We start from the raw sequence: 72,089 nt of genomic DNA on the forward strand, positions 1-72,089 counted from the left end.
GTCCTTCATAGAAGTAAGGGAATCAAAGGATAGAACGGAAATATTATGGATACTTGGTCTCCTACTCAATGCATCGGCAACAACATTCTCTCTTCCTGGCTGATATTGGATAAGTGGATGAAAAATTTGAATAAAAGCAGCCCATTTAATATGGCAATAAAAAATTTATGGTTGACTAAGGAGATGTTTGATACTTTGATGGTCAGTTTTAATCATAAATTCGGAGCCCATGAGATAGTGTTTCCATTGACGTAAGGCTTGAACTACACCTAACAATTCTTTATCATAGATGAAATACTTCAACTTAGAAGGTTTAAGTTTGCAACTAGAATAGGCTATGGGATGTGAATCTTGCATGAGGCTAGCTCCTATTCCTGATCCGCTAGCATCAATTGACTGTTAGAAAGAATTGGTGCATTGATTGGACGCCGTATGCGCGCGTAGTGAGCGTCAGAAGGTCCCTAAGAACAAAAGAACTCTACTTTTGCACACAAAAACAAGGAAGAAAGCTTGCACGACATGAAGCAAGAGACTAATTGGGTGCAATCTCCCCCCATGCCCTTGTGTGAGCGCTCCACAAAGCATATATTTTATATATTATTCATCTTCAAGCTCAAAAAAATAGCCTTATTTACAATTAGCACGCTTTAGCTTTTGTGTTTGCTTTTGTGCCACTAAAGAATTAAAGCTATCGGGCGTCCAAGGAGTCAGGCGATACCCAAATACAATGTCCAATACAAATATTTAAATCGTGCGCCCATGCGCATACAAAAATAATAAATAAATATCAAGCACTTTAATAAATAAGCACGTCAAAATATGGACGCCATGCCTAAGATACGCGCCCATAAAAAATTGATGATAATTTGAATACACGCTATCCTCCAATGCTTCCCAATGCCACCGCTGCTTGCTCTATACATTAACTGAAGCATTCACAATTGTTAGAAAAATAATACAATTAAACCGACAAAAGTGAATACCTAGCAGTCTTTAGTTACAAAAATAATTTGGTTAGAACTCAATCCAACCTTAATTTATTATGAGTGCGCACTCTAAACTCATAAACGTTTATTAATTTAAATATGTATTTTGCGGAATCACCCGCTATGGAATCACCCACTTACACATTAAATTAACAAAACGCCCGAAAAGGATAGGCGTCTCCATCAACTTTTCGCACAAAGAATCTACCTTGTGTATAAGCCCCGGTAATAAACTTTTATGGAATCCACCGTGGAATATGCCTCCTGGCATCATACCCCTGGGGTGGGATAGCAATTGTCCTCAATTGCTATTAGCTCAATGTGGAGCTAACAGTGTGGGAAAAGCACTTAGGTCTCTAGCGTGCATCCATTGGGCCTCTTCAAGAGGATGATTTTTAAACTTGACCAAAGATCTAGAATATCTACGGCCAGTTCTAGTGGTCATAAAGTCAGTATCTATAATAGTTTCAGGTTCAAGGATTTCAGTTTCGTCGTCTAGCAAAGGAGGGTTTTCATAGATAGGGTGTACACGTAGTTATTCTCTAAAAGGTTGTAATAAACTGATATGGAAGGTGTTGTGGATTTTCCAATGTTGTGGTAATTCTAGTTTAAATGCATTGTCGTTGATTTTGTGTATGATCTTGAATGGTCCATAAAATCTAGGTGCTAATTTGACAACAGGGTGTTTATCTACACTTTGTAATCTTCGCTTTTCAATTCGTAACCAAACATAATCATCAACGTAAAACTCGTAGCTTTTCTTTTCTTGTTTGCTTGTTTTGTGTATGATTGCTGGGCTTTGGCAATCATATCTTTAACTTCATAAAAAATAGTAGCATGCATGTTAGCAATATCATCAGCAGTCTGAATTTTGTTTGATAATGATATAACAGGTGTAGGCAATCGATATCCATAAATAATTTAAAATGGTGCTTTCTTTGTAGCTGTATGTGGTGTGTTATTATATACAAATTAAAGTAAATGTAGATATGTATCCCATGTGTGTGGTTCTGAAATTGTGTAGGCATGCAAAAGATCTAAAATGGTACTGTTAGTAGCTTTTGTTTGACCATTTATTTCAAGGATAAAATGCAGATGAAAAATCAATCTTTGTTCCTAAGTTAGCAAACAAAGTAATCCAAAAATTATTGCAGAATCTAGAATCATGATAAAAAATAATGACTTTTGGTAAACCATGGTTAGTAAAAATAGTTTTAAAAAATAATTGAGCAGCTTGAGATGCAGTTAAGGTTTTCTTGCATGGAATAAAATATGCTTGTTTGCTAAACCTATCTACAATAGTCCAAATCATATCATGATTAGCTTTAGTGTTAGGTAGACCAGTGATAAAGTCCATTGAAATCTGTTCCCATGGTCGTGATGGAATGGATAATGGCATTAGTAAACCATATTGTTTACCATGGTGTCTTTTTACTCGTTGACAAATTAGGCATTCAAATACAAAATTAGATACATTAGTGTCCATGTGTGGCCAATAAAAATCTTCAATCAATGTACGTAAAGTAGATATAATTCCTCTATGACCTTGATATGGGGAACAATGAATTTCATGCAAAACAAATGATCGAAATGGAACAGTTACACATAATCTTTTTTCATAAAACATAAATCCATTAGTATAAGACAATGAATCAATAGGAATCCAATTATTTGCAACTAGTTTATTCCAATCAGCTTGAAAAGTAGGATCCTGGTGATAAGTATCTTTCATAGGGATAAGGGAATCAAATGATATCACATAAATATTTTGAATTGTCGGTCTTCTACTCAAAGCATCAGCAACAACATTCTCCTTTCCAGGTTGATATTGTATAAGGGGATGAAAACTTTGAATAAAAGCAGCCCATTTAATGTGCCGGTCAGATATTTGTGGTTGACTAAGGAGATGTCTAATGCTTTGTTGGTCAATTTTGATCATGAATTTAGATCCCATTAAATAATGTTTCCATTGACGTAAGGCTTGTACTACGGCTAACAATTCCTTGTCATCTATAGAATATTTAAGTTTAGTTGGTTTGAGTTTGCAGCTAGAGTAAGCTATGGGATGAGAATCTTGCATAAGGACTACTCCTATTCCAGATCCACTAGCGTCAGTAACTACTTAGAAAAATGGTCTATTGAAGTCAGGTAATTGTAATACAGGAGCATGAGTCAAAGCATGTTTCAGCAAATCAAAGGACTTTTGTTGATTATCAGACCAATTATGCACGATACCCTTCTTTAAGAGTTTTGTCAAAGATAATGCAAGTAATGAGAAATTCCTCACAAATTTTCTATAAAAGCTAGCAAGACCTAGGAAAGAACGTAATTCATGTATATTTTTGGGTATCGGCCAATTTAAAATTGCTTCTATTTTTTTAGGGTCGACTTTAATACATTCTGATGAAATAATATGTCCTAAATATTCAATTTTTGTTTGAAAAAAATCACTCTTTTTTGGATTAGCATATAATTGATTGTCTTTTTAAAACTTAAAAACTAAAGATAAATGTTCGTAATGCTCATTCTCATTTTTACTGAAAACTAATATGTCATCAAAGAAAACAATGACACAATGCTGATGTTTCAAAAATATGCGATTCATCATACGACTGAATGTGACTGGTGCATTAGTTAAACCGAAAGGCATAACCATAAATTCATAGTGTCCAAATTGTGTTCTAAATGCAGTTTTGAATATATCAGATTTGTCCAATCTTACTTGATGATATCCAGATTTAAGATCTATCTTACTGAATATGGCGGATCCTTGTAGCTTGTCCATAAGATCATCTACCCTAGGAATCGGATATCTATTCTTAACAGTAATTTTATTTAGGGCACGATAATCAATGCACATGCGATAGGTATTATTTTTCTTCTTCACTAATAAGACAGGTGCACCAAATGGAGAACTACTAGGTCGAATTAATCCTCTGTTAAGCAATTCATCTATTTGGTTTTGAATTTCTTTCTGTTCAATTTGGTTATATCTATATGGTGCTTTACATGGTGGTTGTGTTCTAGGAATGAAATCTATCTTATGATATTCAGGACATGTAGGTGGTGATCCAGGTGGTAAATCAGTAGCAAAGCAATCTTGGAATTGGAAAAGAAATTGTGCATGCCTAGGATGCATATGGTTTTTTTTAGCTTGTATTTCATTCACCCATATTAAATAGGATTTGCTACTCTTATGTAATGCACATTTAGCCTGAGTATGAGTAAGCAATGGAAAATTATTGGAAGCATGCATACCATGCAGCGTGATTTGTTTTCCCTGAAAATAAATTTTTATTGAATGCGTAGAATAATCTATATCAGGATTGTATTGATGACGCCAAGGCATTTCTAAGATAATGTCACTAGACTGCAAAGGTACAACTAAGAAATTTCTTCATTCAATATAATCACCAATTTTAATTTCTAAATTATGCACCTCTTGTGTTTCATTATATTTGGTACCTAGGAATGCAACCTTGATGCGATAATGTATAGAAACAATATGTAAATTCAATTCTTTGACCAATTTTGCAGAAATAAAGTCGTGTGTGCTCCCATCATCATGTAAAATAGTCATTTCTTTACCATGCACAAAACATTTCATTGTTAATAAGGAATGGGGAGTTGGCATACCTGGCAAAGTATCAGAAGTAGTACCAATGTCGTCATCATCTTCCATGAAATCCGACATCTCTTCACATTCTTCATCTTCTATTGCTCCCAGATAATTGATATGAACAAATGGCTTTTTGAATTGACAATTGGCTGCTAGATGTCTAGGTTGATGATATTTGTAACAAACTATGGGTTTTGCTTTGGATACATTATTGGTAATCGCAGCAAGTTTAGGAATATTGGGATTTGACTGAAGAGATGGCTTAGGGTTTGGATTTGTGTTTAATGGCAAGGCAGGTGGTCGTGTCCAAGGTTTACGGAATGAAGATAGAAGAAAACGACTTTGATTGAATCTTCAAAAATTTGAATTGAATTGTTTGGAACCAAAGTTACCATTAATTGGAAATTGTTGTGGTTACTTATCTCGTCTGTGAATTTTGTCTTCAGTGTCATGGGCCAAGGAAATTGCATCTTCAAGGGTTGTTGGCTTGAACATATTGACCTCCGTATAAAAATGTCCAAGTAGGCTAGACATAAACTTGCGTTTATGATTTGCCTTCAGGTACATCTTCGAGCATACATAGTTGCAATAGAGCATTCCAGAAACGCTCAATATATTGTGAAATAGGTTCGTGATCCCTTTGATGTAGAAGATCCCATTGTTTGATTGTTTTTTCGTGGAATTGAGGTGGAAGAAAATTCTGTAAAAATTTATTTTGGAAAGTCTCCTAGGTAGTGGGACAATCAACACTTTTGCGGACCACAGTCCACCATAAGGATGCTCGGTCAACTAAATGGTTAGTGACACATTTAATTTTATATTTATCAGCATATGATTCTTCATGGAAATACTCATCAAATTGATTGATAAAAGCAAGTACAACCTTTCCATCGTGTGATCCATTGAAAGTATGAAATTTGAAGTTTTTTTACTTATCTTTATTTCTTTCCGAATAGATTGGGCTTCAAGTGTTGCATCGATGGTACGCCGTATAAGATCTTCAGGTTGCGATCCATCTTGGTTGGTGGTAGATCATTGCAGATTGGCCAATTAAGCTTGCAAAGTTTGTCGTGCTTTTCATTCTTCTTGAAGCTGCATCATAATCAAATCCAATTTTTACTCCATTGTTGGTTTGGGTAGATCACCTTTAGCCATAAAATCTTCCATGGTTTGATCAGTCATTCTGCAAAATTCCAAAAGACCTCACACACTCGAAACCTTGTTAGCGGGATGAGTGTAGCTCAAAAGCGAGTTTACAAGGCTTATATAGACATATTTTTCGTTTGGCTTTTGTAGTATTTCTCCTTTACGATTGCGAAATTCAATGTCACAATCGTCTTCCAAGAAAATAATTTTGCGTATAGACTACGTGTTGCCGATTGTTTGTTGTAATCTGCTTATGTCAGTTCACAGGTGTGAATAGGGACTTCCAGAGGGTAGTAAACAGATTCATGTGCTGCTGAATATGAACTGCCTCTATAGTAATTGTTGAAGATTGAAGTCTATGATCTTTAGGACCTTAGTGACTAATAGTTTTAATCTTTCTGTCTAAGCGTGGATTTATAGGACTTGAGGATGTTGTCGCCCATTTCGGCGACGGGCAGTACATGCTGCCGCCGCCGACGGGTTAAAACGAGTTCTGAAGCTTTTTAATAAGCTTCTCTTGAAGCCTTAGAAGCTTAACTTTGAGCTTTATGAGCTATGGAAGAAATTTCTTATCTCTTGTTGAGAAGAAACCAACGACTTCATGAAGGATCTTTCTGCGTGGTCCTCTGCCTCTGCAGAGGCCGGTCCCTCGCAATCTGAGTGTACATCAGGGGGTTCTTGATTGCTAGGAACATGCTGGTATCGACCGTTTGCTACGAGACTGACTATAGAGCTCGATCGTTCCAGGAGCTCCGCCTTCGCACGAGATGGTAAGCGATTGGAAGCTCTCGATCTTAGCTTCGCTCTGATACCACTGGTGCATAGATCGGATGCCGTATGCGCGCGTAGTGAGCGTCAGAAGGTCCTCAAGAATAAAATAACTCTACTTTTGCACATAAAAACAAGAAAGAAAGCTTGCACCACATGAAGCAAGAGACTAATTGGGTGCAATCTTTCCCATGCCCTTGTGTGAGCGCTAAACAAAGCATGTATTTTATATATTATTCATCTTCAAGCTCAAAAAAATAGCCCAATTTACAATTAGCACGCTTTAGCTTTTGTGTTTGCTTTTGTGCCACTAAAGAATTAAAGCTATTGGGCGCCCAAGGAGTCACGCGATACCCAAATACAATGTCCAATACAAATATTTAAATCGTGCGCTCATGCACATACAAAAATAATAAATAAATATCAAACACTTTAATAAATAAGCGCATCAAAATATGGACGCCATGCCTAAGATACGCGCCTATCAAAAATTGATGATAATATGAATACACGCTATCCTCCAATGCTTCCCAATGCCACCGCTGCTTGCTCTACACATCAACTGAAGCATTCACAATTGTTAGAAAAATAATACAATTAAACCGACAAAAGTGAATACCTAGCAGTCTTCAGCTACAAAAATAAATTGGTTAGAACTCAATCCTAACCTTAATTTATTACGTGTGTGCACTCTAAACTCATAAACATTTATTAATTTAAATATGTATTTTGCAGAATTACCCGCTATGGAATCACCCACTTACACATTAAATTAACAAAATACCCGAAAAGGATAGGCGTTCCCATCGACTTTTTGCACAAAGAATCTACCTTGTGTATGAGCCCCGGTAATAAAATTTTATGGAATCCACCGTGGAATATGCCTCCTGGCATCAAGAATGATCAACTAAAATTAGGTAATTACAAGACAGGTGCATGTATTAAAGCATGTTTCAATAAATCAAAAGACTTTTGCTGGTTATCAGACCAATGATACACAACACCTTTCTTTAACAGTTTCGTCAAAGGCAATGTAAGCAATGAAAAGTTTCTCACAAATTTTCTATAAAAGTTGGTAAGGCCTAAGAAAGAACGTAACTCATGCACATTTTTAGGGATTGGAAAATTCAAAATTGCCTCTATCTTTTTAGGATGAACACGAATACCATAAGAAGAAATGATTTGACCTAAGTATTCAAGCTGAGTTTGGAAAAATTCACTATTGTTATGGTTAGTATACAATTGATTCTCTTTCAACAATTTGAAAACTAAAGATAGATGTTCACAATGCTCATTCTCATCCTTACTAAAAACCAAAATATCATCAAAGAAAACAATCACACAATTCTAATACTTAAAAAATATACGATTCATCATACGACTGAATATAGTTGGTACATTGGACAAACCAAAATGCATAACAAGAAATTCATAATTACCAAATTGAGTTTTAAATGTAGTCTTAAAAATGTCAGGTGTGTCCATGCGTAGTTGATAATATCCAGACTTGGGATATATCTTGCTAAAAATAGTGGCCCCTTGTAGTTTATCCATGAGGTCGTCTACCCTAGGGATCAGATATCTATTCTTAATAGTGATTTTGTTTAGGGCACAATAGTCAATGCACATCCTATAGGTATTATTTTTCTTCTTAACTAATAGGACATGTGTACCAAAAGGAGAACTACCGGGCCTAATGAGTCCTCGGTTCAACAATTCCTCAACTTGTGTTTGGATTTCTTTTTGTTCAATCTGATTGTGTCTATAAGGTGCTTTACATGGTAGTTGAGAACCTGAGATTAAATCTATTTTATGGACTTCAAGACGTGTAGATGGTAAACCAGGTTGTAAATGAGCAGCAACACAATCTTTAAACTATGAAAGAAATTGTGCATTCCTAGGATGCATCTTATTTTCCTTAGCTTCAATTTCATTCACCCATAGTAAATATGACTTACTATCTTTTCTCAATGCACGTTTATCGTGTGTGTGACTAAGCAATGGAAAATTATCAAGGGTGTGCAATCCATGCAATGTGATTTGGTTTCCATTAAAATGAATTTTCATGGAATGTGTGGAATAATCTATGTTAGGGTTATATTTATGATGCCAAGGTATTCCTAAAATAATATCACTAGCTTGCAGAGGCACCACTAAGAATTTTTTGTGCTCAACATAATCACTGATTTTAATATCTACATCATGCACTTATTATGTACCATTATATCTAGTGCCTAAGAATTAGTCTTTATACGATAATGAGTTGGAACAGTAGATAAATTCAATTCTTTTACCAACTTTGTGGAAATAAAATCATGCGTACTTCCATCATCATGCAAAACAATTTTTTTTGACCTTGCACAAAACATTTCATTGTTAATAACGAATGAGGATTTGGCATATCTGGTAAAGTATTTAAGGTATCACCGATATCATCATCGTCTTTAGTGAAGTCTGGCATATCTTCATGGTCCTCGTCATCAGTTGCTACTACCAAGTAATTGATTTGAACAACTTGCTTCTTAGACTAACAGTTCGCTACTAAGTGTCCAGGCTGATGACACTTGTAGCAAACCATAAGCTTTGCTTTGGAGACATTGTTGCTAAGGGCTAGAAGTTTGGGTATATTGGGATTTGGTTGGAGGGAACGTTTAGGGTTTGAATTAGTAGTTGATGGTAAAGGAGGAGGTCAAGAGTCCAGGGTTTACGGAAAGGAGAAGGAACAAGGCGATTTTGATTGAATTTTCGAAAGTTAGAATTGAATTGCTTTGTACCAAAGGTACAATTAACCAAAAATTGTTACGGTCACTTTTCTCATCGAGGAATTTTATCCTCTGCATCATGCACTAAAGAAATCTCATCCTCCAAAGGCTTTGGTAAGTGATCAAGCAAATTGGACATGTACTTGTGCTTGTGGGTCACCTCAGGAACATCTTCAAACATTCGAAGTTGAAGTAAGGCACTCCAGAAATGCTTAGCGTATTGCGGGATGAATTCACGATCTCTTTGTTGTAGGAGATCCAATTGTTTGATGGCTTTCTCATGGAATTGAGGCAGAAGGAAATTCTACGAGAATTTCTTTTGAAAGGCTTCCCAAGTAGAGGGACAATCAACACTCTTGCGGACAACAGTCCACCATAATGATGCTTTGTCTGCTAAATAGTTACTTATACATTTAAGTTTATCTTTTTCAGCATATTGCTCTTCATGAAAATAGTCGTCAAACTGACTAATGAAAGCAATAACAATTTTGCCATCACTTTGTCTATTAAAAGTGCAGAATTTAAAAATTTTAAACTTATATTTGTCTCTTTTCTAAGAGCCTATGTATTGAGTGTTGTATCAATAGTACGTTGAATGACATCTTCAAGTTGCGATCCGTTTTGCTCGACAACGGATTGTTGAAGTGCATCTAATTGTGCTTGCAAGTTTCGACATTCCCTTCACTCTTCTTAAAGTTGGTATCATGAGTAGATCCAATTTTTGTTCCATGGTTGACTACTCTAGCAAATCGCATTCACCCATAAAATCATCCATGTTATGATGCGACATCCTAGATTTGATTTAAGATACGTCACTTGTCCTCTAATCACGTGTGAATAAGGCCACCACGAACTTGCTTTGTTTATTAATATGCTTTTGCTTTTACGATCTTGCTTTTCTCGGATACAACAATTGAGAACAGACTTATTCCAAGCAAAATAGTCTTCCGTATAAACTAAAAGAGACTTCCCAAGTAGTCCTCCACCAGTTGAGAGAGGTCCTTCACGATCAAAGGGTACAATAGGGGGTTCTTCATCGCTAGGAACATGCCTGTATTGTCAATTCGTCGCGAGACAACCTATAGAGCCCGTTTGTTCCAGGAGCTTCGTCTTCACACGAGATGGTAAGTGATTGGAAGCTCTTGATCTTAGTTTCGCTTTGATACCATTGGTGTGCGACGTGTGCGTAGTGAATGCCGGAAGGTCCCCAAGAATAAAGAACTCTACAAACCTTTATAAATTCAAGTATAAAGCTAAAGAAAAATTTCCCGACATGAGACAAAAGAGACAAATTGGGTGCAATCTCCCCCCATGCCTTCCATGAGTGCTTCACAAGGCATGTATTTATAGATTTATTTATATTCAAGCTAAAAAATAGCCCACTTTACAAATAACATGCTTTTGATTTTGCATTTACATTTGGCCAAATATAAATTAAAGCATTTGGGCGTTCAAAAGTCAGGGCTGTGTCCAAATACAAATATTAAATAATGAAATATTTAACCGAGTGCCTATGTGCATACAAGATAATAAATGTCTTGTTAAGCATTTTAATAAATAAGCGTGCGTGCTTAAATAAATATTATTGTTATGCCTTTAGTGATAAGACGCGTACCCATAAAAAATAGTATCGCTATGCCTTTAGTGATATATAAATATTACCGCTATGCCTTTAGTGATAAGACGCATATCCATAAAAAATAGTAATTCTTCTAGGCATTTGGATTCACGCCATCGCCCGATGCTACCCAACGCCACCGTCGCTTGCTCTATACATCAATTGAAGCATTCACAATTGTTAGAAAATAATTAAATAAGACCCAACAACAAAAGTAAATGCCTAGCAGTCTTCAGCTACAAAATAATTAAATAGGTTGGAACTCTGTCTTAACCTTAATTTAATTCGAGTGCGTATGCTAAACTCGTAAACGTCCATTGATTTAATATATATTTTATAAAATCACACGCTATGGAATCACCCATGTGCACATGAAATTAATCTCATGCTCGAAAAGGACAGGCGTTTCCGTCACTTCTCGCACAGAGAATCCACATTGTGTACGAGCCCTGACAAATAAATAGTTTTACGGAATGCACCATGAATTGTGCCTCCTGGCATTCCCCGTAATTGAGAGACTGAAGGAACTCTTTATAAATCGATGATCGATGCTTTCTAAAATTTGGCCTCTCTTGCTTTTTTATTCACTCCTTGATGTGCTCAAGATCACACATTTTTTAAAATGGCTTCTTCAGATGCCTACCCGTGTCTACACACATTACCATGCATCGAAAACTCAAATGCATCTCCAAGAACAGTACATTTTTCTATTGTCATATCCATTATGCGCACGAGCCTTGCTCGTGTTGTTGGGCGTATGTGAGTGTTGATTTAAAAAAGACATTCTTGGGCATCTTGCTATGTTGGAACTTGGGAGCATGATGAATTCATAAATTGTTGGTGCATATTAGGGTGGGTTCACAGTAGGGCGGACGGACAGACCATCAAAATCCATGTCCGCACACCTCGTGTTCACAAACAGGCGGACAAAAAATTGATAAATTTTTTTGCAAGCCATTTATCAACTAATCTTTCTTGGCCACTTGGAAAGGGTAACCCGCTCCTCCCTACGTGGGGCAGGTTCAATAGTTGCACTGTGCAGTTGAGAACATGTCAGTTTGACTTCTTTTTGTTCGGCTTATGAGCGGCGGATGGTTTTATTGTCCACCTTCTTTTTTGAAGACAAATCTCGTATTGACACGTCCGCCAAACGCACCTGCACAAAGCGGGAGTCCGAACGTGTGTGAGTCGACCCTTAGGGTGCATCAATTGTAGCTTGGGGTTATTGTGTGTGATGGAGAAGATGCATGCACTCCTTTTTCTAATTCAGGTAATAAAATATTTTTCGTTTCTTAATTTTTTCGATCCAGGCTTGGCTACAGTCGGGGCCGACCGAACGTGTAATGGCATCTCCGTGTTCCCAATATCATATTGAAGAAGCAGAAGCAGCAGCAGAAGAAGAAGAAGAAGAAGAAGAAGAAAAGGCAACCCAACATGACATGGCGTCTCCGAGGCCAGAAGATCATATCCATCAAGAAGAAGAAGAAGAAGAAGAAAAAGGAGAAGAACCAGCCGCAGCAGCAGAAGAAGAAGATGTAGAAGAAGGAGACGGAGAAGAACCAGTAGCACTAGAAGAAGAAGAAGAAGAGGAAGAAGAACCAGAAGAAGAAGATGAAGAAACGGACGAAGAAGAAAGTCTCGAAGAGGGATCAGAGGACGAGCTCTCACGGTATCTTCAAGAGTCCCTCTCCCTCGCAAGCACAAGGCATCATGCTTTCTGGGAAACCCAGCCTGTGCAGCAGTACACGGACAACGGCATGCAGCTCGAGGAAGGTCCCATCGCCGCTCCTCAGAACGCCTCGGATTTGAGGCAGGAGCCCTACAGGCTTCCCAAGGACTATGAATGGTGCACATGCGACATTCGCATCCAGGAGACCCTGGATGAGATCTATGGCTTGCTCAGAGACAACTACGTTGAGGACGATGAGAGCATGTTCCGGTTTGATTACTCCAGAGAGCTCCTCAGATGGGCCCTCATGCCCCCTGGCTACATCCCTAGCTGGCATGTCGGCGTTAGGGTTCAGGCCTCGCAGAAGCTTGTCGCTTTCATCTCAGGAGTCCCCGCCCGCATCTGTGTTCATGGCCTCAGCCTCACCATGGCTGAGATCAACTTCCTCTGCATCCACAAGAAACTCAGAGCCAAGAGGCTTGCCCCTGTCTTAATCAGAGAAATCACCAGAAGGGTGCACTTAGAGAATGTATGGCAGGCTGTCTACACAGCCGGGGTTGTACTGCCGACCCCACTCACAACATGCCAGTACTGGCACAGGTCCCTCAATCCTAAGAAACTCATAGAGGTAGGATTTTCTATCCTCAGCTCTCGCATGACCATGAGCAGGACCATCAAGCGGTATCGCCTTCCAAGGAAGCCGTGCACCCCAGGGTTTAGAGCCATGTCAAGGCACGATGTCCAGGCAGTTCATCATCTTCTGCGCAAGCATCTAGCCCCATACATTGTAGCCCCTGATTTTTCAGAGGAGGATGTTCAGCATTGGCTGGTGCCAGTGAAAGATGTGATGAATAGCTATGTGGTCGAGGACCCTGCAAGCCACGAAATTACAGATTTCTGCAGTTTTTATACTCTCCCATCGTCCATACTCGGTAACCAGAACTACGATGTCCTGAAGGCTGCTTATTCTTTCTACAACGTGGCAACGAATACGCCACTAGCTCAGCTCATGAGCGACGTCCTCATTGTCGCCAAGAGAGAGGGCCATGATGTGTTCAATGCCCTTGATATAATGGGGAATCAGTCCTTTCTAAAGGAGCTGAAGTTTGGGCCCGGTGATGGTTACCTTCATTACTACTTCTATAACTACCGGCTGGGAGGCCCAATGGTGCCGTCAGACTTGGGATTAGTGCTCCTGTAAACTTCTTCAACCATGGTGTTTTCCTTGCACACAAGTTCAGATGCCTTTCTTCTTCTACAGTCAGGCTTCTCCCATGAAGAGTTCAGATTAGCATTGACACTGCTTCAGATTTCCTATTAGGAATTGAGCTAGCATGTTGTGCTTCTCTGAACTTATCGCCCTCCATTGCATTCTGGTGTCCAAATATCATGCCCTTGATATAATGGAGAATCAGTCCTTTCTAAAGGAGCTGAAGTATGGACCCGGTGATGGTTACCTTCATTACTACTTCTATAACTACTGGCTGGGAGGCCCAATGGTGCCGTCAGACTTGGGATTAGTGCCCTTGTAAACTTCTTCAATCATGGTGTTGTCCTTTCACACAAGTTCAGATGCCTTTCTTCTTCTGCAATCAGGCTTCTCCCATGAAGAGTTCAGATTAGGATTCCTATTAGGAATTGAGCTAGCATGTGGTGCTTCTCTGAACTAATTGCCCTCCATTGCAGTCAGGTGTCCAAAGGTAGTTCTCACTTATAGACTTTAGGGGTTAGCAAGGGGCTCATATCTATGTATATATACATGTGTAAATACTGCACATATATTTTTGCCATGGCATAGTTGTCCCGTTGTGCAACCCCCAAAATCTGAAATTGTTAACGTCATAACCCTCCTATCAGTGCAACCTTTAGAGAGGCCTTTGGGATATCTAGCTTGCTCAAAGGGCTCTGGAAACTCTCTTCCTGTAAACACACAACCATTCTCTGCTTGCCTAGGTCCGAAGGCCAATCTGGTTGTCTGCTCATTGAATTTCTACTTCTCAAGTGCAAAATTATTTATGAGAAAGAGACATGGTTCACCCTTAGAGATGTGTGCGTTCACTAGTATGGTTCACATATTTGATTAGTGATAGGGATTTCATTGCTGGTAAGTGAGATGTGTTCATTGTCTTTGCTTTTGTTCAAGTGTCTTTTGTGCTTGTTTTGCATATTTGTCGGTCTCTCTTCTCTCTATTATTTACAAGTTGGTGTTCTAAGGTCTTGTTGATATTGTGTATTACTACATTTGAGGCAATGCCATCTAACTACTCGCATTCATGTCATTGTAATTTGTTACTCTTATGTTTAGTGTTGCTCTACATTCCTGTGTTCTTGAGATGTGTTATTCCCAAAATGAGAATGTTACAAAAGAATAGTAAATATTCAAGTCAAAAGCTCAAAACCAAAGGGTTGGTTAGTGCCATCACAAGTATGGGAGGTTGGCTAGTGGAGCGAGGGGAAAAGCTAAAACTAGTTGTAGTATAAAAGGTGATTGATTGTTGCATTTTAAGGCTACTCCTAGTGGGTGGTCAGCTCTTGTCTTGAGGTCTTGAGGTCTCCTCTTTCTTGTCTTTAAAAAGGATGCTCTTTTGTCTTTTTGACTTGGTTGTTTTTCTTCATGAAATTTGATTGTTCCTTGAACTTGCATGTTTCTATAAGGAAGAAAATAAACTTAGAAATGGGCCATTAAACTCTCTCTCTTCTTCTTAAAACAAGGAAAAGAGAAGATAAAAATTAGTAATATAGTTCTATTCTCTCTTTAGTTTTGCAATCTCATTTTGCATTTTCTATATTATCTACAAATGATTTGCTTAGACTCCTTCACTCTTCTCATTTAATTAAAAAAATAAATCAAATTTTACATTAAAAAAGTAGTTATGGGAGTGTGGTGTTTGGTTTTCAATGTGAAACGATTTGTAGATACAAAGTAATTGATATTTGAATCAAAAAAGGAAAAAATGAAAATTTGAAATATTTTTAAAGAAAATTCGGGGATTGTTTATATGATAGATTTTGGTTTGAAAAAATGTTGGTTAATTTTTTTATTTTTTTGGAGATTTTTGAAGGTAACATTAAATGTTCTAAAATACAAGAACTCTTGGATATTTTCACTTTCAGTTATTTTTTTTCATTTCTTTACTTTCTCATGGCTTTATTGTGATCTCATCTCTATGATTATATAATCTTCATGAACACAGAGAACTACTTACACATTTGTTGTTCACAATCACTCATTCATAACCATTGTATGTAATGTATTTATATATGTGTATTTATGTTCCTTAACTGCACTAAGCTATCTCCTTTTCCTTGATATCTTTGTGTGCCTCTTTACTCTATCTTCTGAGACAATCGAGCTTGGCTCTTCATTTCTATTAATATCTTTGTGCATTCTCTCTAACTTGTCTTTATATAGAAACTAAGTCAACTATTTCCACTAACATCTTTATGTGTCTATCTCAATGTCTTTATACGTGACTTTCTAGTTTATCATTGTAAACTCAATAGCCTTATGTCTAGTAACATGTAAGTGTGTCATTTGGCTTTTCTCTAGTCTAACTCTATAGATACTAAACCTCATATTCTCATTAGTATCTTTATATAATTAATTCATATGCTTGTAATTGAGACACAAGGAATAAGTAAAATGAATATAGACAAGGAGTTATATATTGTGGTAGAGATCGAGTATGTTCCATTGTTTAAAAGGACCCAGTGTATTAATGATAATTCTCAAGTTCTATAGAGTTATATGCAGATGTGATTGAAGCATGTGGATTTTCTCGAGAATTATAATTTTTTAAAGTATGTGTGTGAGGGTTATAATAGGTTGCTCATTCACACTAAGTGTCTTAATGATCAAGTATTCAAAGTGTTTACAACCTACCGAGCAACTATATAAATTTTTAATGATTTAATCATTATATATGAATTTCATATACAATAGCTCATATGACAAGTAGTGCTTCTAAATGAGACTATAATTCAATAAAATAATCAGATTGTCGCAATGTAAAACACTATCCATGACATTGGTAATCTCATATGAGGAGGCAAAAACACAATTGAATGACCTTAGAAAGATCAATCATAAGCTAACACGAGCGTGAATGAAAGAAGAAACCAATCAATGCGTTCATTGTGAATAGTGGCTAGTGAAAGCGACGTATTAAAGTATGTAAGGAAGCTCAAAATGAAAACCTAGGTGAGGGTGAGCTTGGATTATTTACTAGAATATTGCTAAAGGCGAGTACATTGGAAAATGCTTTGAGCAATCCAAAGTTCAAGGCTGTGAATAAGAATGTGATTTAAGTCCACATTGAAAGATGTGTTAAAAACAAATTCTTAGCTATGGATGCACAATCCATTTGTGAGAGAGTAGATATTAGTATACTGGCTTACTAAAAAATATTCAAGGGTATACAGATTGGGTTTGGTTGTATGGTGAAGAGAAATAGAATCATGTATCTCCATAGATCTTCAAAGTTAATAAAGACTTAACGATAAATTAATGCAAAGGCTTTGGAGCTAATATGAAATGCCATGTATGTTCAAGGCGTGAAAACACTAAAGGTTGGGACCAAAAATGCATATGAGGTGAAGTTCAACAAACTCAACAATTATTATCTAGATCTATACAAGGTGTAGACAACAATGGTAATGCATTATTATATGTTTGCTATAGGATATAATGAAAAACTGTAACTTGTTATAAAATTAGATAAAAATGAGGTTATTAAAGGAGTAAAGCTTGAAAGATTTAGTATAACTTTGATGAACATAGCTTTACAATTTGACAAAAACAATCCACGGAACATTAGGGTTTACACAAAGTACCATGTGTGGTGGCTCATTGCATTTGAGGTTCCTAAAAAAACATTTGAGGTACTACAAGGTGTTCTTTACGCACATAAGCATTCCTAACATAATCCATCATCAGGACCATGATAAGATGCTCTTAGTTCAAGGGTATGGTTAATACTTGGTGGAATGGCATTTTGCAAAAGACTTAAAACCTTTAAAATGTATGTGTGGAATTTTCAATGGTGCAAATGCAAAGCATCCATGCATGTATTGCTTAACAAAGAGGGTGGAAAGAAATTTCAAAAAGAAGAATTGGCAAAGGGTGATAAGTGTTGCACTGATGTATGATAAATAAGATCCCAATTAGAAGCCTATCTTCAATATTCCATTGGATTGTGTTCATATTTGTTCATTGCATGCTTTTTTCATAATTCTAGAGAATATTGTGTATGAGTCTATTTGTTCTGCTTATAGGATACAATAGAAAAAAGAAGCCATTGCAACATGTAGGAATGTGGAGCAAGTGCTATTAGAAATTGACCCATACGTTCAGCACTGAGGAATGGTTGCTGGTCCATCTGTGGGCTACCTAGAATAATTATTTAAAAATCCGCAACACACAAGACACGCAGTATGCTCCAAATTTTTGAAGAAATTTGCTTGTTTTTGTTGTTTCATGGTCCAAATGTTGTTCATATGCGATGAATTTTTGTTTAAACCTTGGTTGTGTCATGTTTGAGGGCTGTAACTACAAAAATACAGGACCCCTAATGATTTAGGGCCGTTATTAATTCTTTAAAACTCGTAAAATGTCATTTTTAATGAAAATTAGTGGTTTTTTCCATTTTTGAGTTGGAGAAAAGGAGTGAAAATGGGATAAACTTAGAGAAAATGTTAAGTTTCAGTCAAAATAATAAGCCAATATAAATAAATCAAAAAATACCTACTTTCTATGAATAATAATAGAAAAAATAGAGAAAATTAGGATTTTCGTGCTAAAAAAATATGGAAAAATAAGATTTATGTGTGTGAATGTTTGGCGAGGTTAAAGCATGAGGTCAAGCCTCAGTTTGGCCTCGTCCTTTGTGTTATAGTACCTGTTTATTGGTTTTTACATATAACTATAAACACATAGACCATCCTATCCTAAACTTGTGTTGCTTGCTGCATATCATGTGTGGTTTCTTTCAAATATCTTGGTCAACGAAATTAGAGAGATGAGTGTCATTGTACTCTCCTCGGAGTCATCAACAACAACAAGTGTTGAAATCATAGACCATCCTTGTCCAACACAAGGTTCATCTACTAAATCATACCATAAGGAGGAGCCAGAAGTCCAGTCTAGGTTCACATCGTTGAAGCCTAAAAAAACCATTAAACCTTGGAAGAAGATTGCACATAAGAAATAACCACCAAAGTTATATTTTGAAGTACTACATATTATGATTTTTAGCCTTTCTCTTCATTGCAATTTTGAATATCAATTGTTTGTAAGGGTGTCCTTGATTTGCTTCCGTATTCATTGGCAAGTTTGTAAGGGACTAGACACTGCACTTGTCTTAGCAAGTGGTAAGACCTTCCCAATGGCCACAACATGTGTTGATGTCCGCCCTTAAATTTGTAAATTTGATGGCAAAGATTTCCACCTATGGTAGGTACTTATCAAGTACACGATGATGGAGAGAGGGTATTGGCCTCTCATTCAAGGCATTAGAGCTGTAAACTCTGCAAATCTGGTTCATGTAGAGGATGACCAACGCACCCAAGCAATCATCATGTTACACTTAGATGAGTCCTTGATTCATCATGTTGATTAACTAAATACTGCTAAAGAAAAAAGGGATGAGCTTGAAAAGCTCTATGGAGCCACTGGTAAAAATACTAAAATCTTCCTTAAAATTGAATTCTTTAGCTTGGAATATAAATCAGGAGAAGACTTGGGAAAATTCATTTTCTCACATGAAGGGTCTCATGGCACAGCTTGTCTCAGTACAAGCTCCAATCCATGAAGAGGATGCTATTGCTATTCTCCTAAAAGCTGTGAAAAAGGTGTTTCCTACCTTTGTAACCACTCTTACCAACTTTCCAAATCCTACCTTGGCAAGTACCATCCAATCCTGTTTGGATGAAGAAAAGAGGAACCACAAAGAAGGCACCACCAGTCAGGCATCTTCAACTTCCCGTGATCAAGTTTTGATACATATAGTTCTCACTAAATGTTCTTCTTGTAAGAAAAAGGGCATATTGTAAACAACTATTGGGAGAATTATCCCGAAAGAATGAAATGTAACAAATGCAAGAAGACATGGCATATCACTAGTAAATGCCCCAACATTCCTAAAGTACCCAAAGAAGTAGTGGCCAACTATGTCTCCAATCCATTTGACAATCGACTTTTTTGAGTCTCTAAACCATCTACCTATAAACACTCTTGTAGCTTGATCTATAAAGGCATCCATTTGTTGGAGGGGGGGGGGTGGATTTTAGAAGATAGTCATAGGAACCCACCGTAAGCAAGGGTGTATGAGGGCAGATGGGTGTGAATAGCCTAAAGGACAAGGGAAAACCTAACCCTAGCAAGGCAAAGGCTATATAAATAGCCTATGGGTCACTATTAAGGTGTGAGAGAGTGTACCCAAGTTGTACTTGTAAGCAACTTAGTAAACAAGATTTTGTTCTTGTACTTTGAGCTCTCTTCTCTCTCTTGTGTACACATTCCAATGGTTGCCTCTCTGATATTCTCACAATTTTTACTCATGTGTGATATGTGCCTTTGTAACATATCCTTAAGGCACATAGACCATACTTTGGAGAAAAGGGAAGCATCATAGTTTGGTCCATGCAAGGGATAGAAAATCCACATTGGACAGCACATGGTGCATACCAAAGAAAAATCGATCATGGTGAAGGGGTGAATGGTAGTAATCCAATAATCCAATTTCTATCCTGGTGGTACAGGATAATAGTAGTGGATGAAGCTCAACTTTTGCGAAAGAGAGAAAATGAAAGTGTTGATAAATCGGCCACGTATGTGATTGAATCATTTTGTGTTACTAAGAGAGCACGTTATGGTGTCTCAAGTACAAAAGAAAACCATGACAAGTGGCTAACAAGGCTTCGAGAAGGCAACAAATGGGTTCAAAAGGACCTAAGATAGTATGATGAAGAATGCATTCAGTATAAACCCAATTCATTATTTAAGAGAGAAAGAGAGTGTGTGTTTACGTGAATGAGTCTTAAACTTTAAGCACTATATAAGAGGGTTTCACTTTATTTTTTAATTGAGATTTCAAATCTCTTGATTGTAGAAAAGATGGCTAGGTCTAAGGTAGTTGTGAAGAAGCATCCTTTTAGAACCCCATATTGTATTCAGCTTTATGGAGTACTACTAGCTTAAATACAATCTTGGAAAACGACACTTCACTGCCTATAAATGAACCACACCTTTCTTAATTTAACCTAGCTTCCTCAAGCCCCCTTGAGAGGGCTTCTCTTAAGCATCCCCACAAGAAATGCAAGTGAAAGCTAGGAATAATGGCCTTGAGAGAAATCATAAAGTATCAATGCTCTTTTGATCTCATCATTTTGAAGGTGAGTTTCTTAATACTTGTTTGTGAGATTGTACAAGATCTCTACTGCACAAAAAGTAGGAGTTAGTTTTTGACACATGGTTAGGATAGACTCCATCGCTTCATACAAGAATGTCTTCATACTTTGTAGTAGTATACTTGATCCTCCTTGCCCCAATGCAAACTCATCTATATATAGTATATCTTGAATGACATAGTCAAATCAAACAACATGATTAGTAATTGATTTAGAGCTATCAAAACACAATGAAACTCAACCTAGGGCGCATTGGATCCCTATATTCCATTAGTAAAATCTTGGTAAAAAATGATGCATGCAGTTGCCATGTTTGAAGTCTTGTATCTGGGGTGGATAGTGGCCCCAAACACCAGACTTTAGATAATAGAAAGTGGCTCCAGATATGAGACTTCGGGCAACTGTCCTAGTCGCCATGGAGTATGTGTAGGTAGTGATGGTGGTCACAAAGTCTTCATAAAGAGCTCTTTATCTCAGCCAAATCCTTCTTCTCTAATTTAGCTATAAATAAGAGGCATGGGGAGCAGTTTAGAGAGGCACAAGGAGACCTTGAGAGGCTATGAGAGAGAGGTAGAGAGAGGGAGGTAGAAGGATATTCCTCCAAGAGGCAGAAGAGAGAGAGAGAGAGAGAGAGAGAGAGAGAGAGAGAGAGAGAGAGAGAGAGAGAGAGAGAGAGGCTACCTCGAAACTGCGAGGGAGAGAGTTAGCTTAATCCCCCTATCTCGGTCTTCGACTAAGCCATCTTCTCTTACGCTCTCCCATTTGAAATTCAATCCTCATTCTTTTTCTCTCGAATCCACTTGCAAATGATGGATCCAAATCAACAAGGTGAAAAGACCATGAGAACCATCGCAATTGGTCAAGGGAACGGTTATTGCTAGAGATACGGGAGTGCTCAAGGTTGTTGGAGCTTCCACTACCAACAACGAAACATTGGATGTGGTGAACGTGAGCATGAGCAAAGACAAAAGTTCCAATGCCATCGTGCCAAACCAGGTTATTCAATCATTACTAGGCTATTATTTCGCCACATAAAATAATAAGGTTTATGCCCAATTTCTACAAAAAATAAATGTTAGCCTTTGCATCAAACGATACAAGAGCTACTTGTTAGATCGCACGGACATCATTCATATAAGAATTAATTACGTAAAATATTAGCTCTATATTTTACACTTACATGAATTGATAATTTCATTTAGAAAGTATACTAGTACATGCACAAACAATTAATTGATATGATTTGTAGTTAGCTTAATTGAGATTCTAAATCATAGAATCATGATGGAAATAGTTGCAAGAGGTTATTGCACATATGACTTTATGTGCACTCGAGATTAGTAAAATAACTCGACATAATAACTGTCAAATGCGACAAGGTTAAGTGTTACCTAACGCTTAAAAAGTGAAACTCTATTTAAAGGATCTGTAAGTCATCTTGTTAAGTTATTGGCACAATATATTTCTCTAAGGAATTTTGCTTATGTTGGGTAAGATAGCCCAAATGGGAAATTAATGCCTTACTTAACATGTTGTAAGAGATGTACTCAGCACTTCTTTACGGGGAGGAGAATCCTCATTAGAATGTAAGGTTACCTTAGGATAAGATCTAACTTGGCTATGGAAGGTGTGAACTGCACAATGGTGTGATTGTCATTACATCATTTGATATACATTTGAAAGAACTGTTTGTGTTTGCTAGAATCTAGATATCTAATTAAGAACATTGACAAATAGGATAAAGGAAAGGTCGTGCTAGGCTACCCCCAAGCTAGCTACGAGACTCTACTTCAAGAGGATTATGATTATCGCTTTGAGAGGCTTAGATCGGCTCCATAAGTAGCAAAAGGTTTATCCATACGGATAGTCTCGGGCAGTAGGAAATGTGGGTGCTAGGGGGAGCTCTGGATGTAAATCCTGCATTATTCATAGAATCTGACAAGCCCCTTTGTGACCCAGGATGGGATCCTGGAACTCTAAATACTAGTTACATTGGAATCTTGGTGTGCAGAATACCCTTATGGAGTTCTGTGTATCTTCCGTAGGGTCAGAAAGATGGAAATTGTAATAAGATTCCAATATAATAAAGAAGTTTGTTTTATTCAAGGATTGTTTGAATTGTATGCATGTCTGTGAGAAAAACTACGTGAATGAACCTGTGATTTAACAGACTAATTAAGGAATCTAGTTGTATATGTTCCAATAAATATGCTATAGGTATTTTTTAAAAAAAAGATGATTCTGTCATCAAAGAAAAATGAGTAGGCGTAACCCCCGACGGGTCCATCCAATGCTAGGGTGGTCCCGGTTAGTCGAGAGCTTTTCCAAATCGACGATAGAAATAGGAAGTTGATAAATTGACCAATTAGTCATTAGGTAGAACCGACTTGCATTGTTTTAGGGGACCGGAATGGGATTTTGCCTTATGGGTAGGAGGGTTGACGTACCGTACTTCCCTCCGTCTCCCATTCTCTTTGAACCAAGTGTAATGGCTGTTGAGATATCGAGCTCCACTCATGATACGCTAGGGTGACCGTTGTGTATTTATGTCACCGACTTGTCAGTCAGATGTGGTTGGTACATCGCCCATGAATAATAGCTAGATGACAGCTATCCTTATCTACTCTAGTTCGTGGCTCAGTTAGTATGCCACCTTAGTTAGTTGAGTTTGGTTTGAGACCCATATATAGGGTTCTTCTATTTCTATGTACGTGAGTTCTTTTGGCTTACACAACTAAGAAGAGGAAAACTATTTTCAGCCTCCATCTCTGTGTGTATTCCCCCATTGTGCAAGCAAGAAAGCTTCAAGTGGGACTCCTTCCTTCTCTCCCACAATCTTGACATGGTATCAGAGCCTTGTTCGTAGTAAGGAGCTCAAGAAAGCAAGCCAGGCTCGCGGTATTCTGGTAAGAGGAGCAGTGTTGCTTTCATTTTCTATTTTGGGAGCAGATCTCTGCAGGCAGCACAGCCGGAAATTGCAAGAGTGCATTGTCTCAGGTTGAGACGCCCTTCGCGGTGAAGCAAGAGGGCAGTATATGCTGTGGGTAAGGGCTTTAGCCCTTGGCGACCCTGTTTTTTTTATTTGAGGCCATTTCGGGGCCTGTTTTGGAGGCGGAAGTTTTCTGCACGCACTCAGGAAAAAGCCCTGTTTTATGCTGTGCGACCACTGTTCTACAGGTCGGAGAAAAGTTACCACAGATATTGCATCGTATGCTCGTGTGCAGAGACATTGGGAGTTACAGAATCATCCTTGGTTCCTGTATATGCAAAATCGTCACTAGGAAGTGACTGTGTGGTCAAATACCACTTTCGCCAGTTTTGTAGATTTGCCGTGTTCTTTGCAGTGACAGAATTTTTTGCAGTGTTCTGTAATGGCGTCTGATTCTCTTTCACAGATTGTCACTGAAAAGCTTGACAAGAACAACTTCCAAGCATGGAAGTTTAGAATGACGAATTTCCTTATGGGAAAAGGATATTGGGAATTTGTTGCAGGAAATGAAGAAGAACCAGTTCTTCCTAATGTTCCCAATCAACAGCAAATGCAGGCATTTAAAGCATGGCATGAGAGAGTCAGGAAAGTTATGTACGTGCTGTCTATCAGTATTTCAGACTCTATGATTGTACATATTCAGGATGCAAGTACGCCAAAGGAGGCATGTGATACTTTGTCAAAAATGTATAGCACAAATACGCAAGCCAGAAAAATGCAGCTCAAGCAAGAGTTGCATAATGTGCAAAGAGAAAGTATGAGCATCAATGACTACCACATGAAGGTGAAGAAGATTGCAGATGCACTTGCTTCCATTGGGTCGCCAGTGGAAGATGATGATTTAGTTTCTGTGACCTTGAATGGTCTAGGAAAGGATTATGCACAGTTTCGAACATCCATTTCAGTTCGTGAAAGATTTCCTAATTTTGAGGAGCTGATTGATCTTCTAATCTCTGAGGAGCAAAGAAATGGTGGTGCATCTTCTTCAGGAGGAACTTCAAAAGAAGCTGTCTTCTACTCTAATGCTGGAAGAGGTAGAGGCAGAGGTAGAGGAGGCCGATTTGGAGGCCATGGTAGAAATCAGAATATGTAGCAAACTCAAGAAAACCAGTCCTATGGACGAGGACGTGGTAACTCTAGAGGCAGGGGGAGCCAAAGAGGTCGTGGTGGATGGCAAAGAGGCCAAAATGCAAACAGCAATGTTGAATGCTACTACTGTCGTAAAATGGGTCATATGGCTAAAGACTGCTATAAAAAGCAGAATGACATCATGAATGGGAAATTGCAACAAGGGAATAATGCATCTTCTAGTAGACAGGGTGATGACAGAAATGAGCATTTGTTTATGGTGCAGCACATGAACAATTCTGTGGCAAGTGCAGAAGAAAGCAACGATGTATGGTATGTTGAATCAGGTGCATCAAACCACATGACAGGTCATGCAAAATGGATGGAGGATGCAAGGAAAATGGAAAAACTAGGATTTGTGGAGACTGGTGATGATACTGCACATCCTATTATGCAGATTGAAAAAATTCCTTTGTTTATGCAGGATGGGAAAAAGAAATACCTGTCCGATGTATTTCATGTCCCGAATATCACCAAGAATCGGGTTTTTGTTGGTTAAATGGTTGAGCAGGGCTTGCAGGTCAGATTTAATCCTCATGGATGCTTTGTTGAGGATATGAAAAATAAAGGTCGCTTGATAGCAAAAGGAAAGAAGAAAGGCAGAATGTTTACATTGGATGCAGACATGCTTGAATGGAGTGCAACAATGTTTGCAAATGGGACCGGTGTAGTTGCAGATATTGATATCTAGCATAAACGCATTGGTCATGTTAATGTACAACGACTTAAATCAATGCAGGCCCAAAACATTGTTGCAAGATTGCCTAAATTCAAGGTTGCAGAAATGCATAAGGTATGTGAAGCCTGTCAGTTTGGAAAACAGGCAAGGAAACCATTTCCTAGACATGTTCAAGAGAGTAAGAAGCCATTGGAATTAATCCACTCTGATGTGTGGACTACTAAAGCTGCATCTCTTGGAGGCTGTCATTATTTTGTCACTTTTATTGATGACTATAGCAGAAAAGTTTGGGTGTATTTTATGAAAAAGAAAAGTGAAGTTTTTGGGCATTTCAAAACTCTTAAAGCTATGGCTGAAAAAGAAACAGGTCTGTAAATAAAATGCCTAAGGTCAGATGGAGGGGGAGAGTACCTCTCAAATGAGTTTGCAAGGTTCCTGCAAGAGCATGGCATAAAGCAGCAATATTCATGCAGTCATACCCCACAACAAAATGGAATTGCAGAAAGGAAAAACAGGTATATTGGGAGGTATCTCGTACCATGCTCAATGAAAAAGACCTGCCAGATTTTTATTGGGCTGAAGCAGTTGCTACAGGAGTCTACATAATGAATAAGACTCCCACTGCAGCAATACATGTGATGACTCCAGAGGAGAGATATACTGGTAGGAAACCAGATATTTCTCATTTGAAAATTTTTTGTTACATTGCCTATATACATGTGCCAGATGAGTTGAGATCCAAGTTGGATCCAAAAGCTGAGAAGTGCATCTTTATTGGTTACTCTTTGCAGCAAAAAGGGTATAGATGCTATAACCCTTCTACTCGTAAGTTTACAGTGAGCAGAGATATTGTTTTTTATGAGATGAGTAGCTGGTATAAACCAGTAAATGTGATTGATGATGTAGATGCACAAAATGGTAATGCTGCACCAAATTCACAGCAGCAGTCACAAAATATTAGTGGACCTGGAGCGTCCTCTAACAGTGCTTCACATTCTTCGCCATGGACAAGCAGATTGAGATCAGGAGAATCTTCTCAAAGCAATGCAGATAGTGGTATGCAGGTATCACGAAAAGGAAAAGAGAAGGTTGATCAGCTCATGTTTGATGTGAATGCAGGTCACTCTTATGTGGATGGTGAATCCAGTGGCTCAGAACAGAGCATTCATGATGAGTTGGGTATTCCTTCTATTGTTACACCTGGATTAAGGAAGACCAGGGATGTTTTGAGAGCACCTGGGAGTGAACCTATTTTGTGTAGGTCTACAAGAGCTAGGTATCCTGTGGATAGGCTGAAATATGATGGATTTACATCCATTCACTATGCATATATGGTCAAAGTGATACAGTAACCAGAACCCACTTCTTTTGAGCAAGCCATGGGAAAAGAAAAATGGGAGAAAGCCATGGATGAAGAAATGGATGCCTTGGAAGCAAATGCTACATGGGAATTGATACCTTTGCCTAAAGGTAAGAATGCAATTGGCTGTAAGTGAATTTATAAGGTGAAGCACAATGCAGATGGTTCTGTGAACAGATACAAGGCAAGATTAGTAGTCAAGGGGTATGGACAAACATATGGCATTGACTATGAAGAAACATTCAGTCCGGTTGCAAGGATGGCAACCGTAAGAGCAGTCATTGCTATGGTTGCATCAAAGGGATGGTCTTTACATCAGATGGATGTAAAGAATGCGTTCTTGCATGGTGATTTACAAGAAGAGGTCTATATGGAGCAGCCACCAGGTTATGTGCATGCTGTTCATCCTGAGTTTGTTTGCAGGTTGAAGAAAGCTTTGTATGGCTTGAAGCAAGCACCTAGAGCATGGTCTGACAAGATAGGACAGTATCTTGTCACTATTGGCTTTCAAATTTCCAAGGCAGATTTCTCACTTTATGTGAGAAAAACAGAGAAAGGTATTATGCTACTTGTCATTTATGTTGATGATTTGATTATGACAGGTGACAGTGATGAAGATATCCTTCATGTGAAAGTGCTATTGAAGCAGAAGTTTGAGATGAAGGATTTGGGAGAGCTGCATTATTTCTTGGGCATTGAGATGATTAGATTACCAAGTGGGATACAGCTCTTGCAGAGGCATTATGGATTGGACATGCTGTCCAAATATGGGATGACAGGCTGTAAGCCTATTTCAGTTCCTTTGGAGCAGAATGTGAAGCTGAGCGCAGATGCAGGTGAGCTTCTGGAAGACCCTACTATGTACAGACGCATAGTAGGAAGCTTGATTTACATGACTGTTACCAGGCTAGATTTGAGCTATGCTGTTGGATTGGTAAGTCAGTTTATGCAGGCTCCAAGGAAACCGCATTTGGATGCGGCTAGACGCATACTCAGGTATGTGAAGTCCACATTGCAGTATGGACTATTTTATGAGATTGGGGTTCAGATACAGTTGCATGGATACATTGATGCTGATTGGGCTGGTAGCATTTCTGATAGAAGATCTACCAGTGGATATGTGTTCTCCTTTGGGAGTGCTGCAGTCACTTGGAGCAGCAAGAAATAGCCTACAGTTTCCTCATCCAGCACAGAGGCTGAGTATAGGGGCGCAGCAATGGCTGCATGTGAGGTAGCTTGGTTGCATAAGCTACTTTATGATATACATCAGCCTACAGATGGGCCAGTTGTCATTTATTGTGACAACATGAGTAGTATACACTTGGCAAATAATCCAGTCTATCATGCTAGAACAAAGCACATTGAGGTGCATTATCACTATGTGCGGGAGAGGGTTTTACTAGGTCTTATTGATCTAGTTTATGTCAGCACAGATGATCAAGTAGCTGACATATTCACGAAGGCATTGGGCGTAGAGAAGCTGCACAAGTTCAGAGACCTGCTTGGTGTGCAGGAATTGGGATTGAGCTCGAGGGAGAGTGTTGAGATATCGAGCTCCACTCATGATACGCCAGGGTGACCGTTGTGTATTTATGTCACCGACTTGTCAGTCAGATGCGGTTGGTACACCGCCCATGAATAATAGCTAGATGACAGCTATCCTTATCTACTCTAGTTCGTGGCTCAGTTAGTATGCCACCTTAGTTAGTTGAGTTTGGTTTGAGACCCATATATAGGGTTCTTCTATTTCTATGTACGTGAGTTCTTTTGGCTTACACAACTAAGAAGAGAAAAACTATTTTCAGCCTCCATCTCTGTGTGTATTCCCCCATTGTGCAAGCAAGAAAGCTTCAAGTGAGACTCCTTCCTTCTCTCCCACAATCTTGACAATGGCAAGTCCGTTTCAGATCAAGTAATCTTGTAGAAGTGGGAACTCGAAATTACTGACGCTAGCTGACTGTTAGGAGACTCGTCTGATTTTAGGTACCCAAAAATTCAGGTCGATCCTAGTGGGTTCGGCACTGGAACACTTCCGTTGTGATGCAGACTTAGTGGGGTCTAAGTGATAAACCCCATGATGTTCCAAGGGAGCACCAAGCAGCGTCATTTGGAAAACCTACTGATGGACTATAAAAAAGGCGCGCCTTGGCGGACACCTCACAGTTGGTATCAGAGCGCACGTTAGTATAGAATATGACGTAAGCTTAAGAAAAATATATATTTTAAAAATACAACATAGGACATGCTTTCTTCTCTTTGTTAATGTATATTTTTGAATTATGGCAAAATAACGAATCTTGGAAACGATTCTTGATCTTTCGAGTAATGTTTATGTCTACTATGTATTCATTCAGTTTTGCATGGAGAATTTAGATGATACGTGTACTAGATTAGTTGTATAACCCCTCGCCTCTATATTGTGAAATACGATGGATGATTAGTGAAGCATACTACTATACCAATGCAAGTCATCTAGCTTATCTTCAGAATAATCTGAAAATGGTAAAATGGATAGAAGATCTTAAAGTTGTCGAGATCTATCTATTTTATGAAGCCAATATAAACTTAACCTTGTATACTAGACGCAACAAGATCAAACTAAACCAGTATATCTATGAGAAAGTTACGAAGATCCTTCCAAACAACTGATAGAGTAAAAGTCGTAGGAGGTTGCTCTAGCCGTCACAACTACGAAAAGGACGAATTTCTTGAAGTCCCTAAAAAATATAGATTCCTAGATATCTACTATCTGAATCAAAGTTACTTCATAAAGGATGTATCAGAGTATCATGCTTAGATTGTAGTAGGGAATCCTTTTCTGGAAAAAAAATAAGATGAGCATGTGAGCCGGGGGGCCTTGTCGCCCTTCTGGAGATAAGGAGAATCCGGCGTGGATATGAGCTTCCCATCTCGAAAAGATCTTTTCAAAAGGTTGTTCAGGAAGTTATGCAAGACTTGGAGCTAATAGGGATGGAAAGATTTTCGGTGTGAGTGCGGGATGACCCACCAGTAGGAAGGTGGATTGTTGCAGCTATGGAGGCATTGCAAATGACTGCAGAGGGGTTTCTCATTGAATTGTTCGGATGATACATAGCAAGTGGCCATCCTCCATGCAAAGCGCGCCACAATCATAGATAAAGCTATGAACTTTATCATTCGGCTTCGACATGGCAAGGGGACTCCTAGGTTATGAGATTAATGATACAAGGTTTTGTAATGAGTGTTATAGCACCATAGCATCTTGGAAGGCCAAAACGTTTGTATACTTTGCCACATTGGAATGTGTATGTGTGTGTGTGTGTGTGTGTATAAAATATCTAATGCGATGTGTATTGAATTCAAATAATTAAATAAAGTTGTTTTGTTTTGTTTCTTGAAACACACGACTCTCAATTTTTGTTTAACATACGTACACATCGAAAGTAGTAATACATACGTATACGAGTTATGTTATTGCCTATGCACAATCACAAGTGCAGTACTACGCATTGCCATAATTAAATTGGATTATGTTAACGTATGTGAATGCATCATTCATATACCACATTATCATCACACTTACACAAATCACACATTTATTCAATAAATATTTAGCAAAAGCTTGAATTTTCATGATTGTTTCCTGTCCTCGTGGTGAGCACTTCTTATGGAAGACCAGCAAGTCCACAACAAGGTTGCCAATGTACTCCTTAGAGTTGAATCCTTTTGTTGATTCGCCAAGCTCCTCCTTGCCTTGATGCAAACTCATCTATATATACTATGCTGAATGACAAAGTCAAATCAAACAATATAATTAGCAACTAGCCTAGAGTTATAAAAAAGCAACGAAACTTGACGGTAGGGTGCATCGGGTCCCCTCGAGTCGATTGGTGAAATCTTGGCAAAAAATGATGCTTGCAGCTGCCTTTTTCGAAGTCTAGCGCAGCTGCCCTATCTGGCAAGCCAGACTTTGGATAGAGGGCAACTACACGCATCATTTTTTGCCAAGATTTCATCAGTGGAAGAAAGTGGCCCCATATGCCAGGGCAGCTATAGGCATTATTTTTTGCCAAGATTTCACCAGTGCACTCTCGGGGACCTGATGCACCCTATCATAAAGTTTCGTCGCATAAAAATATGTGGTAGTTAGAAATCTCATCTTCTCTAGATCATCTTGTATCTTCATTTTCTCGTGTGTCAAGTGAGACACCTCTTTGGGCATAGGGATCTACAAACTCCTTAGTAGGAAGTTGGAGCCTTGGTCTGAATAGATAATGCTATAGTGCTTCAAATTCAACATTTGGCACAAGGTAATCTTCTTCAACCAAGGTAATTTGTTCCTGTGTTGCTATGATGGCACTCACTGTATCTAAGCTTGTGCCATCATATCTTCCAATCTCTGCCATCGTCGGATGCACATCCATATAATCATAATCGATCAGGTCTTCCATCGAATCCATGACTAGAACTAAAAATAACTCTTCTTTCTTCATTTCTAATTATTGCAGCATATTATATCTAATTATTACTCCATTTTTCCATGAATCTCTCACCTACCTCCATAGCTACCCACCTTCAGTGGAGGACTTGAATCTCCCTCTCCAGGCCATTTCAGCTTGTGGTTTCTTCTAAGCAAATACTCCTTGACTCAGGGTGCTCCTACCCATCACATCAAAACTTGATATTGGTGCTTCTACTATCCAGCATTGTGTGGAATCTCAATTGCAGGAGGTCAATTTGTGCCCTCTGTCGTTCGTACGGTTCAATCGGCTTGCATACATCGCGATGCTAACCAGCATCATAGGGATTTGATAGCCTATCTCTTAAGCTTCATTTCTATAAAGAAAGTTTTGAAAATGATCAAGTATTTAGTTCACAAGAGTTGAAAAACAAGGCTGCCCCTAGAAACCCTAATGCAGACTCCATAGCCATCAACCTCGGAGCTCAATTTTTTCTTCATTTTCCTACTTCCTTTGGCTCAGTAATGTCATTAACTCTCTGATATACTACAACACTAATTTCCCAGCTAAATTTCCATTTCGAATCAGCAAGAAGAAGATTCAACATCAAGTGCCAACTACATTGTATCTCTTAATACTAGTGTTGATTAACACTAATCCTCTTGTGTCCTTTGACACACTCAAATTCAACACTTCTCCTCAACTACTCTCAGTTTTTTTTGCAACTCCAGCATCAAATCAAGGAGGGGAAGACTTGAACTTGCAAGATCTTGAAGATTCCAAGTTCAAAGGCATCATAGTCTCCAAATCACCTAGTATCTCTTGATACTAATCACCTAGTGCTTCTTGGCACTTGTGCTCAACTATATTTGAATTTTTTGGAGCCAATTTGTTGCTGATCTTGCAATATCAACATGGGCAAGGACTCACCGACATCCCAATTCAATGGCATTGGATTCCATACATGGTAAACTAGGACCAAACTAATCCTAATAAAGAAAGACTTGTGGTCAATCACACGTGGTCAAGAAAAGAAACCAAGGGAAGCTACACTTTTAGTCATATGGGAAAAAAATGATGATAAGGCTTGAGCTATTATCAAGATCGAACTTGATGACAACTATATTCATCATGTTGATGACTACGAAACCTCTTACGCGACATGGGATCGATTAGAAATCCTGTTTGGAGCTCATTCAAAGATCTCATTTTTACTTGCACGGATTGAGAGAGAGAGAGAGAGAGAGAGAGAGAGAGAGAGAGAGAGAGAGAGAGAGAGAGATTGTAGGAAACCAAGGGAGTGGAGATCGCATTGATTTGCATGATTCGAGTGCATATACGCCTACAAGTGAGCTACCTCAATTGTTTATATATCATAGATTATGTTTGGAGTTTGCAGGGCCCCGGGGTTGAGAATCGAAACCAAACACATCAATTTAGTGCCTTGTTGTGTGTTTGTGCAGGCAGGATCAGACAGTCTGATTCCCCAAATCGAACGGTCTAATCCAATCAGGAGCATCCAAAATTTGAAATTAGAATCAAACTAGCCCATCTGTCCGATCAAACATCCACACAAAAATCGAATCGGATGCTCCAAATCAAGTATACTTCACTATCATTGAGATTGAGGGTGGTACATATGCATTATGAAAAAATATTTGTGATTTCTATGACAAGTAGAGCTATGTAACTCAATTGTATTAGCTTAAGAAACTCATGGACCTTTGTACAAAGAAAGGAATGCATATGTTTTCTCACTTAAATGAGTTTCATTCCACTTTTAGTTAGCTTACTTCATAGGGCCTTAGGTTTGAGGAGAATATAAGTCTATTTTCCTACTTGTTACACTACCTAAGTCTTGGGACACATTTTGTACTACTATGACTGCAAACCTCCTAAAGGTGGATTTCGGCTCAAGGATGTAGAGGGTGCTTTGCTTAAAAAGGAAGTAAATAGAAAGAATGCTTATGCAGCCCATACTTCTCATGCACTTATAGTGACGGGCATGAAAGGTGTAATGGGAATAATAATTGTGGTAGAGACTCAATGGGCAATCACACAATAAATCTTGTGGTCCTAGTTCTCTCTTGTCATTATTATGGGTAGTAGGGTCACACAAGGCCACCGTGCCATAAGATGTGCAATGATAGGTGCTCATCTATGTCAATTCTTAGAGAACCCACCAATACATCACTCAAGCTTGAAGGGAAAATAGCTTGGTGAATAGGCAGAAGAGGGTTGTACTATGGCCACAAGGAACCATCTCATGCTTGTGAATGTAGAGCCAAGGCTTGTGAATGCAAAGACAAGGCATCCATATGCACATCCTAACATGTGGCATGAACATTTGCTAGTGAGTCACTCTGTGAGATGGATAGATCTTGTAGTAGTTTGAGCATGTACAAGTCACAACAGAGTTGCCAAAGTCTATGTTAAAGAAACAAGTGTTAGACAAATTCCCATTGTAATTCCCTCCTATCCACTTTTGTAGCAATTAGTAGTTTAAAATCCCATGACCAAGAGATTTAATGTCAATCCCTTAATTTGAGTTACACTTTTAAGCTTTTAAGTAGCAACTTTCTCAATCTTGCAATCAAGTTAAGCAAAATCCCTTTTGTTTTGATCACAAATATGGTCTAGGTGGTTATTAGCTATATGTTGTCTTTCCCATCTCTCACACAATTTTTTATTACCAACTTCTAATATCTCATCCATCGTTATATCCCTTGCTGCTTTCTTTGTAAATTCAATATTACAAGGCATTGAGAGTATAGCAACGAATGGTGGCGACGCTTTCCTTCGGTATCATTATATGCATCACTAAAAGCATTGCTAGATAGCGATGCATATACCGATGGATATACCAAGGCAAATGCAGACAATTTTACCAACTCAGATACCAATGTGTTTAGTGACATAAATAGAAACATATCACTATGGAGAAAAAAAGCACCAAAACCAGTTCACGACATTTTCTATAGCATGAAACTTGAGAGAAAGAGAAATAGAGAAATAAAGAAAAAAAGGGCGGTTGAGAGAGAGAGAGAGAGAGAGAGAGAGAGAGTGTGTGTGTGTGAGAGTGAGTGAATGAGACAATGCCCATGAAGGAGAAGAAGAAAAAAATGAGGAGGAAGACTGTGAAGGAGAAGAAGAAGAAGCGGCATTGGAAGAAAACGTACTTCTTTGATAACTGAGGTAAGCTTTTTTTCTCTTCTTTATTCATTTTTCTTAATGCATTGTGCTTGAGAGAGAGAGAGAGAGAGAGAGAGAGAGAGAGAGAGAGAGAGAGAGAGAGAGAGAGAGAGAGAGAGAGAGAGAGAGAGAGAGAGAGAGAGAGAGAGAGAGAGAGAGAGAGAGAGAGAGAGAGAGAGAGAGAGAGAGAGAGAGAGAGAGAGAAGGGGGGGGAATGGGGATGGAGATGGAGAGAGCAATTTAAAGAGAGATATATAGAGAGAGGGCTTTGGAAGTAATAAAAGAAGGGGAGGGAGAGGGAAAGAGAGATAGGGAAGGAGAGATAGGGAAGGAAAGGGTGATGAGAGAGAGAGAGAGAGAGAGAGAGAGAGAGAGAGAGAGAGAGAGAGAGAGAGAGAGAGAGAGAGAGAGAGAGAGAGAGAGAAAGGGAGGGAGAGAGAGAGAGAGAGAGAGAGAGAGATGCATACTTTTGACTTTAGAGAACATAAGTAGAGAATTGACCAAGCAAGCAAGATAGGCACAACATCCATAGAGTAACTTTTTGGATAGGCTAGGCAAGCATGATCGGCACGGCATGGATGCTTGCACAATGAGAGGCCATGAGAGGGGTATGAGTGCATAAATTAGTATACATGATTTCATTTAAATCTATTATATTATTGTCTTAGGATGACATTTTGGTTCCATTTCTAAGTCCAAATGAAATTGCAATATACCAATTATCTGTGTCATCTATATAAGTAAAATATACCATGGTGGAGACCTTGCAAGACATACATAGGAAATTAGATAGGAAAATATCAATGCACGGTTGGAAAATGATTTGAGAAGATAAGTTTGGTTGGCTAAAATTGGATTAGATTAGAGATTTTGGTTTTTTTTTTCAATCTAGAAGTTAAGAATACCAAAAATAGCAATAGTTGCTTGTCTATGAATAGAAACACCAGCTTGCCTATCATTAAATTTTAGAGTTTTTAATGAAAATCTATTAGATTTGTTGATTTCCACTTGGCTTAGGAAAGGTGACCTGATCATTTAAATGATGTATTATCCTACTATAGTAAAAATTATCAATGATGATGACTACAATGATGCTAGAGATCAAGAAGCATATCTTAATCACCATATCCCATGTCCTTACACTCCATGCAAGTTTGCAATTTGCTTAAAGTGTTGTTTATTTATAGACCATATGTGATGCTACATTGAGTTTCAATTAGAAATGATTGATCAATTAATCTTAGACTTCGAGTTAGTGATAAGAAAAGTGTGCACTAATTGTGCTTTATAGTCAAACTTTCATTGAAATATTCTTCAATAACATTATTCATCTATGAAAATCTGCATCTAAGAAAAATTTGTGCTTGATAAGAAGAGTTTGTGGGTGTGCATACAAGGAGCACTCAAGCAAATAAACTCTTTAAAAGGCACTTTATCTAGTGCACCCTCCATTGGAGAAGCAATTGGGGACCAACCGAATCTTCCTCAAATATTAGAGCTTGAGATGGAAGTGATAATTGAGGCATTACGACCCATAAATGTTGAGACATTCAATCTATTGAAAGAGGAGGTGTCCATACCATGATATGATGGGTCTTGAGTATCCCACTTAAAGAAGCTTATTGCGTGCTTGAGTAGACAAGCAAAGTACAAATGGAGTGATGTAAGTGTGATCCAGTTGTTTAGGTATATAGTACACACTTATTTTTTATATATAAAAAAGTATTCTAATTTTTTAATGTTTTTGGGATTTTTCAGAATACTGAAATGTCACATATTGCTATCTAGAAACATGATGCTAGTCTTGTGATGATGCAAGATAAGTGTTGTTGAAAGCTAGATATGGATAACAAGAGCATTTATACATATGCCAATGATTCTGTGCTCTTTCGAGGAGAATATGAGTCCATGGGGCTAACAAGTCTTAATTACGGTACTTATAGGTATCAACAAGACCTACAGGGTCAAATGGTCTTTTATAGGATTCTTAGACACTTTCTGAAAGGTAGAGCTCGAGTGGAAGCACATAAGCGAAAGCAAGAGCAAAGCAATAGTTATGGCGGATGGAGCAAGAGAGCAAGAGAAAGACATCGTATGTGGAAACTCTAATAGTCACAATGTGTGACTGACCTTCCCTTATTCAATAGTCACTAAAAGAATAAGTAATAAAGTGATAATCATGGGTGCCCACCATTTGCAATATACAAGTGTGTGGGAATAATGTACATTGAATAAATGTGGGCAATTAGGCACATGTGCCTTTATCCCCAACAACAATCTCCCACTTAAAGGCAATTGTGCCTCAGTGTGAGGAGTATAAGAAAATGAGAAAAGTACAATATGTACATAAAATACAATAGGATGAGGAAAGATATCATCTCATCCTATGTCCACCATGAACCTCCTAAAGAAGGCAATTTTTTCTGTTGAGAGACTTTTAGTGAGTAAATATGTAGAATTCTTATCATCGGCTCAGCGGACTTTTCCTCTACCACCTCTCTGATAAAGTGATAGTGAACCTCAAATGTGCTTAGTCTTCACATATGGAAGACCAGATTATGGGTCAACTGAATGGCACTCATAGAATTTGAATGCAGTGTAGGAGTGCTAGTAATTGTGAGAATATCAGAGAGGCAAGTATTGGAATGTGTGCATAAGAGGGAGAAGAGAGCTAAAGTACAAGAACAAAATCTTGTTTACTAAGTTGCTTACAAGTACAACTTGGGTACACTCTCTCACTCCTTGATAGTGACCCATAGGCTGTTTATATAGCCTCTGCCTGGCTAGGGTTAGGGTTTCCCCTGTCCTTCAGGATATTTACACCCATCTACCCTCATACACCCTTGCTTACAGTGGGTTTCTATGCCTATCTTCTAACACCCCCCCTCAATGCCAGGGTGATATCAGATTACAAAGCATGTGAGGTGTCCCCTCTCAAACAAATGGGATGCCTTTATAGATTAGGCTACAAGAGTGTTTATAGGTAGATGGTTTAGAGACTCAAAAAAGTCGATCATCAAATGGATTGGAGACATAGTTGGCCACCAGTTCTTTGGGTACTTCAGGAATGTTGGGGCATTTACTAATGATATAGCCTATCTTCTTGCATTTTTTACATTTCATTCTTCCAACAGTTGTTTACAGTATGCCCTTTTTTCTTACAAAAAGAACATTTAGTGAGAACTGTATGTACCAAACTTGATCACGAGAAGTTGAAGATGCCTGACTGGTGCTACCTTCTTTGTGGTTCCTCTTTTCTTCATCCAAACAGGATTTGATGGTACTTGCCAAGGTAGGATTTGGAATGTTGGTAAGAGTGGTTACAATGGTAGGAAACACCTTCTTTACAGCTTTTAGAAGAATAGCAATATCATCCTCTTCATGGATTGGAGCTTGTACTGAGGCAAGCTATGCCATGAGACCCTTCATGTGAGAAATGAATTTTCCCAAGTCTTCTCTTGATTTATATTCCAAGCTAAAGAATTCAATTTTAAGGAAGATTTTAGTATTTTTACCAGTGGTTCCATAGAGCTTTTCAAGCTCATCCCTTTTTTCTTTAGTGGTATTTAGTTGATCAACATGATGAATCAAGGACTCATCTAAGTGTAACATGATGATTGCTTGGGCACATTGGTCATCCTCTACATCAACCAAATTTGCAGAGTTTACAGCTCTAGTGCCTTGAATGAGAGGCCAATACCCTCTCTCTATCATCTTGTACTTGATAAGTACCTACCATGGGTGGAAATCTTTGCCATCAAATTTACAAATTTGAGGGCGGACATCATTATATGTTGTGGCCATTGGGAAGGTCTTACCACTTTCTAAGACAAGGGCAATGTCTAGTCCCTTACAAACTTGCCAATGAATGCGGAAGCAAATCAAGGACACCCTTACAAACAATTGATATTCAAAATTGCAATGAAGAGAAAGGCTGAAAATCATACATATATAGTACTTCAAAATATGACTTTTGGTGATCCTTTCTTATGTGCAATCTTCTTCTGAGGTCTAATGGTCTTTTTAGGCTTCAACGATGTGAACCTAGACTTGACTTCTAGCTCCTCCTTGTGGTATGGTTTAGTAGATGAACCTTGTGTTGGACAAGGACAGTCTATGATTTCAACGCTTGTTGCTAATGACTCCGAGGAGAGTACAATGACAGTCATCTCTTTGATTTCATTGACCAAGATATTTGAAAGAAATCACACATGATATGCAGCAAGCAACACAAGTTTAGGATAGGATGGTCTATGTGTTAACAGTTGTATACATAGCCTTGCAAAATGAAGTAGAGCACTTAATGGTTTTAATTTTCTGATGAAAAACTCAGATTGAGTAAATACCAATAGCAAAATGATTGAGCGATGCGCTTCAGTGCTTACCAGCACTCATCTCTAGTTTATGCTACTAGAGATGGTAGATGTCGGTCTCGATAAGCTTGGTGATGCCCTACCAAGTGAAAGAACCTCTGAAATGGAGTTCCCAGATTAGTAATTGACTTTGGAAGAGATACCTCAGTGATTAAAATCATTGTTACTGACAGCAGAAGATGAAAAAAACAAGAAGGTCAAGCTTTCAAGCTTGTGGCTATGGCTACCATGAAACTCAGAGTTAGGGTTTGACTCTATGGGAGTAGCAGAAGAAGAGTTTCAAGAAACCCTCTTGTATGGAGATAGCCCACTTGGGGGACTATCAAATCCCCATGGTCACTGCCATCATTGTGCCTGCTACAGGCCGCGCCACCGTACGAACTGCTAGATTGTTCAGAACTACACCGTTCTGAGAAAAGCCGCAATACCATGCTCTTGAGGGACTGCCACCCAATGTTGAGCTCTAGCATGCCATGCAGTTGTGCCCTGAGGTGGAGTGAAGGTTTCTAGAAGATAGCAAGAGCTGAAATTCCCTCATATGCATGCAGCAAGTCTACCAAGGTTAGGGGGTCCAGAACAGGCTATGGAGGTGTTAGAAGATAGAATGAAAAAATGGAGTTCTTCTTGTGCACTTAACTAAGATAGAGTTGTGGGAAGCTGAGTAGATCAGAGATGGCTCTAATACCATGTGAGAATATCAAAGAGGCAAGCATTGGAATGTGTGCACAAGAGGGAGAAGAGAGCTCAAAGTACAAGAAAAAAATCTTGTTTACCAAGTTGCTTACAAGTACAACTTGGGTACACTCTCTCACTCCTTGATTGTGTCCCATAGGCTGTTTATATAGCCTTTGCCTGGCTAGGGTTAGGGTTTTCCCTGTCCTTTAGGATATTCACACTCACCTGCCCTCATACACCCTTGCTTATGGTGGGTTCCTGTGCCTATCTTCTAACAGTAATACCAAGGTCTGTCGGCCTAACCATAGGGTCTCGATGCAAGCCTCAGTAGCTATAATATACTCTACCTTAGTCGTAGATAAGGCCGTGTATTTCTGTGCCCTAGACATCCGAGAGATAGCATCTCCAGCATAGGCAAGGACATACTTAGAGATGGACTTCCTGTTATCTATATGACCTACATAATCTGAGTCAATGTAACCCCACAACTCTTATATGCTAGAGTTGCTATAGCAAATGCACATATCTAATATTCTTTTCAAGTATCTCATGATACCATTCATGATATCCCAATGTTGCCTACTACTATGTGTAGCCATATAGTGTGTCGCAACTCCCAATGCAAATGCTATGTTATTAGGACAAGTGGCTATCATGGCATACATCAAACTCCCCACTGCATATGCATATGGAACCTTGGCCATCTTAGCACTCTCATCATTCAATTGAGGACTATTGGCTTGACTAACCTTCACATGAGAAGATAAAGGACAACCAATAGGCTTACCATCCTATGTATGTAACCACTCACGTACTCTATGTATGCAGCCCTTCTTGGATAAGTAGAGAAGTCTCTTGGAGCGATTGCATGTAATGCACATATCAATTATGTGTGAGACCTATCCCATGTCCTTCATCTCACAACTCTTCCTGAGCTAAGTCTTTAAAGCATCTAGCTTAGCATGAGCACTCCAGCTAATAAGACTATCATCATGGAACTTATTTGTGTATAAAAATGAATCCATATAATTGTGAGAATACCCTTACAAATGCATGAAATCATCAAACTTATGGTACCACTCCCTATGTGCTTGTTTAAGTCCATAAAAACTCTTCCTCAATTTGCACACTAGGTATTCCTTGCCTTTTTTTGCAAAGCCCTTAAGTTATTGCATATAAATCTCATCATGTAGGTTCCCATGTAAGAAAGCCGTCTTAACATCTATTTGATAAAACTTTAAATCTAATTGAGAAACTAAGGCCAAGACTAAGCGTAGGGTAGTCATCTTGGCTACAAAGAAAATACTTCATTAAAGTCAACACCATACTATTGCTTAAAACCCTTTGCAACCAATTTAGCCTTATATGGTAGCTTAAGGTGACCATGGGATACTCTTCAACTTGTATACCCACTTTCATGGCAATAAATAGATTGTTGATGTGTACTACACCAAAATTTCAATCGCATTTCCTCTCAATGCCTTTTGGCAACTTGAAACCTATGAACCCTAAAGTGGGAGCTGATGCTTGATTGCCAAGACCCACGAACCGTTTGTTGCTTCAAGCATTTCAAGCGAGCACGAATGGCTATCTCTCACCTAGCTCACATGCTTTCGATCCCACAAGGGTGTAGTGAGCTTACCTTGATGCTTGAATGAGTAGCCTCCTTCCTCAAACAAGTCGGTAGCTCCACTATTTGAGATGCGAGCTCAAGCAACCTCAAGCCTCCTCCTTTGAGCTCCATCCTCCATAGCCGTGCGTGAGACAAGAGAAGAGAAGAGAAAAGAAGAGGAAGAGAGGAGATGATGGAGAGCTTCTCCACTACAGTCTCTCACCCTCACACTCTCACACTCTCACACTCCCTCTCTCAAGCACACACAAGCAAGCAAGAAGAAAAGAAGAAGAGAAGAAGAAAACCACTTTAGCCACACACACCAAAGAATGAGCTTCTCATTGACTTTTTGAGTTTATATACAAGCCCTCAATCCCTTGGGCACCCATCCCCATTTTACATGACCGGGCATCTTGCCAAGGTCCTCTTTGCCTATTCCCTTCTAGTTACATTATCCCTTCAACTATGCCCGTCTATGTTTTACAATTTGCATAGGAGGGAGCCTGGCGCTCTTTTACAAAATTCTAGTGGTGCCTTTGCATTATAAAATGCGCCTTTGCCTTATCCCTTTACCTATGTCCATCTATGTTTTACAATTCACACAGGAGCGAGCGTGGCGCTCTTTTACAAAATTTTAGTGACACATTTGCATTATAAAATGTGCCTTTGCCTTCGACTTGACCTTTGCGGTTACCCTTGCACTTTTGGCATTTCCTCTTTTATTCCTTGTATGGCTGTCTTTTTTCACATTATTCCATATTTTTGAATTTTCCTTTTCCCTTGGGGTTAACAAACCAACTTCTCCATGGATGCATGGTGCATCATACAAAAGTGATTCACCTTATCCTGCATGGTTCCATCCATTTGCTTCTTTGTCCAATTTCCAACTACCATGTCTCTAGTTAGTCTATCATTGTCCTTTAGGTCCATAGCATTCTATTATCTATATCCACCATCACAAGCTACTCAAAAACATGTGCCAAAGCCTCTAACACTAGCCAACAGCCTTTGACCATGCTATCCTCTAGATGAGTAGGCTATTGCACAAAGCCTTTTAGGGTTTTCATAAAGCGCTCTAAAAAGAACATTCATCGGTTGTTATGTACTAGTCCTAAAACCTCTACTTTTTTCACAAGATGTACTAGGAGGTAGATCTATGTCATGAATAAGTATTTCTCAAAGAGACATACTATCTCCACTTCCACACCTTTTGGATTCAATTAAGAATATGATTATGTTCTTCCACGAGATCCATTTTACTAAGTTTGACAATTTATAAATGGTCGAATATATCTTTGGAGTGAGACAACCTATGTGAACATGATTGATAGTATGAACTATCACAAATTCAATACTTTGAGTATTAGAAATCTATGCAAAATAGAGAATACAACAATCACTTAATCAAGTCAATGACTATCTTGGCCGATACAAACCTGGCATATCTTATACCAATTGAATCTTGTTAGTTGGTCATATTTAGAAAACACAAACCTGAGAGAGTACATCACACTCAATGGCATGTAGATAGACCTAGAGATTTGCTTCACCATGTGCTTCTCTTTAGTGACTATGACCCAAGGAGCCTAAGGTAGTTGCATATGACCATAGAGCTTGTTTGTGGCTAATACACCTCTATCTTACCTATTCCTTTCATGTCCATCTTTTCCCCTAGCATGTCTCTCTTTTATGTGATATGGTCCTACAATAAGCGGCCAACATTCTTGAAAATGTGCATGGGATCCAAAAGATGATTGATATGCAAATGAGTCCAATATGGCAACTCATTCAAAATTGAGAACCATCGTATTCTACTCGAAAGTGATTCTTTATGCACCATATTTCACTTATACCACCTTTAGGAATTGATCCTTACAAGAGATCATCCAAGGAATTCTTCTCTCAAATCATGACTCTCTAGCATGTTGCGTATCCTTGATAAGCTATCTTCTTCATCCTCGGAGAGCTTTCGAGAGTCCAACTTTGGTCCATGCATGGGACATACATGGTAACCTAAGATAACTAGCCCTGCAAAAATCCATCTGTCTTGTCAACATGAACCTAAAAGTATGGTATTAGAGAAAGTAGTGGGAATGGAGACTCATGTACTTGAGCACTCCTTAAAACCCACAAAGCCATGTCTTCCATTTTAATTCCCTCCTCCCACATCTTAAACTTGTCAACCAATGGATGGAGATAGACATTCATATTCTTAACTTTATAGTGTCCAAGCTAAGGATCGTGTGTCCTTTCTTAGTAGAAAGCCATGGCAGAATATTGTAGTTAACAAGGACTACTAGCCACACATTGTACGAGGTTGAGAATGGATTCATGCCATCTATAGCAAGACTAAACCAAAGATTTCTTGCCTTTCATGTAAAGCCCAAAAAGGTGGAATCAATGTGACATACAGTGTCTCTCTCTCTTACTCTCTTGCTCCATACACCATAGCTCTTGCTTTGCTCTTATTTTCACTTGTGTGCTTACATTCAAGCTCTACCTTTGAATTGGTATTAGAGCTTGGAATCAACGAGCTTCAACGATCATTTTCCTTGAGCCTATGAAGAAGCTTCAGCTCAAGGTTTTGTGGTAGCCATTGTTTCTTCCTCTTCCAAGGTATGGATTGAGTTTTCCATTCTCTTGGCTTGTTCCAACTTGCTGCTGGCTTGTGGAGAAGCTTCCCAAGTCTTAGCTAAGTCTTGTTGAGTGCTTATTGCGCTAAGAAGTAGCCATTCTATCTATTTTGTGTGGATACAAAGCATACTATAGAAGTCATGGACAACTATGGCAACTTGATAGCACTTTCGTATTTTGGCCATAACTTTTGTATACCATATCAGATTCAAGTGTTCTATAGCTAGAAACAAAGAGGGTGGCAAGAGCTATAGATTTGAGCACAATATCATATTTTGGTCATAACTTTTGTGTACAATATTGGATCCAAGTGTTCTATAGATAGAAACAAAGAGTGTGACAATAGCCACAGATTTGAGCACTCATAGAGTTGATTCTATGAAGTTTTCAAATCTTTGTCTTACACAAAACAAAATAATTTTGGTTTGGACAACAAGCATTTGATTGATCTATGCTCTATTGATGCTTATGGGAAAAGTTTGCAATACCTAGATGATGCTCCGAGAAAAGGCTTTTGGGCTTATTAGAAACAAAGATTTGAAAACCAAAATTGTAGTTTGTGGACAAATCCAGTCACTTTATTCCCGCTCTTTTGCCACTACCCATTTGGATCAATTTCGGGGTTATTTTGCTATAATTACAACAGTCTGTAGTCTTTTCATTTGCAATCATTGTGCAAGTTCATCAATCAATAGTGCTATTTTGAATATCAAAAATCTTGATGGTGATAACTTCCAATACTGAAATGTGCAAATATAGCAAGACTTGGTGTAGAAGAGGTATGTTAAACCATTGAAGTTAGAGGGCATGAAGCCAGATCTTTATGATGCAAAAGATTGGGCAAAACTTGATGAGCTATGCAAGCCCACTATCATTCTATCATTATCAAAGCATGTGTATTTTAATGTCACTAACAATAAGGGTGGTGCTTATGCATTATGGAAAAAGATTTGTGATCTTTATGACAAGAAAAGTCCTGCATCTTAGTTAGTTGAAGAAGCTTGTGGACCTTTGCTTGAAGGAGGGTGCAACTATATCTACTCATTTGAATGATTTTCATTCCATTTTCAGCTAGTTTGTCTCGCATGCATTATTTGAAGATAATATCAAGACTTTGTTCTTGCTTATTATGTTGCTTGAGTCATAGGATACCTTTTGTACTATTATGAGTGCTCATCCCCCCTAAGGGTGATTTATAATGCAATGATGTAGAGAGTGCTCTACTGACAAAAGAGGTGAACAAGAAGAACATTGATGCAACCCCCACTTCTCATGCATTTACTATGAGAGGCAGGGATAGTGGTAATGGAAATAATAACAATAGCAGAGACTCACAACCTAACAAGGGAAAATCTTAGTCCCGTGAGCAATCTCGTAGTAAGTTCCACAGACATAAGTCCTCTTTGACATGTCATTATTGTGGGTAGTAGGATCATATTAGGCTATAGTGTTGTAAAATGCACAACAAGAAATGCAAGGGAAAAACATAGGATAATGTGAAGTTTGATGATTATAGCATTATCCATAGTAAGTCTAGTGTGAAGATTGGAGAGATAAATGTAGTGTAGCCTGAGTTTAATCATGACTATATCTTAGCTACTTCGTCTCTTGATGCTACTCAGTTGATTGATGCTTCATCTACTCTCTCAGTGTTGGTTGCTTAATTCAAAAGCTTCTTTCCATGTTACGTCGCATCAAGATTGGTTTCATACCTATTGCAACATTACATGTTTTGTGAGACTGGAAAATGACATTACATTAGATATCATTGGCATTGGGGATGCTAGACTACAGTTTGCTTTTAAGTTTTGCATCATGTATGTTATGTACTAGCTTTGACCAAAAGCCTACTCTTTGTTGGACAATTGGATGATGCAGGATATCATGTCTCTTTTGGTGATTTTGCATAGAAGATTACTCGTGATCGACTTGTTTTTGCTCAAGGTGTCAAGACTAGCAACCTCTATCCTTTGTTTATAATAGGGTTTTATTGACCATGTATTAACTACTATGATTGATTTACCACATGTATCTTTGTGGCATCATCGCCTTGTGCACATGTCTTTGAAAGGAATGAAAGTATTTACTCTTTTGCAAAATCTTTCACCTCTTGATTACTCATTTCATGTTCTATAAATCATTAGATGACATGAAGTACTTTGTGACACATTTATTGATGATTATTTGCGTTAGGTTTGGACTTATCCTGTTAAGTAGAAATCAGATGTTCTAGTTACATTTCAACACTTTGTTGCTCTTGTTGAGAACTAATCTAGATATAGGCTGAAATGCCTAAGGTCTGACAATGAGGGTAAATATATCTCTAAGGAATTTGAGTAGTTTTGCAACGAAGGGGATATTAAGCATCAATTGACTATGCCATACACCCCATCCCAAAATGATACTGCAAAGCACATGGATAGAACTATTTAAGAAAGAGTCTATACTATGCTTAGTCATGCAAGCTTACTATAGTGCTTTTGGATTGAGACACTTACTGCATCCATGCAATTTTATCATATTACTTGTTGTAGTACTATGGATGTCATGTTATCATTGTACTTGTTCATATATTCAATCAATGGATCACTTGTTTTTGGCGAATCACGATGTACAATCTTTGAAACTTAGTTGTACGTTTGATTATAAATGAAAATATTGAGCCCATATAGCAAGAAGGGTTGCAAAGTTGGTGGCATATGACCATGCCACCCTTTTTTGTGTGTGCAACCATTACTATTTGCATTGTAAATTTATCTACAAGTGTCACTATTTACTGTAGCCATTGCTATAGGCATCAATCTAGGTGTTGGTATATGTGTCGTTATATATTGATGCATATAGCAATGCATATGCGAATGCCCATATTGACGCCTATAGTGATAATTTTATGGTGATGACAATGCCAATGTTAACAACGATGACGATGGTAATTTTTTAAAATATTAATTTTGTTGCTTTAAACGCCACTACTAGGTCTATGTGTTGTAGTACAAGTTATGTTTTTATAGAACTTCTAGTCTTTGCAAATGCAAAGTTGAAAGTAATTTTAAAGAATATAAATTGTTTATTTTGTCTCTCACTTTGATCTTCCACTCCCATTTGTCTTTAGCATTATTCCTTAATCATTTGTTCTTTGCTACACGTGCAACTTCTCATTTGTTGGCTTTCCTACTTGCATCATAATGTTTTACTATGTATAATAATTGAGCAACATTACCTCCCTTGCTAGATTGTGCAAGTGCCTTAGAAGTACATTCATGTGTGAGGAGTCCAACCAACTTCTTCCTATGGGTACCATCAAACCATGTATACATTCACATTATCCTGCACATTATATGAGATGAAATAACATATATGATCATAACATGGGAATGTATCAAAAAAACGATTGGTCAAAATTGCAAACTGATTGTTGATTACCACTTTGAACATCAATGACACATTGTGCACATACATCTCATCACTTTGTGGTAAAAGTTGACATACTATGTCACTACATTAGACTGCAAGAGACATATTGAGCTTCGGTAATAAGAATCATCAACATCTACAAGCCTCCACAAATAGTTGCACTCAAACATTGCATCACCTCTTGAGCAAAGTCTTTATCAAACTCAAGAATTCATCACAATGAGGGACTACAACATTGGCACTTTCTAACCCTCCCTAGCACTTGAAAGACTACAAGAAACATTCCGTGCATAACCAGAGAATAATTCACAAGTCCTACCTTGACATCTTGAACAATGTAACATCTCAACACATAAACACAATTCTAACCCTCCCTAGCACATGAAAGACTACAAGAAACATTCCGTACATAACTCGAGAATAATTGACAAGTCCTACCTTTACATCGCGAACAATGTAGCATCTCAACACATAAACACAATTATATATTATTGGCCTTGGTTAAACCACTCCATCAATTTATCTTCCTCCCCACATTTCCACCTTCAATTCCTTTATATAGCCCCTTGCCTCCTCTCCACCCCCCCCCCCCCCCCCCCCCCCCCCAACTTAACAAAAGAAGCCTCGAGAAGGATAAACCTTAGATTGCCTTAATATATTGCTTGAGTGCCAACTCATTGATTTTCAATTCTCATGGTTTTATATGCAGGGCTTTGATCTTAAGAGTATGGAACTATTCAAGTGTGGGTTTCTAATAGGAAACAATTTCCTAGAGAGTTTTTCATTTCCAAAAAAAAAAAATTGAGGACACATAGGGAGTTTTTAAAAACCTTCCTACTCCAAAGAATATTAAAATATACTACTTTTCCCCAAATTTGGGGTGGTGGAGGTGGGCCTTGAAAGCCTTCTCTTAAAAATGGAAAAGAGGTTGGGGGGTTTCTCAATGGGAAAGGGGAGTTTTTCTAGAAAACTAGAATGTGAGGAGGAGGACAACTACAAGAGGGGGCGCGTGGTCTTTGTCATCATATTGTGTAAAGTAAGAGTGCTGCCACACGCTATGCCTTCGACTAGGAGAACCTGAAATTGGAGGAGTTGCCACACGTCCATTGACATTCTTCAAGTTATTCTTCAAGTTTACTGGCACTCTCGGTCACTCTCTTTCCTAGGCGAAATTAGGCTGGGATGTCACCTACAATAGGCAGTGACCTTGATTCGTGCTTGCAGGTCACCGATAATGGGCGGTAGCTCTCGTACAGCTCAGCACTTTTCAAAGTTAGTCTCAAAATGAAAGGCTTTGGGCCATGCGTTGTGACTTTGATGAACAGGACTTGTAAAATGTCTTGTTGGTCCGCGCGTCGCAGCACTCTAATAGAAGTACATGTCTCTTGCTTCCTGCTCGAGCTGTTTCCCTCTGTGCCATGTGGAACAACTCTGCATCCGAGCGTCCACATGTAAACGTTGGTATTAGGAGGAACATCTGCATTTTTGACGTAGCAAGGCAGCATCTTCAGGCATCCAGGAACATACATGCAGGTCTAAAGCAGACTCCCAAGATCCTGTGTCTCGCCTGTAGGAACCGTGATTCGGTATTGGAAAGGAAAACCCTGCAGGTTTTTTTCTTCCAAATTGGAGTTTGCAGCACCCTAGTCCTTGACATCTGAACAGCGCTAGCAGCGAGAAATAGAGCAAGGTTTGGGCAGTAGAAGCAGAGAGGACTGTTGCAGAGAGACAGTCATCGTTGAATTCAAGGCAGCACAAAGTGGTGGCAGTGATCATATTTGCATAGCAATGATCAGAGGAGTTGTGGCAGCAGTCTAGTGGGCAGCCTAATGATGAGGATTCTGGTAAAGCCATCAGCTGCCACAAAATGACATGTGTATGAGGCTACATCGCAAGACAGCATGGAGTGAGCAATTCTGCATCTCAACCATGCCAGCACTTGAAACTGTGCTTTCACTTTGCTGTTTGAAGTTTATACATAGGTGTGTTTGTTCACGTTTGGTATTTGTTTGATGTATGATCAAAAGAGTGCATATCCTGGGTGTCAAAGTGTTCATTGTGGCTGCCAAGTCCCACAGTCACCTTGCATTTCACTTTTGTGAACAGTCACTATTTGATGGCTGACCGCATTTATGGTGCCCATTTACATGCTTGCTATCTGGGGGAGAGTGTGAAACTTGCCATTGTATTGTTCTTGAGTCTTGGTACATGGATTCCATTTCCTGAGGCTACTCTCTTTGAGTTCTTGTGTTCTTGCTGTTCTTTTCTATTTTTGTGTTCATTGCAGTTCATATTAGCTATGTCTCTTTGCTTTTGTTCCTTCACCCTTTTCTGACACTGTATTAGAGTCTGTGCATGTTGGTTCTAGTGCTGCCTGCTAGGTTTGACTGTTGTTTTTGGGTGTTCACATGTTTATTGCTCCGAATGCTTTTTGCAGCAGTCCACCCTTCCCAAAGGTGAAAGGTGTGAGATCTCCTCTTTTGCTGAGTGAAAGCCAAGGCCATGAAGGCCTCCTCTTCAACCCTCTAGCTCTAAAGTTGGCTACCATTGTTGGCAAGAAGGGGCACCTTCAGAAGGATTGCAAGGAATTAGCAGCATAGCTGAAGAAAAAAAAAAGGAGGGGTAAAGACACCTCGAGCAAGTCATCATTGTCTTCAACTTCCGACTCCGATTGGAGCCATGCAGCAAAGGTGAAGGCTGCAAGGAAAAATGTTTTTGTTGATTTCTTCAAGTTTTTTGAAATTGCTCCTCTTTTGCCAAGCGAAAGCCAAGGCCACGAAGGCCTCCTCTTTAGCCCTCTAGCTCTAAAGTTGGCATCCCTTATGACTCTCTAGAGCCAGAGAGGGGTGTGTGAGAGGATGGTGGTGTGGGGCATCCTAGCCTGATCTATATGCAAGTTTAGCGGACCTTGATTATAGCTTTCCACACACATCGATGAAGTTTGGTAGTTTGAAGCTTGGAGTTGGTATGATTTCCAAGTTCACAATTGGCTTTTTTTAATATACTAAAAGTGGTATTTACTTCTAGTCTGAGCTCTCATGAGGGGACACTTTGGTGGTTTGACCAAAGGTGATAAATCCATGATCACAAATGCTTTTGCAAGGCATTAATGATAGGTGTGAAAATTATGTTGCAACATTTTTTTTTGAGACACCTTGGTGGTAGCTCGTGCACCCACTACTTGATTATCCATGGTTCTATCTCCTTGTCATTGTTGTATATACTATGATAAGTCCTTGATTATTGTATATATTATTATACTAATCACCCATGATCTAAGATAGGGTGTTAGTAAGAGTACACATCTTGGGTGTTAAAGAGTGTTGATTGTGGGTGCCATGACCCATGGTCAGCTTGCATTTCATTTTTGTGACTGGTTATTATTTGCTGGCCAATTGCATTTATGGTGTCCATTTATGCTGGCCAATTAAACATATTTCTTGTATTTATTTACGTCTGTTTATAGCTGCAGCTCAGCTCCTTCGATGTCATTTAGTCATCAGATACTCATCCTACAGCACGCTTGCTGTCAGCTGGAGAGAGGGAGAATCCTGCACAATTTCCCATCTTTGCATATCCCATCTTTGCCCTTGTTTTCTCAATTTACACAAAATTATATCACCAAGAATCTTCACACATACAAAGCCCATTCCTAAATTGGTGGTTTACGTAAGAATCCTTTACTGCAATGTTTCTCATACTAATTTTTGAGACAAACTTCATAAAAGTGTGGCAATCAGAGCAAACTCGAAGATTTTTTATGACATGAAGAGCTGCTCCAGGTGGAGTATATGTCAAACCATAGGCAAGTGCCAACTTTTCACTGTGATAACAAGATGACTTCTCATTTTCCTTTTCCTCTTCATCAAACAGGACCTTTTTTCTGTAAGGAAGATACTCTTCCCTTTGGAATTGAGATAACAGATTGTCCAGTGTGGTATAAATTGCTACTGACTCTGGATGAGTAGTATCTCCAGCAAAGAACTGAACTACATTATTATTCACAATAATTCTACTAAATCCTCGTGGTATCTTAACACCATTCTTGGACATCCTTTCTCTCAATAAGGCGAATTCATCCCACCTTCCATTTTTGGCATACATGCTGGAAAGTAGTATATAGGGTGCTGCATTCTCTTTATTCAAGTCCATAGCATGTTCTGCTGCGATTTTTCCCTGTTCTAGGTCATTATGCAGTTTGCAAGCACCAAGTAAGGTCATCCATGCCAGTGAGTGGCACTGAAGCCCCATTTTATAAATAAATCTCTCTGCCTCAAGCAACTTGCCAGACCGTCCAAACAAATCAACCACACACGCAAAATGTTCAATTGTAGGCCTAATGCTGTATTCCTTTGTCATAGAAACAAGGCAATGTAGTCCTTCGTCCAGTAAGCCTGCATGGGAGCATGCAGACAACAAGCTGAGGAAGGTGACCCCATCTGGTTTCTGGTTTTCTTGCAGCATATGAATAAAAAGCTGAAAGGCTTTTTCCCCAAGACCATGTTGAGCATACACAGCCATCATGGCATTCCATGACATGATGTTTCGTTCATGCAATTTATTAAACACTGCATGTGCAGCCTGCAGAAACCCACATTTACCGTACATGGTAAGCAGAGCAGTTCCAACATCCATGTCTGATTCAAAGCCATTGCTGATAGCAAGGCTATGAAATGCTCTGCCCTCTATTAAAGCAAACGAGTCAGAACAAGCACTGAGAGTGCTGACAAAGGTTATCCTGTCAGGCTGAACACCTGCCTTCTTCATTTCATGAAAGAGCTGAAGAGCCTCATGATTATGACCATGCTGTACATATACGCCAATCATGGCATTCCATGTAACAGTTGTCCGGTGTGGCAAGGAGGAAAATATAGCACAAGCCTCTTGGAGAGCTCCAGATTTGCCATACATACTGATAAGCGCCGTTCCTATGGCTGTTGCTTCCTCAAATCCTGAATAAAGTATCCATGTATGAACTGACTGACCCTCCACAAGGGCAGACATGCTTGCACATGCAGTCAAGATACTCACAAAGCTGGCTTCATTAAGTACAAAGTGCTTTTGCTGCATTGAGTTGAAAAGCACAAGAGCCTCCTCTGCATGTCCTTGCTGCATGTACACGCACATCATGGCATTCCAAGTGACAATATTAGGTTGATGCATCCTATCAAACATCATACGAGCCCGTCGCAAATCACCACATTTCCCAAACATATTGATGATGGCTGTACCAACAAAAGTATCAGATTCCAGTTCTGTGCCAAAACATCTAGCATGAAGCATTTTGCTATCTTCTAGGGTTTCACAAGCACTCATGACACCTAGATAAGTTATTTTGTCAACCATCACGCCCTCCTCCAGCATACAGCAAAAAAATAGTAAAGCATCTCTGCATCGTCCATGTTCCATGTAGCCAATGATGAGGGCATTCCATGTGACCACGTTGCGGTGGTGCATTTCATCAAAGGCTGCACGGGCTTGCTCCAATGCTCCGCACTTGCTGTACATGTTGACAAGGGCTGTGGCCAATACAACATCCATCTCAAACCTGCTCTTTTTTAACAAAGCATGGATTTGCTCCCCTTCTGTAAGTGATTTTGAAGTGCTACACGCAGTCAAAATGCTAACAAATGTAGCTTTATCTGGCTTCATGCCTGTATGTTGCATCACATGGAAGAGATCGACAGCTTCTTTGCCTCCCTCTTTCTGGGCATATGCATCAATCATTGCATTCCAGGAAACAATAGTCCGTTTTCTTATGCTGTCAAACAGCCATCGTGCTTCTACCAGTGCCCCACACTTGCCATACATATTCAAGAGAGCTGTACCCAATACAACATCAGCTTCACACCCACTGTTGATGATACAGGCATGAATATCTTCACCTATTACCAACACCGACTGATCATTTATTGCACCAAGAATGCTGAGGAAAGTGATCTTGTTTGGAACCACACTCTCGTGGGGCATCTTTTGGAAGAGCTTATAAGCATTATTCCCATTGTCATTTCCAGCATATACGGAGATCATGGCTGTCCAAGAGACCACATTATGCAGCGGCAGCTTGTTGAACATTTTGTATGCTTCACTTACAGCACAGCACCTGCCATACATACTTACAATCGCAGTCCCCAAAGCAAGTTCGAACTCTAATCCATTTTGCACAACTTGTTCGTGAATCATCCAACCCTCAGCAAGGGCTGCAGGACTGTCACATGCATGCAGTACACTCATGAAAGTGACTTTGGTTGGCTTCACAGGGCTTGCTTGCATCTCTCTAAACAGCCGTAGTGCATCCCTCTTGCACCCGTGATGTGCATATGCGCTAATCATAGAATTCCAAGAAACGACATTCGTTTTGGGCATGCTAAGGAACATGTCCTCTGCATCTTCGAGAGCCCCACACCTGCTGTACATGTTGAGGAGAAGAACCCCGATGAAATCATCACGATCCAGGTCAGTTATCAGGACATGGACGTGGACTCTCCTGCCTTCGGATAAGGAAATTTGTTCTCGTAAGAGAGAGGCGATTCTCTGTTGATCCTCGATTGAAGCGTCGAACGATGTAAAGTGTGCTGTATGATTTGCGGTAGCAGAGCCCGTAAGGAAGGCATTGCGGCATATGATTACATCAGGTTGAGATGTTGTGCTATGTCTTCGTGAAATCACTGCACAGGCGTATATCGAATGATGACAATGGCCATATGCATAGGCACGATTGTCTGTAGTCTCTCGTCTGAGGTGAACTGCGCGGCACATGTGTGCAGGCACAGAGAAGCGGCGGGCGGCGGCCGGGGCTAGTAGGAGGCATTGTTGATCAGGCACAGAAATCAGGTCGAGCCTGCGATCAAGCGGGTTGGCAGCCATGGATGCTGATAAGGGGGCATCGCGAGGAGGGGAGGAGGGGCACCAGCTCCTGCACGTGGATACAAGAGAAACTGCTATCCAAACGTGGTTCACTTATAAGTGAGTAACCTGTCTAGTAGCATTCTTGGTGAAGGCGAAGTTTATCCCAAGGCATTTGTGGGCCCTATGAGAGAAGCCAAGTTCGATTCCCGGTATGGACTTTTGGATTTTCAAGCTCTACTTATATAGAATTTTATCATTATAGATTAGAGCAGCCATTAAGGCATTTGTGCGCCCTATGAGAGAGAAGCCGAGTTCGATTCCAGGGATGGACTTTTGGATTTTCAAGCTCTACCTATATAGAATTTTATCATTATAGATTAGAGCAGTCGTTAAGGCATTTGTGGGCCCCATGAGAGAAGCCAAGTTCGATTCCGGGGATGGACTCTTGGATTTTCAAGCTCTACCTGTATAGAATTTTATCATTATAGATTAGAGCAGCCGTTAAGGCATTTGTGGGCCCTATGAGAGAAGCCAAGTTGTATTCTCGAGGATTGACTCTTGGATTTTCAAGCTCTACCTATATAGACCTTTATCTTTATAGATTAGAGCAGTTGTTAAGGCATTTGTGTACATGCCTTGCGTGAGAAGCTAGGATCAATTCTTAGGGATGGACCCCTGGATTTTCAAGCTCTACCTATGTATGGCATTGTGAGGATATCTAATAACCTATCAGAAATGGCATCACATTTTTTTTAAAAAACTATCCCAACATTTATTTATTTAAAAAAAAGATCCTAACAAATTAATTGAATAGTAGGGTCATTTTTGAGTCTCCAAAAACACAACAATTGTTTAATATTCAAGATTTGGGCACGAATTTTGAGTTTCAATCGCTTGGAAGTTGGAATGGTTATTTTTATAGAGAAAAATATCAATTTTATATGCATATAAAGGTGTATGTAGTAGTATATGATAACTGTACCTCTCATGTTGAGGACTTTGTTGTCAAATCATGATTAGTTTTTTTAGAGAGGTGTTTGCAAAAAGAAATCATAGCTTTTACCCACAACACTTAACAAGAATAAGATTAACTTATAATCAACAAAATAAAGGCGTTTGTGTGACTTTACATGAGAAGCCAAGATTAATACAACAACTTCGTAGATTTCAAGATCTACTTATATGGGGCATAGTGAGAGTATCTAAAAACTACTAGAAATGGCATCACATTTTTAAAAACCTTTAAACACCAAGTTTATCAAGGTTCAAGAGAAGAGGTGTTTGTTTCCTCCTAAGCCACTTGCGTTCAAAAAAAAGCCTTGTTAAATTTGTGTGGAAATTAGCGTTCCCAAAAATTCATAATTTTAGCTATAATTTCTCCAACTTATGAAGAAAATATCAATTCAAAATTCCAAAGTCCATGTGTGGTCAAGTACTTTACTAGATTCTCAAGAATCTAGCACATAAAAATAGTCACATTTGTAGTAAGGTTGCAAACATGTTCAGATCCATGAACTTATGTGCACCACCACATCAAGTTACATTAATGTGTTTAGACACAAGTTTGCTTTCACAATGACTCGACCATTAAATGAGTGAAAGGGAGACTAACTCAACTCACAAAACCGATGAGCCTAACACAAAAATAGAGTGACAAGGAGAGGAAACATTAGCCCAATGAACTGAAGCAATACTCAAGTACATGGAGGCACTATTTTGATTTTCTAAAGTTCCTTGTCTCAAGATCAACTCAATGAACCACAATCACACAAGCAAAAACCATACTACATTGACTCACACAAGTCAAATCAACCTACACATGTATTGTCTCTAAGGAGGCAAAAGAACATGTTGAGTTTACTTTCAAGACTTTCACGAATTCTATGAAGAGTTGGTGTGGCATCACCCTTAACCTCATTGGCTTCTGGGAAGCAATTAACAAGACTATGTTCAATCACTTTAGGCACATTGATTGTTCGCAAAATGGATCGTGGAAAAAAAAACAAAAGAAAAGAGAGAAAGGAAAGAAGAATAACCTTTCACGTGTACTAGTAGCTCAAATCGCTCTACCTAAGAGTGCACATCAACTAATACTAGTAACATACTCTTATGAGCAATAGTAATAATGCAGAGATTCATGTAGGCCTTTCCCTAAAGGTAGAAAACTTTTTGGAACAATGGATCAATGTGAAAATATGCAATGCTTGTTGTTTCCCACGTGCTTGAAGTTAGGAAAATGAGGGCTAGAAGACTATGTAATTCTTATAGACATACATGAGAATAAATAAGGGACATGCATATACTAGCATGCAAATTACCATACTCGTTGAAGGATTGAATTTTAATAAGGAATCTTTATGCCTATCTTAACTTCATAGCAAGAACTCTTTCCAAAGTGCTATCTTGGCAAGTAAGTCATTCCATAACTCAAACATCACCATTGAGCAGATTAAATACTCATTTCCAATTGATCCATTGTTGGAGAGAAAACTAAGGTTATATCCATGTTTGGGAAAATTCTAACATTTAGTGTGCTATAAAGCATGCAAAGAAAAGCTATAAAAAAGAGGATAACATGTAGAGAAAAGCACTAGGAAGAGGAATCCTTGAAAATATTGTAGATTTGGAAAACTAATTGGATTTGATGGCATACCCTATCCTCCATCTCAATAAGCTCTTCATTCTCCTATGTCTCGGCTATTCATGCCCTCCTCTCACACATCCAAGCAACCTAATTTCTTACACCTACTTACTATAAGGTGCATACATGCATACATACACACATATAGACATACACACACAAAGATGTATCAAGGCACACACAAATAGAATTATACATAGAGGTTAAATTCTTTGTCTCCAACCTTTGCATACACATTTAGAAGCTTTTTAATGCATTTCATAGACATGAAGAAGCTCTCACGATGCATGTAAATGTAATACACATACATAAGCATGCATACACACACCCCACACATACAAATATAGGTTTAAGGACATCAAAATACATGTTATGAAAGCTATGGCTCTAAGAAGCTTGCATATGACACTAATAGGGATTGAAATATCTTGAGGGTCTATGCATGATAGGTGTGAAATAGCCTTTTATGAGACCAAGATGAACTCTCCTAAATTTACTTTCTTTTACATGGAAGTACCAACTATCATTAGCGTGCAGTTTTTAAGTTGCATATAATAAAATAGAGAGATGATCTCTTTATAAGACCACACTATATTTCATTGAAAATAATTCCTTCATATGAAAATAAATTTTCATATAGAAGATTAATGATACTATAAATAAATGAAACTTTCATATGAACAATTACTGATAATGTAATAATTGTCATATCTACATGATACATATTTTAGAAAAATACAAGTGCTTAGATGCAACGCAGTATGCCAATGATAGGACAAGCAACACAATTTATCTTTAACAAAATAAGATGAGCAATTCTACATATATTTGGTAGACATTGTAAACAAACAATGAATGAACTAGTAACACAACAAATTAACATGCGAGTAGAGCCTAAACTTGAACATTTTATGTGGGAAATACATAGTACTATGTGATGATAATGGAATAAATACTTTATTATAGCAAAGAATCAAGCATCATGATCTTCACGATAGATTATTTGCAACACCGTTTACATCATGATTCAACAAATAGATACATGTTCCTTATGGCTATTTGATTTATAGTTTAAGTAGAATCTCTCTAAAACTCAAGGTCATTTCTATAAGATTATGGAGAAAGAACATGATGATAGCATTGACACATTGAGTCACAAAGGATAATGGAATGCTCCATTATGCTTTGCAATGGAAGACTTCATTACACTAGAAGCATGGGGTCATTTTAGGTGCTTATCTTGATAATTCTTATCACATCAATTTCCCACATTTAAGACTTAAGAAAGTGAAGGAGCTATGTATGAGGAAGATTATAAGGGAGACTTTGATTCACAAGTTTGGTTGAAATTTCTAAGGTCCCTCAATTTTGAATGACTTCTGAGATGGAGAAGTCAAGTTGATTGGACAATTTTTGCAACCATCTCATAGCTAGATTACTTTTTTATAGTAAAAACATGTAGTCTTTACGTCAAAGTAAACTGATTATGAGAGATTCAACATAATTGGAAAGGTGTGCAAGCCCATCCATTTCATCCCATACATCTCTGTCCATGTTCTTCAAGCCTTTCTCCTTTACATTTGATAGGCTTAACTTGCTTCTTTTGTACCAAGATATTATACATTTGTTATTTTCAATATGAGAAGCTTGTGCCATTCAACTTCTCAATTTCAAATAATGCATTTTCTAAAGCAAAAGATAAATCCATAACCATTGCAATATGTACAAACCAACAAGCAACCAACATAGTACCAACTAGATAACCAAGAATATCCACAAATTGCAAAATTGAGCACTTAGCCACATGGATTTTGAAGAATAAAAAGCATGGGAGAAATGGCATGAATGGTCTAACCCTTGAAAATGTATCAAGAAAGGTTTTTTTAATCAAGAGGAGGCTCTTGCAACCCTTTGATGAATGATAGAGCCCATAGACATTACAATCATTGTAAAACATTGATTGTGTCTTTCTTTCTTCTTCTTTATTTAATAGGATAGGTAGGCCCTAAGCTTTAAAACAACAATCATGCTCCTCACTTTTCCACTTAAGTTGACCTCCTACTTTTAAGAACAAGCTACCCAATTCTTAAGCATCCCTTGTACTTGTACACTATCATCAAATATATGACCCAAATCTCTTCTTGATCAATCCAAAAAACCAACTCAACTACCTTAAATCTATTGACTATCCAAACACTTCAAAATTAAGTTATAATAGTCCCCCCAATTTAGCCTCAATGGCTTAAGTGTTTGACTATAAATGGAGACCTTAGATGTGGGATTTGCACCTCTTTTCAATCTAGATAACAAGCACAAAATGACGCAATTAATCTTGAATCCTTGAACTCGCAATAGAGGTTGATACCTCATGCTCTTCACTCCAAACATGATCTCCCACACTTGTTGCTCTAATACTAGTTGAGGGGAACAAATGGTGGGATGTGGAGTCAACACACACACACACACACACACGTAGCAAAGCACACAAATTTTCTTTGGTGGATACTAAAATACCCTTATTCTCCATTATCTTGACTCATGTATGGCTATACAATGTGTATTAGTACAAGGGGTTTCCGCTTGGCCTTTAGCCATTACATCTACATAAGGATTAAAATAATAAGATTACTATTCATAGACATTTTCATGTAAAGACAATAATCTATCTCTCACTCTATGTATATCCTTTTGAGAGTGTATAAAAGCATTAAACTTAAAGTACCACTCCCTTTAGACTGCTTCAATCCATTAAGACTCTTATTTAGCTTACAAACCAACTTGCTTTGCCTTGCAAAGCAAACTCTTCTAAGTATTACATGTAGTTGTCCTTATGCAAGTCCCAATGGCAAAAACTTGTCTTAACATCCATCTCAACAAGCTCTATATCTTCATTGGCAACCAGTGCAAGCATTGTCTAAAAAGTGGTCATCTTGACTACAAGTGAGAATATATCATTAAAGTTTATCCTCTTCTCTTTCTTAAAGCCTTTAAAGGGCTACTAATCTCGCCTTATACTCAAGTAATGTTTCAAGTGGTAACATTTTTAACTTGTATGCCGATTTGAATGGTAATGCATGCTTACCTTTAGGAAACCAAACCAACTCCCAAGTTTCATTCTTAACCAAAGAATCCATCTCTAACTACATAGCCTTTTTCCACTTAATGACCATTATCTATGGACATCATATTCTCACAATACAAAGGCTCTCTATAGTATACCACCATGAAATAATCAAGAATTGGAGTGCATCATTGTGGAAATCTAGAGACTCTCGTAGAGTATCTCAATACTTACTCAACCTAAGCATTTTGCTATTCTAATTGTATATTGTAGAGATTGTGAGGTTGCACATCTAATTGTGGTACCTCCTTCTCAATATTTCTCAACTATCCTAACTGTGCATTATGTGGAATACTTATGTATGTAACTCTTATAGTGGCTTTCTATCCCTCTAAATTACTAGCTTGCATATCTTAACTATCTCTGTAGGTTGTTTATGCATATTTTCCTCATTAGATGTCACATTAGGGCTACACACTATCTCCCCAACCTCCTCTAGATCCCATAAATCATATTCCATCTCTCTTGAATCTCTATACCCAATAAAAATGCATTTTCATGTCTTAGGATCAATTTGTATCCTCTTGTTCTTGGAAATATGCATATAGGCATCATAGCCAAATACATATAAGTGCTCATAAGAGGCTTTCTTTCCTGACGACAACTCTTTAGGTATTTTTTCATCCAATGACTTTTTAGATGATCTACTAATCAAGTGAAATGTTGATTTGATAACTTCAACACAAAAATCAAATTGAAAGACATGCATTAGATAGCCTGCTCTGAATCCTTACCTGTATAATGGTCCTCTTCATTTTTTTTGTAACATCATTTTGAGTTGGTTTATTGGGAGGAGCTAACTCCCTCTTGATATCTCACATTTTACAAAATTTTAAAAGACATAATAAATGTGTTCCCCACTGTTATCAATATGCAAATATTTGAGTTTCTTGCCTTACCAATTCTCTACATGTGTCAAGAACTTTTAAAATTATCAAAGAAATTAACCTTTTCTTGAATAGGATAAACCCATACTTTCCATATAGCATCATCAATCAACATGACAACATATGATGCTCCTTCAAATGACATGGTAGGTGTAGGTCTACACACATCGCCATGAGCTACTTCAACACTTCGTACATCTTTTTACAAATATTTTTCTTATATGATAACTTATTTTTCTTTCCAACATAAATGCTTATACATATCAATGTCTCAAGAATTAAAAGAAGGGACATATTGCAAAATAGAGATCATTTTTATTCTTATCACACAAATATGACCCAAATTGTGATGCCAAAGAGATATAAATGGCGATTATATGATATCTATAACATGAACTTTTGTGCTAGACACATGGAAAGAGTATATAGTACTAGTTTTGGGCCTTATGCAACAATACAAGACCCCTAGCAAATATTTTATGAATAAATTTTTTGACATAGCATCCACACTTATCTAGTTGTATAATGCTAATCAAACTCTTCTTGAGGTCCAAGACATGTCATACATTCTTAAGCATAAAGAAAGAACCATTCAAAAGAGCAAATATACATTTTCCACTCCAACAATGTCACATGTGAATTCATTGCCCAAACAAACACAATTCTGTCTACATCATATGATATAAACTAATCCCTAGGTGGAGTAACATGAAAAAATATTCTTGAGTCAAGGATCCAATCCTCTAACATGCCATTATTAGTAGCACTAGAAATGAATCACCAAGTTATATACATACAAGACATCACCATCATCAATACTAGTATAAATAGTATTCACTTCCTCTATCTTTGCCTTGGGTTTCTCTTTCTTTTTTCCATCATCATTAGTATTTTGCTTGCCTTTTCCTTTGTTCTTTCATTTAAAGAAATATTTCTTGATCTCTGACCCTTCTTTCCACAATAGAAACATCCTACATTCTTCCTTGTGTGAGATTTGCTTCTAGAGTTTCCTCTTTCACAAGATTTTCCCTTTGCATTAGACCTCCCTCTCATAGTAAGCACACTAGAACTTTTACTATGTGTATTTTTTAAAAATTGACTTTAGTAAGCAACCTACTCTAAACATATTCACACTAGTCAAACCACATGCAAAGTGCTAAATTACTTATAGTTGCACTAAAAGTATGCCAAGTCTCACATAAGGTAACAAGGAAGAAAATTGTTTTGGCAAAGCCCTTAAAAGCAATATTTTAAGCTAAAAGATAGCTGAAAATGGTGCTAGAATAATTCAAGTGACTTGATATACATGTCTCCTCTTCCATGTGAGGATCAATTAGCATTTTTTACCAATGCACATAACATGCAATGCTTTACCTATTATAGAGATTACAATGATTTTTCCATGCACTAAAAGCATTATCATCTATCTCCTTTACATTAAAATAGATTGATTTAGAGAGTGTCAATATGATTCTAGAGCATGCAAGCTTATCCAAGTCCTTCTTAGTTGTCAACAAGCTTCACACTTGTATACATAATGGACTTAACCGTGTGCGTGTGTGTGCGTGTGCATGTGTGTGTGGGTGTGTGCATGCGTGCGTGCATGCATGTGTGCATGTGTGTGTGTGTGTGTGTGTGTGTGTGTGTGTGTGTGTGTGTGTGTGTGTGTGTGTGTGTGTGTGTGTGTGTGTGTGTGTGTGTGTGTGTGTGTGTGTGTGTGTGTGTGTGTGTGTGTGTGTGTGTGTGTGTGTGTGTGTGTGTGTGTGTGTGTGTGTGTGTGTGTGTGTGTGTGTGTGTGTGTGTGTGTGTGTGTGTGTGTGTGTGTGTGTGTGTGTGTGTGTGATATAGGAAGAGATAGAATCAAGAGAAGAATCAAGAGGAGAGTGCATTAAAGGGATATGGAGGAAGAGAAGAAAAAAAAGAAGAATATATTTTCATACCCAAAGGTTACACTCACAAAACACAACTTTAACGAGCAAGGGATTATTTCAATAAGTTCTATGTTATGTGTCTTACCCACACTTCATGTGATGACCAAAGTGCAATCAAAGCAAGCCAACATTTCAGTGCCAAGGCTAGTAATCTAGACATCTCATCATTAGGCAAGAAAATAGGAAAAAAATAAGGAAAGAGCTAAAGTTAAATCCACATCCAAAACTCATAATGCCATAATGTTGACATGAGACACTCGTGCACTTGATGCAGAGGTTGAAACATCTTCCTCGAGAACAAAGGAGATAGGAAGCACCAAAATGGATGAGTATCCTAATCCAAACCAGTAGTAGTTGGAGCTTGTAGATAAGGTCAAAAATTGGGTAAAGGAGGCACAGGTGCACCTTCATGATGTTGAACCAGTCATAGAGTATGAGTTGCAAGATCTCTTAAGTGTAAGCCCGCCTATTTCCCTTGAAATTGGAAGTTTAAGTGACCACGAAACACCACTTACACCAACACATTAACAAAGTTACGCTACTTGATACACCAACTTCGTCACGAGTAGCATTGGGAGCAAAATATAGAACAAAACAAGTAGAAAGGGCTAGTGCAAGCTTGTTAACCACCATAACCTCAAATCTAGTGACTGTACCAGTTAGACAATTACTAAAGCAAAATCCTACTATCTAGAAGGCTCTAAGAAAGTAGGTAGAAGAATCACCACAATTGAAAAAAGGGGTCAGACAAGGCCATGGTATAGACACACCCATTATTTGCCTTTCTCTAAATCATGTGATGGGAACTTTGCAAGTAAATGCCTTTTGGGAGGGGACAAAGATGCATGTTGTACTCCCTGTTGTTGCCTTGGGCGACATGATTAGAAAAGGGATTGTGGATACAGGGGCAAGGGTTAGCATCCTTAACCATTCTGCAGGGTTGGGTAATCCACCTATAGAGTCAGCACACTTCAATGTCACATTGGCCAGTGGAACAAAGGTAAGACCATTTGGAGTATTAAAGGATTGAACCAATTAAAAGTGCAAGAGTCCAATTCTCTATAAACTTTATCGTGATAAAGGGACTAAAGTACGATATTCTGCTAGGATGACCTTGGATGTGAAACACTCGTGCGATCAAGGATTGTGTAAATGGCTTGATGTTATTTGGCGATCGCTCAAAAGCCATGAGAATTTAGATGGACACCTAGAGGACCTCACCCATCAACCTAGATGTCGTCTCAACCTTGTTGAAAGGCGACACAAAAACCAATCCTTGTCTTGATGATGAGCAAGATTGGATATATATCCTTGTAACAATAGACTTACCCTTTGTAGATGATGAGGATGACTATAAACGAGTGGTGGAAGTAGCCAATAATGTAGGAAAACAAGGTAAAACAACAAAAACCCTAGGCCAATCCCTATCAACAATTTCGATTTGCATGATGGCAAGAAGCACTAAAGTGGCTCCTAGCATTCCCTTCCGTGTGCCCATGAATAAATTGGAACAATTAAGGATTTTGAAATTCATGAGAGAAAAGTTGCACGATGACCATGGTGCAACCCTAAAATCACTTAAAAGAACTATTGGAAGCTAGATGATGGAAGTGGAGTAAGATTTATGAATTGAACTTGCTCTACAATTGGGCTCTCATAAAAAAGAATAGCGTTGAAAGAAGGAACATTGGCCAATGACAATATGTTTGGTGGGGAAGAAATAGAAAGTACGTACACTGACTGCAAATTGGAACGAAGCCCTTGAGACGATTAACTACAACATTGAGGGGCAGGTGATTGAGTAGATCATTTGGCTCTAAACCCAAAGAATCGTTAGTGTTGTTGGTTGACGAAGTAGTCCAAATGGATTGATCGCACTTGGTTGGAATTTTTGGAAGTACTGGTGAGTAGGTAGGACTCAACCAAGGTAGTTTAGTAACTCTATACAAAATTGAAAGCTACAACCACTTGGTGAAACACCCTCATCCAACAAAGATTATGAATTTAACTTTAGGTCAGAAGTTAGTTTTGATAGCAATCCAAAAGTTCCCTTGCTCCCTAAAACCTAATGCATTAAAAGGGGTCTTTCGGTCTACCTGCGATACAAAATGGTTAAAGGAAGAAAGGAGAAATAAAACTTTGATGTCAAGAAGTAAAAGAAACCGCATGACCGAACGAAATGTTTTACCAAATTCAAAAAGGGGTAGGGAGCTAAATAGCAAGGGCAAGCCATGAATTGATAAAAGGCCCAACAATAGTCAAATAAGTCAACTTAGTTGAGGAAGGTGAAAAACTCAAACCAATGTTCATTGCCAATAACTTGACTAAGGATGAGGAGACTAACCTTATAACCCTCTTATGAGAGTTTAAGTAGGTATTTGCTTGGTCACTTGAGGAGCTCAAGGGAGTAGGCCCCATCATCATTGCTCATTATATTCCCATGATACCAAATGCAATTCTAGTCAAACAATGACCATATGGTATGAATCCCGAATATGCACATGCAATCAAGAAGAAATTGGTAAACTACTAAATGCCAAATTCATTTATGAAATTGAGCACATGAACTAGGTATTGCTAATAGTGATAGTGCTAAAGAAAAACAACAAGATTAGTGTGAATCAATTACAAAAAACTCAATGCAGCAAGAAAATGAGACAACTATCCAGTACCATACACTAAGCACATGTTGGAGAGAGTTGCAAGGAAAGAGGCATGTAATTTCCTAGATGGATTCTTAGATTATAATCAAGTGTAAGTCCACCCCCATACAACATATATAAGATAGCTTTCACCACTGAATGGGGTGTATTCATGTATATAGCAATGCAATTGGGACTGACAAATGCTCCTACCACCTTGGCTAATGTGCATGATATTCAAAGACATGCTCTGCAAATGGTTAGAAGTGTTTGTAGACAATCTCTACATGGATTGAACATCTTGAAAAACTTAGAGCATTCTTCAAATGCTGTAGGTAGTACGGGTTGTCTTTGAACCCCCTAAAATGCTAGTTTTGGGTTGAATATGGATGCATCCTAGGACACATGGTGTTGAAGAATGGCATTGCAACAAACTTCTCAAAAGTTATGCTCATTGTATATTTTCCACCACCAATGAATCACAAGGGAGTTCAATGCTTCCTCGAACATAGGGGATATTATCAGTGGTTTGTCCTAAACTATGCGTTGATTGCTCAACTATTATACAAACTATTGATTGTTTTTTAGTAGAGTAACAATGCCAACTAGCTTATGAAGCCCTGAAAATTTCACTAATATCAACATCCATCCTATGAACCCCATATTAGAACATAACCTTCCACATGCACATTGATGATTCAAAATTTGTGGTGGGAGCAGTATTGTACCAACCTAGAGAACACAATTTAGACTAAGTTTTGCTAGCTACCAACTCACAAACACAAAAATAAATTACTCCACAATAGAGAGAGAGGGACTAGAAATTGTATTTTCTATTAAAACATTTCAATATTATTTTCTAGCGACCCTTTTACTTTCTTTGTGGACCACTAAGCTTTGTTGTACCTTGTGGATAAGCCATGTGCTATAGGAGGCATATCTCGATTATTGTTACTGCTTCTCGAATTTGATTTTTCAGGAGTAGTATAGAAGGGAAAGCAACATCACATGGCTAATCATTTGTCATGCATACCCAATGGAGAACCCACCAGAGGAGGCATCGGCAATGACCTACTTTATACACATTTATTTACAGTCTCTCAAGTAGAAGATCTCTTTAAAGTAGATCTCACTCCCTATTGGGGTAATGATATTGTGGATTTTGGTGAAAGGGATACTTGGTTGCCCAATAGAAAAAGCTCAACTTCATTGCCTCATAATCAAAGTGCAACCCTATTTTCTAATCGCTAGACAATTGTATCAGTTGGGCTAAGATGGCCTATTGAGACATTGCATTTGTGAGCATCCAATGCACAAAGTTTTAGATGAAGCACAGACAACAATTACAAGGGGCGATTTAAATGGAAACTCCATGGCTCACAAGGTTTTGCAATCTCAATTATGTTGGCCCACCCTATTCCACGATGCCATGAAATTTTTGAAGCACTTTGATGAATGCCAATGTACAAAAATTCCAATCAGAAAAGAGACAACCATTTGAAGAGTGGAGAATAGATTTTGTCTAGCCTATAAACCCTAGGCATAATATTCGCAAGCTAGATATATCATTGTTGCAATGGATTACCTAACCAAGTGGAGCTATGTGCAAAAATGATGCAAGAACAATTGCCAAATTTTTATGGAAGCAAGTGATCTCTCGATTTGGGTGTCCAATTGAGATTGTAAGTGACCAGGGTACGTGCTTCATTAATGAGGTGATCGCACATCTATTGACCACATTTATGATCATAAAACAAAAATCCTCACCCTATTATCTACAAGTCAATGATGAAGCTAAAGCCACCAATAAAATCCTAATCAATGTGCCGGCTAAGATAGTCTCAGCTTTGTGAAGTGATTGGAGCAATAAACTTATGGCAACACTTTGGGCATATCGAAAAACTAACAAGACTGTGACTAGTCAAATACCATTCAAATTGACATATGGGATTGGCACAATTATGCCTATTGAGTTTTTCATTCCAAGCTTGCAAATAGCCATACAAGAAAGATGGAAAGTTCAAGAGGCTTGGACTAATCGCTTGTTGATAGAATTGGAATGATTCTCTGAGACTCGATTGATGGCAACACATGCCCTCATTTGTGAAAAAGCATCACAAAGATCCTACTTTGACAAACATGTCAAAAAATGAGATTTCAAAAAGGGTGACCTTGTGCTATTTTACTCCATCAAGGGACACAATCAAAAAATGAAAATTCAAAGATCTAGGTCCATTCTGTAGGCATGCCATTAGTAGAACCAACAATGTTAAACTCAAGACTCTTGAAGGCAAATCCTTAGGCTTTTTTAATTGGTAACCAAATTAAAAAAATTATGTGCCAAAACACCCTCTACAAAAAGCCCAATGGCACTACCATCCATTGATGTATGAGTAGTTAGGATCACCAAACTTGACCCTAAGGGTGAAAGCCCCATACCTACTACATACTTGAGGATCACCCTAACTATAAGGACATCTTGCTATATCACTACCCTAATTGATGAAGGTGTTGATTATAACATCCTAACATATAAGGAGTGGATAGGAATCAGACAATCACCACTCACATGCCAATGACAACAAAAGTAAATCCATATGGGGGACCTCCTTATACATTATTAGGGAAATGTTGGATCACCTTAATTTGTCAAGATTGAAAGTCCATCTACCATCTTCTATGTACTATCTAACACTGAAGGAGTTGGAAAGGAGATACTATTGGGATACCCATTTAAATGACTCACCAAGTGTATAGTCGACCTCGAACTACAATGTATCTATTTGGAGCTACCCAATGTCAGGATTATGACAACTTTTAGCAATGGTACTAATGCCTCAATGGATAAGATAGTATCACCGACACTCTCCACACACCCCAATTCACCCCTTAAAAAGAGAAATGATGCTATTCTCCAACAAATTTCTCAACCATGATAGACTAGCTAGTCACATACATCCATCCAATATGGACCATCAATGGTGGGTGTTGACATTGAATAAGCAAAGGCAATGTGCCCACTCGCATGCACGTTCCCCAACATAAACCAAACGCTAACCATGTAATGTGGTGACACAAACGATGTGCCCCAAAACCTAGCTTGATGGGTTTCTAAAACTTTGCTCTCCTCAAAGCCCAAAGCTACTATACTACCAATAAGTTTATATAGTTGCCAAAGATCACACATAAAACTACCCTAATGTCCCCGTGCATAACATCTTGGGATACCAAATCCCCACAACCAAGGAAATAAGCACCATGACCACTGTACCCAATCACATTGCTTAAGTCAATCCTATAGAGAGTCTAACCTCTAAACTAGATGTCCCTACCCACAAGGAAACGTTGAAGACCATTAGAATGTGCCCCAATATAATCCACAAAACCAAAACCCCCCACTAGATGGTAGACCCCCATATATGCCTAAAAGCACTCTCAATTCAATGCCTATGATAAGCCAAATCCAAGTGTTTACACCACTCAATCAAATCAACCACAAAAAGCCATATGTCGCTCTCGGCCTCAGACCTTCTTATGATAGACAGTCTCTCTTGGAGCTAGTTGCCAGCATGGCTACAGATACTAGTGACAAAAAAGTCGCATGTATTTGATGGCTCGATAACACCTTCACTTTATTTGCCTACAACTATGAATGAATTGATCTAGGCCTCCTTGATGAAAACACTGCAAGTGATGTGAGGTCCCTACCATGCTCATGGCAAGAATATGACTCATCTTCACCAAGGTTGCTTCAATCATCGAGGAGCTTATTACAACTTAGGTTTCACAAGAGCAGGACTTGAAAGGAATATTAATCACCTCCTTCAAATGAAGCTGTGTTGAGATCATGCCCAATGAACTTGCCAACCTTGATCATCTCACACAAAATGACTCCTTGTTCTTGTAACATTGGTTTACTCTACAAGCACAATGGGAAAGAATGAGATGCCAAGAAACACAAAGAAATGGTGTGCCATTAAGGCATTAGAGTCAATTCTACTTATATTGCTCCCATATCATTTTAGGCACTTGCTCTCACCTGTCAACATACTTTAGAAGATAACGTGATGCTACATCGGTACATAGATTGAGTCCTTATTGCCACTTGAATTGGTCCAAGGAACCTCCTTATTAATGTTCTGACCTATATTACCCATATCGATATTTTTCCATAGGATATGGACAATTGCACTGCCATGGAATAAACCCCCACTTCTATGAGTGGTGGTTACAAACATAGTTGCCATGACCCCTTGCGCAATCTTGGAAATATTGTAGTCCACTAAGAGGAGGAGGAGTTTGCATAAACATTGCATAAAGTTTGTAAATTGAGCATTTTTTGAATAATTTTTTGACTTTTCTAATATGCAAATCTCCTTGTGCAAGATGCAAAGTTTAAGGCAAAATTTTCAAATTTCTTTGTGTTGTCAAAGGTGTGAAGTTTGTTTTGGAAAGTTGTACATATACATTTTGTTCTTAATAAATTTAATGTCTATTGTCATTAGACTTTAGTATGGCAGGACAAGGAGAAAAGGCCACACGTGAAAGGATGACAAGTCCCAAGCACATTTTTCTGAAGGAGAATAAGCCGACTACAAGATGACTATAGAAGCTAAAGGATATTGCCACTTGTTGTACAAACAGATCCATAACCTAAAAGAGTTGACCAAAATCTAAATGCCAAAGAATTAGTAGACAAGTGTGAATTGCACAAGTATATGGAGAAATTTGAAGGGGAAATATACTAAGAGTAGTGCATAGAGTTTCTCATGACCAACGATCCTAACTGGCATAGTGGATTGATTGCAATGAGCAACAACCACGGATGGGAAAGGTGGATATCCCTCCTAATCCAATAGTTGTACAAAAAGCCTTGGGCCTACCAAATAAGCAAGAGAAGTGACCAAAGCAAGATGTCTACACAATGCTAGGGATGGACAAGTAGCACTACAAGATATAGGCCTTATACCGACGTTAAAAGCGACGAAAATGTAAATAAAGAAAATTTTCCCCATTGTCGCAAAAAGCGTCGTTATTGGCGATGCCATATAACAATCGGTATTAGCATCGTTATCAGTGTCACTATTTGCGTCAGTATGATATCGATGCAAATAACAACGCTAATAACGACGCTTTGCGATGCTAATAACAATGCCAATAACGACGTGTGCATGTAAATTTGCAATGCTAATAGCGACGGTAAAAGGGGGAAAATTTTTTGTGACAGGGCAGCTTTGGGCCATACAAAATAGTTTCTGCACTATGTACAATGCTTGTATAAATAAAGACAAAGTGTACTTAAATCATAACACTGATACATGAAATAAATACATGATCGCATAATGAAAGAAACTCGTACAATCATGGCAAGATATCACTACTACATAGAAAATGTCTACACAGATCACATGACCAAAAAAGAAGGGTGTGTGAGATCCAGGGATCTAAGGGCGAGCTATAGATCCTCACCATCCGAAAGCCTGTCCTGCCGCAAAGGATCATCGAACGGACTCTGCAAAAAAAGAAACAACTACACATCAGTCCACCATACAATAATGCATTCTAATTAAACATGGTAACTATGAACAAGAAAGATGAGTGACTTATAGGGCTGCCGCATCCATACAATTGGTCGATCAATGCAGTGAGACCATGCCCCTCAGCATATCGAGTCTCGAGGCCGATGGGATTGCAATTTGTAATGGAGTGCTGCAAAGAAAACAAAATACTAACTGTTAGAAACACGATTGTCAGTACAAAGGATATTGTAAAAAAATAAGCAAGCAAAACAAAAGAACTAGACCTAAACCTAGCACTAAACCTAGCACTAGGTTTTGAAGAGCTATTAAAATAACTAGAAGAGAAAAGGGATCAACTAGATGAGGAGAGGAAGTTAGCCTTTGAAGCTTCAAAAAAGAAAAACAAAGCCCATGCCACTTACCGACAACAAAAAACAAGAGAGATTTTCAGTCTAAAGAGAGAACTGGCTATAGTGAGGAAAGCCAATGACAAGGGAAAAGGGTATAAACAGTTATAGGAACAATGTGAAGTAGATATAGAAAACCATGTGCAACTCGAAGGCCAGTATGTCCAAGCAATGAAAAAAAATAAGTTAGAAGTAGAATTGGAGGAGATGAAGTAGGTCTAGGGACGACAAATAAGGGAGATGGAGGAGGCAAAGCGAGCAAAAGAGGAGGCCTAATAAAAGACCACCCAGCCTATTGGAGTTGGAAAATGAGATAGAAAAATCCACACATAACTACGCACAACTCCAAAAGAAACTAGACCATGAAGTGCAACAAAGAAATTTCATTGTCCAAACTTGGCAAGAACAACAAACCACATTGGAGATCCTTATTAAATGGAAAATCCACAAGGACTAGAGATAGCAAAGGAAAAGGTGATTCAGTGGTGGGAAGAAAAGAATATGGATGCCTTGCAGAACATGGCCACCCATTTAGCACAAATAGAATGTGAAAGAAGCTTGGCAGTAGAAAGAGACAAGGCAATCAAAGTAGTGATGTAGGTTCAACAGTAGGGCTTCATCAA

The 72,089-nt window shown here is 38.5% G+C and overlaps 1 protein-coding gene and 1 pseudogene across 1 annotated transcript; one reads left to right on the plus strand and one right to left on the minus strand.

Moving 5' to 3' along the window:
• The first annotated feature begins 12,212 nt into the window (after positions 1–12,212).
• On the plus strand, positions 12,213–14,610 carry LOC148040064 (glycylpeptide N-tetradecanoyltransferase 1 pseudogene; annotated as a pseudogene).
• A 35,226-nt stretch (positions 14,611–49,836) lies between these two features.
• On the minus strand, positions 49,837–54,424 carry LOC148040065 (pentatricopeptide repeat-containing protein At1g11290, chloroplastic-like). Its single transcript, XM_087696565.1, has one exon. The coding sequence runs from the start codon at positions 54,334–54,336 to the stop codon at positions 51,088–51,090; it is 3,249 nt and encodes a 1,082-aa protein (XP_087552691.1). The 5' UTR covers positions 54,337–54,424; the 3' UTR covers positions 49,837–51,087.
• Between the last annotated feature and the right edge of the window lie 17,665 nt (positions 54,425–72,089).

This window comes from Lygodium microphyllum, chromosome 2 (genome assembly GCF_053477565.2).
Source record: "Lygodium microphyllum isolate KBCC chromosome 2, Lygodium_microphyllum_v1.1.10, whole genome shotgun sequence".
Lineage (NCBI taxonomy): Eukaryota > Viridiplantae > Streptophyta > Polypodiopsida > Schizaeales > Lygodiaceae > Lygodium > Lygodium microphyllum.

What these genes read in the sequence shown, in the direction of transcription:
- LOC148040065 (XM_087696565.1), bottom strand. Translation starts at nt 54,336, where the DNA reads ATGGCTGCCAACCCGCTTGATCGCAGGCTCGACCTGATTTCTGTGCCT.